The 52,776-nt window shown below is 35.5% G+C and overlaps 4 protein-coding genes across 4 annotated transcripts; all 4 read right to left on the bottom strand.

The window, feature by feature from the left end:
* Positions 493–945, bottom strand: LOC109851274. The gene is made up of 2 exons (XM_020421334.1): positions 728–945; positions 493–651 (listed from the first exon to the last, which is right to left on the bottom strand). The coding sequence occupies exons 1-2, from the start codon at positions 941–943 to the stop codon at positions 556–558; spliced, it is 312 nt and encodes a 103-aa protein (XP_020276923.1). The 5' UTR covers positions 944–945; the 3' UTR covers positions 493–555.
* Positions 1,267–2,435, bottom strand: LOC109821018. Its single transcript, XM_020387213.1, has 5 exons — positions 2,348–2,435; positions 2,163–2,227; positions 1,696–1,914; positions 1,483–1,587; positions 1,267–1,392 (listed from the first exon to the last, which is right to left on the bottom strand). The coding sequence occupies exons 1-5, from the start codon at positions 2,433–2,435 to the stop codon at positions 1,267–1,269; spliced, it is 603 nt and encodes a 200-aa protein (XP_020242802.1).
* LOC109821017 lies at positions 25,993–27,052 on the bottom strand. Its single transcript, XM_020387212.1, has 3 exons — positions 26,903–27,052; positions 26,257–26,784; positions 25,993–26,160 (listed from the first exon to the last, which is right to left on the bottom strand). Exons 1-3 carry the CDS (start codon positions 27,050–27,052, stop codon positions 25,993–25,995), a joined length of 846 nt encoding a protein of 281 aa, XP_020242801.1.
* LOC109821636 (geranylgeranyl pyrophosphate synthase, chloroplastic-like) lies at positions 38,932–40,111 on the bottom strand. The gene is given in 4 exon segments (XM_020387811.1): positions 38,932–39,452; positions 39,454–39,518; positions 39,521–39,937; positions 39,940–40,111. Coding segments are annotated over 4 exon segments (861 nt in total). The 5' UTR covers positions 40,040–40,111; the 3' UTR covers positions 38,932–39,173.

Genomic DNA, 52,776 nt, shown 5'->3' with positions numbered 1-52,776 from the left:
GCGATAAGTATCGCTGACGGCAACATCGCTGACGGGGATCCCCGTCAGCGATAGAGAAACATCGCTGACGGGATTCCCGTCAGCGATATTGATAAGTATCGCTGACGGGGAACTCGTCAGCTATGTTATGTACATCGCTGACGGGCTTCCCGTCAGCGATACCTATCGCTGACGGGAAGCCCGTCAGCGATAAGTATCTGCAGCTAAAAAAATCTTGTGATATATACTCAGTTCCCTGTACATATATATATTCCCTGTACATACAAATCTCCAAACGACATTTCACACGCATTCCAAAACATCTCGCAATGAATACAATCCAAAATTTCCCAATTAAACCTCTCATCCAATCAATTTTCACAAACAATCGAAATATATACATTCACTTTTCACGATTATGATACAAACACGAGTATCATAATCTCAACTATAAAGATGTCCACAATATAAAGATGTCCACACTATAAACACGAGATTATGATACAAACACGAGTATCATAATCTCAACTATAAAGATGTCCACAATATTCAAACACGAGTTTAGGATATAACTCACTAAGATAGGTCATCCGCCCTATCCATGTCATCGTCCGTGTTGCCACTGGCGGATCCATCCCTACGAATCGTGCTCCCAATAGTATCATCTCCAATCTAACAACAAAATAATTTAAATTTAGAATCACATAATATTGTGTGTAATCATGTTTTACATATATAATAAGTATACCTGTCTGCTACTCTCTCCACTACCAGTAAATGCCTTTTGAGTGGCCAAGAAGTTCATAATCTGGCTTTGCACCCGAGTAGGAACCCGCCTTCTACAAGATTTTATTATTTGCCTAGAAACCATCGCAAAAGTAGCAGTAGGCTGGATCACTCGCATAAGCTCCTCTTGAATATCCTCCCACATCTCCTCGGGAATCTGACCATCTAACATACTCATCACAGAGGAAACAAGCTGCATATCCCTCCTAATGTGAAGCAAGATAGGCCTACCTACTAAATATCAAACGAACAAATGGAAAATCTACCAGAAACATGAATATTATACTTACCCACAATAAAAACAACCCAATATAATCATCATATTTAAAAGATAAAATAAAATCAAAGTGCATGAAGAAGCTTGCATTACCATAGATGTATGCATGCATCTTCCTTAACACATTCACACATATAATTCATGTATGATAATTAAGATGACCAAAAGAAGAGTGCAAACAATAAATTCCCAACATGATAACAGGCTAATAAGAGCTAAGATAATTAGTTAACCTGCATTTTCTTGGCCAATTCTAGCTTTTGTTTCTTAGTCTCATCGTCATCGTACCCCTTCTTAAATTGAACCATCGTTCTCCTGTGCAGTTCTGGTAGTGGGATAAAGGGAGCGTTCTGAGATTTAAAAATATATTTATTAGTTTTATTTATCAAATATTCTAGGAAGCGGAGAGAATATATATAGAAGATTAAAAGACTTTATACCGTTGTCCTACAAAATTGATCCTCAATCTGGGCAAATGAAGTAGTCCCCGTATGATGATCATAATCTTTTTTCCATCGATTAAGTTTATTTCTCCTACATTTTTCCTTCAACATGAACAAAGAGAATTTTAGTGCATGGTATAATATACAATGGAATATATCACTAGTTTCAGATAAATAACTTGATGATAATTAACTACTATACATATTTACCTGGTGCTCCTCTTGGCCCCACAATATTATAAGTGCAGCTAAGTGCTCAGGCTCAACCCTCTTATCTCGCTTGTATATCCTCTCCCAGTTGTGAGTGAAACAATCAAAGCATTTCTTCTTTATCTCATGTCTCCACTCCCGAAGAGAATGCTTGAACTTTCCTTGGTATCCAAATAAAAATTCCCACCCTACGGGATTGTCTTCGATGTTGAAATATCTCTAAAAAATAAAATATAGTTAAGCATTGACAATTGACAGAATTGAAAAATAATTGTGCTAAATATAAAAATTTACCCAAATATCTCGATATATACTCTCCAGGACATGAAATGGCTGCTCCCAAGCCTCGTAATAGGGATTCACATTATCACTCCTCCGTATCAAACATCCAAGGTATGAGCTGAAGTTATTAGCTCATTGTCCGGTTGGAATCCCATTATGTCCCCATCTCACAATTGCTCGAAAACCATCCGGTGGTAACTTTTTTTAAAGTCACTTCCTTGGCGTCCTTTCTTCTGGTAAAGTTTTTCTCCTACAAAAAAGAAATAATAGATATATCAACACTTTTATTTAATCAATCTTAAGCTCTTAAAATTGATTATGTTTTTTTATTAATAGACTCGGAATTGATTAAGTTTTTGATCAAACTCACCAAATCTTTGTCTGATTTCATGTTTTGCATCAGACAAAATCTCCTCAATCTGTGGGGCCCATTCATCCAATCTTTTTTTCGCAAGCATGTATTTTTCAGTCTGCTTGAGTCTGTACCCCTCTGTACATGCTGGTAAGGGCCCGCGCTCAATCCCAGGAATGTATGCTCGAAGTATAACTGGAGGATCTGCATGTAATGGTATGTGAGTCGGCTCTTCCTCACCCTCACCTATAAAAATAAAAGAAATAATTATCATTGTGCATATATCATGAATAAAAATACTTAAGTTAAACTAAGATATACCTGACATCTCTCCTGAACTCGGTGGCTCTTCCTCAGTGGATTGGTCTTGACTGGGGTTAGCTTCGAATAACCTCCTGTTAATATTTTTAGACATCTGCAAGTTGAATAAACATACAAATTAATATATTATAGATGCAATTTGGCTTGGCATAAATAAAAACAATATGTATTGTTGCGTTACTAAATTTTTCATTTCACATCAAGTTTGTAGGCATTTGCAAGCTGAATATACAAAATAAGATATTACATATTTATATACAATTTATATTGTCCAAAAGCTGAATATACAATTTGCAAACTAAAAAAAGTTACATGAAGACCCGATTACAAATAATTGCTGTTTAGCTCCTATTAATGTCTGTGATAATATTTGGAATGTCTGTCCGAGTTGTTGGAGCATCCGTTTCAAACACTACGTTTTGAGGGTACGAGAATTCATCGATCGCTGTATTTGGCTCATTGAAGTTGTTTATATAGCTCTCATCATCATCTTCATTAGTGGAAGGTTGAATATAAGCCCTAGAATCCTTGTACAAGACAACCCACTCGTCTTTAACTGTAGGATCTTTCACATAGAAACATTGTCCCACCTGAGATGCAAACATGAATTTTTCATCACTATCAATTTCTTTATCGAGATTGACAATTGTAAATCCAAAGGGATCCTTTTGAGTCTTTGTAAAACACCAACGAATCATGAACATAATGTATTTATGTTCATTTGGACCACCATAGCCGTAGAATATCTCCACCACATCTTCCAACCTTCCATAATATGTCATATTATTTTCAACTGGATTCTGATATCTTCTGTTTGAGAAACATTCCCGTGAGAAGGTAGCCATGACACCACTATTCTGGGTGACCTTCGTATCATCAACCTCCATTGTGTGAAATTTATAACCGTTAACACGATACCCACCATATTGAATTACAGCATAGTAAGGCCGCTTTGCGTGAACCTTCACTTCTTCTGATATTTGATTATTAAGGACAAGTTGTTCCTGGATCTAAATATATACAAAAATAAGCAAACTATTAAATCAATAATTTCTACGTTTTTTATCAATGAAATACAAATATCGCTAAATTTAACAATACTTACTTCACTATTCAACCAAGCAGGGAATTCCTTCATATGCCTTTCTTTAATGTCATGTACAGTTGTACTACCGGTAACTTCATTCTTAAGTTAGCCTTGGTATTAAGGGAAAATGACGCAGGACCTTTGCTGGAATCTTCTTTTGCTTAAGCATAGACCTTGTTGTCCCATGTGTTGAATAATTTTTGTGTTGTACCCACCGTGATACTCCACAAGTTGGACACTCCTGAAGATCTTTGTTATCTTTATAGTAGAGGATACAATCATTAGGGCATGCGTCGATTTTATTGTAATCAAGTCCTATAACGGAAACAATCTTCTTTGCGTTATCATAATTTTTTGGTATGCTATCTTTTCCATTTGGAATGACTTTTCTCAGCAACACAAGCAACATATTAAAATATTTATCTGCCATTCCTCTAAGAGACTTTATACGCAAAAGACGCAGCATAAATGATAACCTGGTGAACTCGGTGCAACCCTCGTACAGATCGTTTTCATTATCGTCTATTAATTTCATTATCTGCGCCAGCTCCTCATGATCGGTCACGCCTCCAGCATTTCCTAACTCGTCAGCATCCTCGGCATAATCAGATTGATCTATATTAGGAACTGTTAACATATCCGCGAGCATCGTATGTGTATCATCTATTCTCGTATCATCTATTCTCACACAGGAAGTACCGGTATCCGCTATCAGTTCCATTTCTTTAAGACATCCTTCCCCATGAAATGTCCAATATTTGTACTCCTCATGGAATCCTGATATTAAGTGTTTCTGTAAATCACTTTTATCCACCAACGCCCTATTTTTACACCAACAGCAGGGACAATACACGACATCACTATTTAACTTTCGTGGGTCTGCCAAGGCATACTGTATGAATTGATTTATTCCATCTTTATATCGACTATCCCTCCATCTATCAATACGAGGAATATCGATCCATGATTTGTCCGGAACTATCCTCATAGATCTGTATGATATTAAGCATAATTAGGTAATGTGAACTTTTATTAGTAACACATCAAATTAAAGGTTGCGTGATATTAACTTTCTTCACGACATAAAGGAAATTTTAATTTTAATAATCTCGGAGGGAAAATTACCAGAGCATAAATTATGTGGGAGTAAAATCTAACGCTCATATTTGAAATAAGACAATTTAACGGCTGTCATAGGAAATGGACCTATCCCATTAGGAATATAGTAGTGTTTACAACTACCTTTATATACTTTACGCGTTTTTATTTCTTAAAAATTTCGGCAGCACCTACCCGCGGTTCTCCGAGTACACTGTGCGGATGTTATAATGCGTATCAATCATCGATAATAGATCGATTATAGATTGATACGCAAAACAACATACGCTTATTGTACACGGAGAACAATGCGGTACGTGTTATCGAAATTTATAGGGAATAAAAATGCATAAAGTACACAAAGATAGATGATACACTACTGTATTCCTAACCTGTACGAGAAGGGGACTCCTCCCCGGACAGATCTAATAATTATTGCATGTATATCATGCTCCTAACATAAATCACGTTATTCTCTTTAGATGTAAAAAGTATTTTCACATCCAACTAGAATTGCGTGAGTTTATATAAGAAGAGATTCACATCCAACATTATTAGACGGGAAACAAGGGGTAACGACTTTCGATTCATAAATTATGATATATAACACAATAAAACTTGTAATTACCACAAGAGAATAAATTAACCAAAAGAGAATAAAGACCCAGAGAGTAAATTAGCACTTAACATTTTTATAATTGTATTGTTCTAGTTTATTGTCATATTCATCACTATACATATCCTCTCTTTTTTATTTATTTACCATATGAAGACGTATTTTTGTCATAATAGTTTTTTTTAATATTTACAATATTCTAATGATGGATAATTTAGGATAGTTAAGCATAATTATGATAAAAATAATTGGATGTTTAAGTACCATTTAGTCAGCCAACTTATCATACTTGTATTGTAAAAGGACCATGTTTCTAGTATGAAGCTTTTCCTTTTACTTGTGAAATTATGATACTACCAACGACATTTAACTTTAATTTGGTATTATTGAAATATAAAACATAACCAAATTAGCTAAAAAATGACCAAAAATTACCGCTTGGATCTCCTGCAATGCAATCCAACAAAACGTAACACTCACTTGGACCTCCTTCACCGCAATCAAAGAAATCAACTCTCAAATTAGAAAAAACAGTAAAACCTAAAATCAGTAAAAAAATTAAAAAAAATTTGAAAACAAAATCAAAGGAAACATACGCTGACGGGTGAGGAGATGAGAGAGCCCAAGTTGATACTGTTCGAGTCGGCGGCGCGGGGGCGATGCGACGGCGAGGTCGATCGGGGCAGTGAGCGGTGGAGTCGAAGAGCAGGAGGGGAAGGTGATGGCGCGGGCGGCGAGGGCCGTTTCAGCCGAAAAAATCTCATCAGCGAATATATAGCTAACATCGCTGACGGGTTTCCCATCAGCGATGTTTGCAGCCCGTCAGCGATATTTTCATCGCTGACGGGAAGGAATAATCCCCGACGAGAACATCGCCGATGGGAATTCCCGTCAGCGATATAAACAATGCTGACGGGAATTTCCCGTCAGCGATGTTCCCGTCAGGGAAACTCCGATTTCCACTAGTGATAGCTGTAGGCTGTCTAAAAATCACAATAGATAGCTGATCCCCATCAAAACACCGATGATGGAAGTTATAATCTGACGACTTCCAGATGGCTATAATTTGAAGACTTTCACGTAGATCGCTAAAGGTTACAATCTGACGACCTTCACGACAACTGATGGAAGCTCTAATCAAACAGCCTTCATAATCAACATCGGGAGTTACAATCTGACGACTCTCACATATCAGAGAGCTAAAGCAAAGATTACAAAATGACGATCTTTGCAACGCTTCAACAGAAAGAGACTACAAATCGACGGTCTCTTCAAATCAAACTGCGGAAGTCCTCCCCGCACACCAGCATCAAGACGCACCGTGTTCATAGCCACGAACGCAGCGCAAACATAGCTCCAAAAGCTGCAAACGCAGCTCAAACGCAGCTGCCATCTGCTGCCAAACGCAGCTTCCAAGCTACCAAACGCAGCTCAACGCAGCTCCAAGCGCTGCCAAACGCAGCTGCCATCTGCTGCTCAACGCAGCTGCCATCTGCTGCTCAACACAGCTCCAAGCGCTGCCAAACGCAGCTGCCATCTGCTGCCAAACGCAGCTTTCAAGCCGCCAAACGCAGCTTCCAATAAGACGCTGCGTCCGAGCTTCCAATCGCTGCGTCCGAGCTTCCAATCGCTGCGTCCGAGCTTCCAGACACTGCGTTTGAATGCAGAATTCACGCCAGAACGCGGATTTTGCGTTTGACTCGTTCAAACACGAGCTGAACAGTTTCAAAACCGTTTCCCACGATCTGAGGGGATCACAACTCCACTCAGGAGTGATTTAAGGGGTGGTTACATCCCATTAGCCCCACTTAGGAGCGAATTAAGGGGGCGGTTACACCCCTTAATCCCCTATAAATAACTAAGAAATCAACTTAGTTTAGATCCTTCTTTTTGGGCAGCAAAGAAGAGATCTCGGGCTGGCTTTTGGATCCTTCTCCTTAACAGAAGAGAAGAGATCTTTGGCTTGTCTAACCAATTACGGTTAAGATCAAACAAACTCATTCAGAGTTCTAAAACTTGCCACGCAAGTTCTCCACAAAGTCAAATCGTGAGGAGAAGACCACATTCCATCGAAACAAGACATCGGATCGTCTACGAGAAGCAAACTCGACGCGAGCATTCGAGGGAGGCATCTCATCGCTACCAAGAAGAACCCAGAATTAAACAAAGGAGAGAATCCCGATCATTCTCTTCTCTTTTGTAATCGGGAATCCAATTGTAATCGAGATTAAAGGAATACAAATCAAATTTTCCTTCATTGTCTTTTTACTACAAATTTTCCACCAAACAATAGCATAACCCCAATTAAATGCATACTCATAACTCCCAAATAATTTTATTTTAAAAGTCATAATCTAATACTATTATAAAAGTGGATTGGGATGTTAAAATATTTCTTTCGAAAATACCCTTTGAAACATATACATACATACATAAAATACATGCATCCATACATAAACCATAGCATAACCACCAATTAAATGAATACTCATAATACATAAAATACATGCATCCATGCATCCATACATAAATTATAGCATAACCCCCAATTAAATGTATACTCATAACTCCCAAATACTTTTATTTTAAAAGTCATAAATGTGCAAGTCATAACCCCATCATTAATATTTAAATAGAATGGTTATGATAATAATAATAAATTAAAACTCAAAACAAATACACTTTTAATTATGTACTAAATGTTGTTTACACTTCTGTAACATCCCATCATCAAATTCGGTTATGATAATAGCAAAAGGAAGGAAAGAAAGTAAGAAATTAAAAATTAAGTTTGCATGATCATTTCTTATTTCCACCTCACATAATTTGAACATAATAGGATGGATGTTCTAAAATACTAAAGCATAAAGAGCACTGCAATGATCTGTAAATTATTTACTATTCAAGTAAGCCTGAAAACCTTATGTTAGAGGATTTATATTGGGTGATTCTTCAACGGGATTGCATTTGATTTTCCTCAATAAAGGAATTTAAGGTGAAGGCACAATGATTAAAGCACAAAAGACACATTTAATAATTTTCCTTCTCAACTAATGTACGACACTATTAATCTTCTTTAACTCCTCATTCAAATCAAAACCCTCTTCTTCTCCTCCGTATCATAACCTCTACATTCAATAATATATAACTCCCCCATCTCTGCCTCCTTCTCCACAATCCATTCACCATAACAAAGAATATCGATATCTCTCCTCTAAAACATATATAGCTTGCCGAAACAATCTATCAGTTTCGCGCCAACAAACCCAGCCATTTTTTAATTTCGCGTATTGACCAACCTTGATGACAACGGTCTTGTGGACTATTAGAGCGACATGATGTAGCTCCAACATCGGTGCTCTAATAAGATCGTATTATTCTTCGTCAATAATGAATAGCACATGGCCTCGACTGCAGATGATAAGCTAGCTTCATCTCATTTTTATTTTTAGTTTCTGTACACAGTTATCTATGCTTTCTGCAAGATGTCTATGCTATTATACTTTGTATCGTAGTTTAAAAGGAAAAAGTTTCCTTCCATTCGTAATTCACTTTGTTGTGATTGATATTGCTGAAAGTTACAACAACCAGATTTGAGAAATTGATAAACAGGTGATTGGCTTAATGTTTCATAAATATTAGTCAAAGTTCATATTATCAGGCCCTTGAATTGCTTCTTTCCTCCTCTGTGCTTACACATGAAAGTGATTACACGTGCATCGCATGTGCACTATACTAGTATACTAAAAATTTACCTTATATCTTATCCAAGATTATTTACCTGGTTTTATATTTAGATAAATGTCACAACACAACACCCCCCCCCCCCCCCCCCCCTCCCCAAACCAAAAATAGTGTGTGGAACTCTAACAATTGCTCGCTAAAGTATCAATTTGCCTATTTTCTGCCTGATATTATGTTTGCTTGTCCAATGTAGTTCTTCTGTGAAGTCATTGTCAAAAACTTAACAGATGATGACATGCCATATCAAATTTTAATGAATTTACAAACAACTCCAAAAAATTTAGAAATTATAAATAACACCATGAAAAATTATGAATTACAAAAAACCTTGAAAATTATAAATAGGCCCTTCAAATATCTGATATTTGCAAACCTTAAAAAATCTAAATTTATTAAATAACAACCTAAAAATTTTCAAGTTGTAAAAAACACTTGAAAGTTTTAAAAATTATAGGTAGATATTTTTAGAATATGAAAACTAAAAAAGACCCTAAAAATTAAAATTTATAAAAAAACACCATAAAATTTTAGAAATTACAAGAAGGATCTTGAAATAAAATCCAAAAAAAATAATTTATTTTTTTTAAAATTTTGGGGTTGTTTGTAATCTTTTGATTTTAGGGTGTTTTTGAAGTATATGAAAGTTTTGGAGTTCTTATTTTTACAAAATTTGAATTTTTCAATGCATACTTGTAGTTTTTAGTTTTTCAAAGGTCTGTTTGTAAATTTCTAATTTAAGGTGTTTTCATAATTTCAAATTCTTAGGATACTTTTGCAATTTTTTATTTTGTCAGTGGTCATTTATAATTTTAGATTTTCATGGCTATTTATAAATTTCAAAAAATTTAGGGTTTTTTTTAATTTTGAATTTGTTTCAAGATGTTTTTTTGTAAAGTTTAAAATTTTTAGAGGGTTGTTTAAAATTTTAAAATTTCCACTAAGTATTTGACAGTAGTTTCATAAATGGACCACATCGGGCAAACAAGGGTAATAAGTAGGGGTGCATTCGGTTCGGATATGGTTCGGATATGATGCTTACCATATCCATATTCGTTTACTCATCTCGGATAAGGATACAGATACAGATATACCTCGATAAGGAGAATTCATATGCATATCCGCTAAAATCGGATACAGTTACAGATATAGATGAGGATATATAAGAGAATATGTACGTGGATACAAAACAGATATGAGAAAATTAGATAGTATTAAGAAAAACATAGTTCATGTAATACAAAAGAGGTCATTAATAAGTTCATTATAACTAAAAATCTAAGATTTGACATCTTGATCATCAAAATTAACCACAAATCCATAATTTAAGAATCGAAACTATCGTAAGAGTATGACTAATATCATTATGTATTAGGATATTTCAGATACAGATACAAATGTTTCACTACAAAACCATATCCATAACTATATCCTATCGGTTATAGATTTAAGCAACCATATTCGCATCCTAACGGATATGGTTACGTATATTTTCTCAGATACATATACTGTTTAGCACCCCTAGTAATAAGTAAATTGATAGTTTAAGAAACAAGTTGAAAATTCAACAATACTTTAAGGAAAAGTTAGCCATTTTGTCCTACTACTAGTTCTTATGCACGTGCAATGCACGTAGTTAAATATCAAAAAAATGTTTATTTATTTATTTTCTTTCTATAAAATTAGTCAGGTTCATCTTGAGTTAATCTTTAAACATGGATTATTACATTTGTCATAAATTTTATTTAAATATTTTTTAAAATTTTATGAAATAGATTTGCGTGTAAAACTGGGATCAATATACTTTTATATACTTTCATACACAACATTATTTTTTTTAATTTGTAAATATCAAACTTTATGTAACATATTTGTTTATCAGATTAAATCATCAACCTCTAATTTGTTTATCTTAGTCATTAAATATAGTGTTAAGTGTGTGTTAATAAAATATAACCAAATAATTAATATTAAGATGTTTGTATAAGCTCCGCACAGAGTACATACTTTTCACAATACTGCAAGACATCTTAATTATTGATAGACTTAAAATAAAAAAAATAAATTCTAAATATTACCGGTAATTCATGTATAATTTTATATGATAAAATCATTCACATAAGCATATTAAAAATTTTGCATAAAAATCCCTTCTCAAGACTCCTAATTTTACTCAAAAATTAAGTTCTACTATAAAATATTCAAAAAATATTATCCTTTATTCCTTCTTTTTCATATTTAATTGAGCCGAGATCAATCATTCTCCACCTTTATCTTTTTCTTGGGTAATTCTATAATAGTATATTCATCGTCTATATCAATTGTGATATCAGATTGATATATAATAAAGCGCAAAAGACAAACAATAGTCCAAAAATATATTAGAATATACTTAGATCAATCAAATTATATTATTACTCATAATTGATATGCATTATGGATAAAATATGTTGACAATTTTAAACTATAAAACAGACTACATGGGCCCTCTAACAGAACTTCTTTAATGTAAGCAACCCTCAAGATTAATTTTGAAAATCTCTTGGGGTTAGGAATAAATAACTAACAAGTTTGCAGTGAAAGCTAGAAGAACACAGTACATTCTTAAGAATTATTAATCTTTACTTAATTTGTTTATAATGACAAGATCTCATTATTAACTAACTACAATGTCTAGTATATTATGTTTTTATTGAATGTTCAATGCAGGCTGAGGACCCAGGTGAGTACTCATCATAATGCATGTTATATAATTTAAGTACAAAGAAAAAAAGAGGATAGATCAATGATGTAGTTAGTGAGGGGGAAACTCCAACAGCTTAATTTGGGTATGTGGATATATTATAGATGGAGATGGAGAAGTGTGGTTTTGAAAACAGTGAGTATGAGGTAATTAATATGGTTTTTATTTGTGTTGTTTTCTTCGTTCATTTTCAAGATATATGTAGTCCTGTGGATATATATAGCTATAGCATTGCTATTCTCTTTTGGTTTTGTAGAATAGTTTGGGTGAAAAAAATAAATTATCTAATCCGGTTAAAGTAGGATCATATAAGTTAAGCCCATGCATGAAATTTATTTTAACCAACACTAATATGTAAGTATTATGTGCATTGAGATCTAAAATATGTGTGAGATTCTCTATGACTTTTATACAAATAGTATCTATTTAAATAATAATAATATAATTAAACTTTATAATCTAAAAACAGATCAAATATATAATATAATTAATTACTTTAAAATAATCTAATCTAATCTAATAAAAAGAAAATAGATAAAAACGATGTAAAAATTATAAAAATTATTATAATTTTATAATTCATAATTTTTAAACAATCTAATCTAATAATCGAATCTAATAAAAAGAAAATAATAAAGGCATATACCTGTTGAAGGAGATGAAAGTGTTATGAAAATTGTTTCAATTTCTGATATAAAAAAGATCAAACATATGATATAATTAATTGCTTTAAAATAATCTAATATAATCTAATAAGAAGAAAATATATGAAAGTGTTGTGAAAATTATTGTTATTTCTTAATATGAAAAAGATGAAATACGCAATATAATTAATTATTTTAAAATAATTTAATCTAATCTAATAAAAAGAAAATAACAAAGTCACATATCTATAGAAGGAGATGAAAGTGCCATAAAAATTATTGTAATTTCTTGGCTTATATATATTTGCATGCGATGTTGCATGTGAGAGAATAACAATTGTAAATAGAGTTCTATTTAAATAATAATAGTATAACTAAACTTTAAAACCAGTTATGCAGTACCATGAACTACTTAAAGTTTAGTCGTTAAGAGATTGCTATGTTGTGTCCTCAGATCGCAACTATTTATTTTAATTTTTCTTTTTTTATAACTTTGAGAACGACTCTTGTCTCTTTAATTTGTTTGGTGTATTTTGTAAATATCTTATCCATATTATGTACATTTGTAGGACTACGTTGTTCTTAAGTTCGACCTTTGGGGCAGACATTATTTGTCTCGTTGATTTGTTTGGTTTTTGCATATACGCCCTTCATCTTGTATACATTTGTAAAGTTGGCATTTAATAATTTTATTCAGGTTTACATTTTAATTTAAACTATATCCATATTTTCATACTATATATATCCAATAAGAATTCATCAATTTATCAACTTATTTTTACTTAATGGATTAGTATTTAAATTTCATGAGTATTTTTGTCTACCGAAAGATTTTCCCGAACTCGTGCTTTTAAAGGGAGTATGATATGCTAACCTAAATTTGGTTGAAAAAGAGGAAAGCTGTAATAAACAATCATACTTTACTAAAGTTAACTAAAGAGCTTGAATTGGAATTTTATGTAGATGGCTAAATGGCACTTAAATACCTAAAAGTTTTCCATTTTGACACTCATATATTATGAATTGTTTTTTTGGCAAATAGTTAGCATAAGTTGTTTAAAATTGGCAAGTTAATGCCCTCAATCACACAAATGTGAAAAGTTTCACTTGAATGTTTGGCACTAACATGTTAATTTTATAACTTTCTAACCATTAATATTTGTTAAATTCATTATTAAACATATCACAACAATATTTTAAAGTAGAAATAACGTAAGTTTTTAAAACAATTTGGTAGATTTAATAGCAAATTTAACATATATTAATAGTTAAAAACCATAAATTTAGCATGTTAAGAAACACAAAGAAATATTTTGCATGATTGTATGTACCAATGTATCAATTCTAAACAACTTATGATGTTTATTTGCCATGAAAAATAATTCATGGTATTAATTAAGTGCCAAAACGGAGAAGCTTTAGATGCCATTTAGCCTATCGCTAAACTAAGTTTTAGTTAAGAGTGTAAGTATAGTCAACTTGTGGTATTTAAGTGCGATTTAGCCTATGGCTGAGCAAAGTTTTAGTTAAGAGTGTCAGTATGGATGCACTAGCTAGTGATATTTAAGTGTCATTATGACTGTCATTAAACTAAGCTTTAGTTGTAGTAGTGTCAGTACAAATCCATGGGCAAATTGCCAAATTGTTACTCGAGACAATATACATCATTTTTTTTCAACCGAACTAATATTATTCATCCAAGGAAGTCTAAATTTAAACTTCTTTGGACTACAAACGTGTACTCATTCTAATACAAATAGAACTATTAATTGAACAACCATCACCCGTTGTAACAGTTACTAGTTAAAATCACAGTCTATTATGCTCGACGTAATTAGAAATCTCGCAAATTTCACAAAGACCACCAAGACTTTGTGGCATTTCCTACAAGCCCCACGCCTTTTTGTTTATTCCACCTTACCCCAGAGCTTTTCTTATTAAACCCCTTGAACTTGTGGTGTCTAAAATAAACCTCGTTTAAACTTTTAGCTTCTCTCAACATACCCCCTAAAGATGTGTGAAATTACCCAAATACCCTAAGTGATAAAATCACTATTGTTTTGGTTTGTTTATTAATTGTGATTAATAATTAATTACGAGCTCGGGGGTTTGTTGAACTAAATCAAGAGAGTAGGAATCAGAATGCCCTGCACCTGCACCGTGCTAGCATTCTGGACCACACACCTTAGTTTCTAGGGAGCAGTTTGGACTTTTCATTGTTCCCTATTATTTGGTTTAAAAAAAAAAGGTCTAGCACAGTGTACCGTTCTGCTAGAACGCGTACTCACTTCAAGGTAACTACGTTGTAACAAATCAAAATATTTGTTGGATATTTTGTCTCAAAACAAATAAAACAATAAATAAATTATTTAAAAATAATAAATATGCAGAAAGAAATTGATTGCCTGTAAGGAGGTAGTCATGATGTCACTACCCTAGAACAAAAGTTGTCGTCTTCGTGGAGATGTGTCAACACAACCGTAAACTAGCGGTAAAAGTCCCCCTAAAGTAGCCGGCACATTTTTTCCCATTCTTCTTGGCAAAGGCTCTCGAGACCAACGTGTATTTATAGACGTGAGAGAGCTCTTAGGTTTAATAGCACATTTAATGTAGAGATATAATTTAATAGGTTTAATAAAGGAATAAAATAAATTAATTTTATAACAACTAATATTCAAGACAAAATTAATGTAAGTAAATAAAGGCAATAAATTAGGAGGAATATATAATCATATTAAAATCAATAAAGAAACTTAATCTTTTCTTAAATAATTAACTTCCATCCGACTTGTGAACCATGACCATCGGCGCGACAAAGGGACGACCATCTCCTCAAGCATTTTTTTTTTCTGGTGGAATTAAAGGGCGCCTATATAGGATCTTCGAACATGTACAACCTCAAACTCTGTTCAGAGTTGTTGAATTCCCTTAGGCCTTGTTTGGTACGCGGGAATGTGGTGGAATGGAATGATCATTCTTATTTCTCACTCCTTCCTACCAAACACACCCTCTTTTTTGAAGTTGGAATGCTCATTCCCACTTCTCATCAATTCCCACTTTATGTGGGAATGAACATTCCCAATGAAATGATAGGAAATGAGCATTCCCACTTAAATAGGAATCAAGAAAATATACAATTTTAAAATACGTCAATTCCCACTTCATTTATAAATTACACTCAAACGTGAGAACGAGAATGACCATTCCATTCTCACATACATTCCATTTCATTCATTCTTCCATTCCATTCTCATTTTGAGTCCATTCCCGCGTACCAAACGAGGCGTTATTTCTCTGATCATGCCGATTTGCACGCCCTCATACTATCTTGATCAGGAAAAGAAGTTGAGCATAGAAAGAACAAGGAAAAAACAAAGGCTTGAGAGGAGGAGCAGAGTATATGTAGTTAGAGAAGGAGAGTGTTTAGGGAAGAAGAAGATTAAGCTTTAATTAACATTCATGTCTATAGAAAAAAACATCATAATGCAACCACATACATAGGTATTTACACGATCATTTCTAACAACACGCTAAGTTGCCAATTTCAGTAACCGCCACTAAGCTTAACCTAATTCTCCTCAATGATTCTATAAGAACACTCTTAGAAAGATTCTTTTATCAAATTGGACTTTAGAAAAATCCAATGCCATACATCGTTTGGCAACCATTTTTATATCACATTCTCTCTTAGGTCTTATGATGCAATCACAAACGCTTATGTAAGTAAAACTCCACATGTGAAAAAAATTATTATACCCGCAAGAGGCTAAAGATGAAATCATTTAGTACTTCATTTATCTTTGAATCACAAATCAACTTAGCACATAATAATTACTACGTAAGCATGCTAGCAAGATGATGAAGTAGGGTTTTTCAAATATACCCAATTGAATACCCACTTGGTATAATTCTTACTCATATAGTTTAATAAAATTAATGATGATGCCAGCGTTTTTAAAAGTTAAATCTAGAACATGCAACGGCTGCAAGTTGGTTGCCTATATAACTAAGGCCTTCCTAAACTTGTCTCCCCATTTTACGTGAATATCATATATTCGACCTCATAAGCAAATCGTCGTCATTTTGGTAATCTTGAATGATCATTTTTTTTCTTTATCATGCGCTACAATGTATATAAATTACTTTAGTTTTATAAAATTTTGCAGATGTCACATACATGCATTATTAGAATATATCATAATTAAATAAAGGTGCGTAATTAATATCATACTTGATAATATTCAGATTGAAGTTCTAATTCGTAATAGAAATGAAAAAGTCTTTAAACAGAATTTAAAGAATTTTACATCTTGATTTGATTCGCTGGTGTACATCACCTCTAGTATGAACACACAAAAACTTGGTACATCTTTGTATCTAGTACCTGAAATTTCTCATACGGAACATTTACAAACAGTTATATCAACAAGAATTACTATCTAAAAGTATAAAGATACATGCTATGATGCACCAAAACTGAGAACTAACATGCAAACGGATGTACATGTAAATCATCTGATAACCCTTGACATGCATGTACAAGTTTGAAAGACGTGTTTTGACCATTTATTTGGTGACAGAAATTTCTTCAGTCAACGCTCGAAATGAGAATAGTAATAAATCTGAATAGTTGGAATAACCTCCATGAATTCAAGTATTAAAGGAAATAATTAGTAATAAGTAAACGATAAGAATTTCTCCTGATAACACCGAGGTTAATTTTTGCCGCAGGAGTAAAGACGTACCTTACCTTTTCGGAAAATTAATGCATTTGCCAAACTAAAACAAGGTCTTTAAAAATACTGACGGATACACAAACTAGACATCGTTGTGGTCAGTATATCAAGAAGAGAGAGGTGTAATTATCTTAGGTAATAAATTTTCTTTATTAATTAAGAATATAGCAATACATTTATTTCCACAAATGACAAATGGCGTTTGATATCCCTCCTTTATTTATAAAGAGTGGTGGTAATCGTAAATGCATAGGAAATTAACATGTGTTATTATGAAAATTGATAAGTGGACACATCTAATTATTCTATTAGAAGATGATATGGACACATAATCTTATATTCACGCAAGATTTCTCGTCAAATTAAATCTATTCATAGCCAAATATTTGGAATTCTATCAAATCATAACTATCTAACAATTAAAAAAAAATCTTAATACTCAAACTAAATCTATCCATAATCAATATTTAGAATCCTAATAGAATCATAGCTATCATAATTAAAAAAACTTAATAATCATATTTTCAATTCTCTTTTTCTTTACATATAAAAGAGATATTAGTAGTTTAATATTAGCCTTACATCTCAAAAAATTGCCACGTCGTCTTTAACTTTTTAAGGGATAAATTTTACTAAAGTTTGAATAAAACCAACAATTTTTTTTTTAAATTTACTAAACATTAAAATGAGGAGTTTGGGAAAAACTTTTCCTGGACAAAAATACCCTTGATTCTTTTAATTATTACATTGTTATCCTATCATAATTAATATGTTTAATTAGAATAATTAATATGTATTCATAATTTATTTGGAAGTATAGTCCTTAATTTAAAACCCTATCATCAAACAAGTTTTTATTCTATCACATAGATTAATAATTAGCTATAAAAAATTAATCTAAGTCCCCCAAAACTTTTATTTATAAATTAAAAGTTAATTGATCCACTTTGCTATAATATCATCCTCACCCATGTTAGCCACAATCACCAATAAAAAGGGATAAGGTTTTGATTTAACACCTCAAACCTTTTTATTTATAAAATAGAAATTAGCTAAATTTAATTAGATAATCCAAATTTAATTTATTAGGAGATTTATTTTACTGCAGTGGATATTTAGGTCATTTTATATTTTGAAATAGCTACAATAATGGGCTTTACCAAGAAAAGTGTAAGATCATGGGGGTTTTATGAGAAATCCCATACTTGAGGGGGTTAATAAAACCTCATGTAAGTCCTCCAAATTTGGTATCTATAGTTTAAAAGTTAATCAATCCACTTTGCTATAATATCATTTTTACTAATGTCACCAATAAAAAGGAATAAAGTTTCCATTTAACACTCTAAACTTTTTTATTTATAAATTAGAAATTAGTCCAAATTTAATTTGTCAGAAGATTTATTTTTAACTATTTTTGTAGGTATTTGGATCATTTCATATTTTGAAATAATGATATCAATGAAATCTATTACAAAAAAAAAAAAAAAAAATTAAGGGACTTTCTTCGAATTAAAATAGTTAAGGGGGCTTTTTTATCACCATAAATGGCTCAGGATATCCTTTTGCTGCTTGGGAGATTTTATTAACCGAAATAGGTCTTTAGCTCATTTCATATTTTGAAGTAACAATGTTGAGTGACTTTGCCAAGAAAAGTGTAAATGTTATAATTTATGATAAACATAATTCTTTCGCAACTGAGTTATAATCACTCCTTTATATATAATGAGAAATTGGTAAAACTTCTAAATGCACAAAAACTAAAATGTCTCATCTATGAGCATAACATATGGACACCTAATCATATCATAAGCTAACATGTGGACATGTAACTCAATCTACATAAGAATCCTTATCAAATTGAAATAATCCATAATTAGAAATTTTTAATAATTAAATTTTTGGTAATCCTAATCAGCTATTAATTATACATAGTTAAAAAATATTCTAACAAGTTTAAGGAAAAATAAGTCATTATAGAAAACTACAAATAGAACCTACAAGATCGAAAACTACAAACAACCTGCTGAAAAATTAGAAATTGTAGAAGAATATTGAAAAATTAAAATTTCAAACAAACACTAAAAATTTAAAAATTATAAACAACCCTCCAAAATTTTCAAAAAATGAAAAACAATTCATTGAAAATTTTGAAAAATGTAATAATATTGTCGTGAGAAACTAGAAAATTGTAATAGAGCCTAAAAATCTAAAAATTAGAAATAACCCCATAAAAATATTGTTGATGCTCAATATCAAACAACTAAATAATCCCGGAGATGATGGTTGAGGGGTGATGAAGGAAGATGGAGGGCCCGCTCCCTTCTTCGACTTTATGCCTAATTCTTGAACAAGGGTTTGATGTCCACGCTGCATAGACAAGAAGAACTCGTGAGAGGGCGGGGAATGGTTCCCCCGTGTTTCCTCCGACGGTCAAGTCAGTTGATGAACTTAAGCTTGAGTGGAGTATAGAACAATGTGTTCTTATGCTATGTGCATCAGAGATGGTCATCTCTCAGATTGGGTCAAGAGGAAGATTCAGATTGTCTTTTTTAGCTTATCGCGCTCTGATGGTCAATAATATCCATATATAGAATAGCTCTCCTCTTGCAGATTCGTTATTTCGGTCATGTAGAATGGCATTGATCAAGTGTGAGCTGGGAGGTGAGTCATCCCTCACTTTACAGGCGTCGGCTGGCAACTGGAGGGGAAGTCATCTCAACATGGGAGAGGGTGTCTCCGCGATATTCGGGATGTGACTTGTGAGTTATGGCAGAAGTCGTGTGGTCATATTGAGTCGTCCCTCAATTTACAGATGTCAACTGGCGACTGGAGGGGAAGTCGGTTTATTATGGGAGAGAGTGTCTCCATATTTTCTGGGAAGTGATTGAACTGATAAGTCATGGAGTCTTATTAGGCCAAGATCTGGATAAGGTTTGTCCGAGATGGACTGAGATGTCGACATATGCTCTGGGGGAGAGGCTTGAGACCGGGGTCGAGTCCTCAACTTAGTCGACAACAAAGAATGTCCCTTAAGTCGTTTCTGAAAAATGCCTAGTGAGTGGTCAAGTGCCTTAAATAGGGTCATCCTTGATGATAGGGTCGACCGACACCGCCTTTCGTGTTAACTTAAGAGTGTCGGTCTGTCCGACTGGTCGGAATGTCATATTGTCTCAGCTTAATAACCGCCTTTTGAGTCGATATAAAGATGTTGACTCGTCCGGGAGTTCTGGATCTCTCGTACCGGCTAGTATCGCCTCTTCTGTCGACATCCAGGTGCCGGCTTGATGAGTTGGTGGGGGCCGAGGCCTCTGTAATTGTGCCTTGGGTTTATCCCTCATAAGGTACCAATGTCTTGTGATTTACCATGATGGTCGAGTTGCACTAGAGGATTTGACCATATATTGTGTCTTGGGTTTACCCTAAAAAGGTACCAAAGGCTTGATATCCGACTGAGAAGTCAAATGCCTAGAACTCTTGAGAGTTGACTAGGATTCTTATCGTATCATTTTATGAATATTGTATCTTGGGTGAGTGAACATCATAACAGTTGGCCCCTTTCACTCGGAGTTGGCTTTTAGTCTACTCCGAGAGAAAATAAGATATGCTCTGATTAATGCAGGCCTGCTGAGGATGAGAAACTAAGAAGTCTCTGTCTTAGAGACGTGGCTGGCCATTATTGGGCATCCATTGTTAACTCCGCTATTCGTGGCTGACGTCATCAAAAGATCTGAACCGTTTTTTTAGGAGATGAAACGCCATGGATAGAAGGGAGGATCTACCACTTTTTGGGTATTGGGACATGGGGCATTAAATAATGGTGGTGCTTCGTGTTTTGAATAAACCGTTCCAGATTCCGAAGTAGATTCAGCTTGGTTGCTTCAAAAATCACCGCATCTCTTGAAATCCTTCTATACTCTTCCTTGAAAGTTTATAAGCAGCTTTTTAGTGATAAGATAGTTCTTTTACGAACCTTTGCTTTGAAGAAATTCCCAATATTCCTCCAAGTTTTTCCTAAGGAAAAAAATCTTCCATGGCTTCCCAAGCTTTAAACTTTGGCCGTAGTGAGGAGAGACTTGCTACTCTTTTCCTTATCCGCTCGAAGGTCCATATGAACAATCTGATAGATTTGTATGAGCAATATAATATCCCTCGAACTCTAACTTTGACGACGCCAGAGATGAGCTAGCCAGTGTACTTCCATGACGAGGGTCGAGTGTCGCTATACTTAGCTCATTTGGATCATGGCTTACGGTCGTCCTTGCACCCTTTTATTAAGGAGGTGTTCGCCGCTCTAGGAGTCTCCCCTTCCCAGTTCAATCCGGACGCAGCGGGGATTCTGGTGGCTTTTGTCATCATCTACCACCATGTTGGAGTCCAACCAAGCTTGAGATTGTTTGGGCATTTGATTAGCGTGGGGTCGGCTGAGAAGGACCCACATTACTCTTTCCACTATCGTGGGGAGTTCTGGCTTGTTTCCGATTCTTTAGAGTTGAATGAGGACTATCGGAGGCAATTTGTGTGGGTATATGGCGACAACAGCGTCATTGTCTGCTGTGACTGGCCGGTGGCGAATGAGGACGCTTTGCGGCCAGTTACCCTTAGTGACTTCAAAATGATGGATATGGAAAAGGTCTGTCCTTATGCCGGGCCACGAGAGAACGATGCTCTATTTGTTGATGTGTCTCTCCAGACGGCGAGCATGTCCATGATATTATCCTCTGACTACAGTATTTCCCGTGTGCTACAGTATCCCACCTATGCTACAGTATTCCCGTCTGCTACATTAGTATTTTTTTTTAAAAACACAATGTCCAGTTTCATGTTTTCTACAGTAAATGTTACTCTAACATTACTGTAGCATGAATAGCGAATCTTGTGTTCTCCCATTTATACAGAGGAGTAGATGAGTTAGGTGCATGATTGCACATATAGCCGGATGTACAAAAATAATACCACTAGCAAACATCGTTAGACATAAGTAGTTAAGTGAAATATGTATATGATTGAATCATGACTAAGAAAATTAAGCTCTCAGTAAAGATATTCACAGAAATCATCTTAGAGTTTAAAGTTGGAGATGAGTGTCTGCATGTTAAGTAGGTTATCTGCATGTTACTAGGTTATCTGCATGTTAACTAGGTTATGACATTTGTTGGCAGTAGTTTTGAAGTGCATAAAGAGATAAGAATTATCCATGTTAACAAATAGGAGTTTTATTATATATGTTGTAATATACTAAAAGAAATAAAACAGGAGACAAGAGACAAGAGAAGAAGAGAAATTGTAATCTCTTATTCATCATCTTCCATTTCCATACATCGTACAATTTATAGATACATGATGGAATACAAAAGGACATGAAATTAATAGGATACATGATGGAATACAAAAGGACATGAAATTAATAGTCCACATACAAAGTAATGTCCACATACATTTTCTCTTTTAGATTTCCATAAAATGTCACTTAGATTTCAACACTCCCCCTTGGACATTACTTCGAAATGTCAATGCCTCGTTAAAAATCTCGCTAGAAAAACCCAGTGGGATAAAAACTAGTCGAGGAAAAAAGTACACGACATTAGTAAATTCTTATTGCATTAGTTGCTTCATTAAAAACCTTTAACTAAGAAAATCCTGTGGGACAAAACTTAGCAAAGGGAAAAAGAGTACAACTATAGATCTTCGGGATCCAAACTTGTGTTGCATTAGTTGCCTCATTAAAAACCTTTAGCTAAGAAAACCCTGTGGGACAAAACTTAGCAAAAGGAAAAAAAGAGTACAACTATAGTTCTTCAAGGCACAATCTTCGGGATTGCGTTGAAAATTCGCTCCCCCTGATGATGACAATCTTATGAGTCTATGCTAAGAAAAACTCAGTGGGACAAAACTTAGCGAAAAGGGCAAATTATGATAATAGAATTTCAGGGCCCAATCTTCAGGATTATTCTTTAAGAATTTGCTCCCCCTGAAGAAGATAGTCTTTCAAGTCTATGCATATTGTGAACATATTTCTCATAAGTTGATGTAGGCAGAGATTTAGTGAACAAATCTGCAAGATTGTCACTAGAGCGAACTTTTTCGATGGCGATTTCACCATTCTTTTTGTCATGGTTCCTTTTACATATCCACTGCTCATTTGTGCAACACAAGCTGCATTGTCCTCATAAAGGACAATAGGGGTAATATCATCTTTCATTAGACCACACGAGCCACAAATATGTTGTATCAACGATCTTAATCATATATATTCTCGTGAGGCCTTATATAAAGCAATAATCTCTGAGTGGTTAGAAGAAGTCATCACCATGGTCTGCTTAACAGACCTCTAAGAAACGACAGTACCACCACAGAGAAAAACATAACCAGTCTAGGATCTGGCATTATGGGGATCAGATATGTAGCCAGTGTCCTAATAGCCCACCAATGTCATATCTTGGTTTCTTTTATAGAATAGTCCAAGATCTTTTGTACATTGAAGATAGCGAAGGAAATGTTTAACACCATTCCATTGCCTCCTTGTAGGATAACTACTATACCTTGCTAGCAAGTTCACCGCAAATGCAATATCAGGCCTGGTGCAATTTGCGAGATAAAGAAATGCTCTAATGGTGCTCAGATAGGGAACTTCTGGCCCTAACATTTCTTCATTATCTTCTTTGGGTTTAAATGGGTCTTTATCCACTTCGAGGGATCGGATGACCATTGGTGTGCTAAGTGGATGAGATTTATCCATATAAAATCTTTCCAAAATCTTTTTCACATAAGGTTGACTGGTGTAGAAAAATTCCTTCTGGGAAAATGCTCGATCTACAGGCCGAGACAAAACTTGGTTTTTCCCAAGTCTTTTATTTCAAACTCCGTCTTTAGGCATGAGCTAGCTTCTGTAAGCTCCTTGTGCATTCCAATAACATTTATATCATCAATATAGACTGATATAATACAGAAGACATTTTCAAATTTCTTTATAAACACACAAGGGTAGACATCATTATTTGCATATCTCCTCTTCAGAAGGAACTCGCTCAGTCGGTTATACCACATTCTACCCGACTGTTTCAAGTCGTATAACGACCTTTATAATTTAATATTATACATGTTGCGATTCTTGTTTTCTCTTAATTCAGGAATTTTAAGTCCATCAGGGACTTTCATATAAAATATTATCGTCTAATGACTCATATAAAAATGTGGTCATGACGTACATATACTGCATATATCTACCATATGTATTAACTTACGGAACGTAATACAATCACTACTAGGAGAATATTTTACATCTAAATCGATGTCGGGTCTCTGCGTGAACCCATTGAGCTATGAATCTCGCTTTATATCTCACCACCCTACAATTCTCATTTATTTTTCTTACGAAGACCCATTATATCCTGCAGGGAATATATGAACTACAGGTTCAAAAATACTTTAGCGAGTTCAGCTCAGCCTCAATTGCATCTCACCTAGTTCGAGTGCTTCAAGCACTCTACTACCGACTTAGGTTCTGGATCCAGATTATTTTCGGAGATAGTAAGAGCAACTGTAGAGGCAACTATGTTGTCGACAACTTTTATATTTATATTATATATTTCTCCTTTTTCACAAATTCGTGGCCACTTTAATTCTTATTTTATGTCAATCAAATCCTCGTCATTTCCCTTAACAATTGGATTTGGTCGTTCCGCATCTCCAGTATTGTGATTATCAAGTGCACGTGCAATTTACTGGAGATTTCGTCTTCAGGACAAGCATCTTCCAGAGGTTATGGGAGTGACTGTCTTTCTATATATAATTTAGTTTGCCGCGGACTTTTATCTTTTACACTAACATGTTTTATATGCTTCTGGTATAATATGCTTCTGGCATACCAAACCATCAATGATATATTCAACATGAATATGGGGCTTAGTCACTCTTTTCTTGGTAGATTATCATGTGAACTTCTGGTTCAGTTTGACTAGTACGTGGATATAAATATTAAAGATCTTTTTCACCAATAGAATTTCTTGACATTATTTTATATTTTGGGCACTAATCTCCCCTAATGTCGAGAATTGATCTTCAATAAAAATGCAGTCAGCGTACTAAATTGTAAATTGATCCCCTAACATGGGCCATAGGTACTAAATTATTGACGGAGTTTCATAAATAATGTATGTACCTTCACCGAGGTCCCATAGAGGTACGCTATGGTGGTGATATAGAAACATGGACTGCAAATAAATAATACGCAGATGAGAAATGTTTTGCTTCTACACCACGTATTAGGTAAATGGGGAAAAATTGTGATATGCAGTTGGTCGGATTTGGTTTGAATGCCCCATTTAATTTAAGAAAATTTGACGGATCATATTTTGCCCAAGATGACCCAATCGCTCATGCCATAGTTTAAAAGAATTTGGGTCCCTAAATCTTAAATTCATCGCAACATGGTGTATTTTAGGTCGGATATATGTATAGTACAACCCTAAGGAGAAAGATGGAAGCTTCTCCACAACCACGTATTAGATAAAGGGGAATAATCATTTAAACAAAACCCATACTAACTTGAAATTGTCTTACAAAAACATGCAAAATAAGTCTCGAAAAATTCCAAATTATCTTAACAAAAGTAACTAGAACATGTCTGAAAAACGAAATAGACTAATAAAACATGCATAGATAGTGATAAATAACATGATCACTCCTGGTCACCAAAATCTTCAAGCTCCATCTTCAATAAGTCATCATCGTCCAGATTCAGGTTATCATCATAATTGTCATCTTTTAGGGCCATGTTTGCTTCAGGCAAACTGGCATGATGTTTTTCACCTTGTTTTGACTTCCCATTTGAGTCCTTCATCATTCTCTGATAGGCCTCAACCAAATGTTTCGGTGTACGATATATGCGAGACTAGTGGTCCTCACATCCACACCGATAGCAAGCTTGCTTATTATTAGCAACCTGTTGATGAGAGTTAGGTTTGTTTGAAGGAGATCTATCCTTGTTCTGACCCTTGCCACGGTCCTGAAGACCATAAGCATTACGACGACCACGACCTCTACCACCACGATAAGACCTTCGACCACGTCCACGACCTCTACCATGTCCACGCCCATGAGTATTACTCTGATTTGTAGCATGTGCTTCAGGCACAGCTTGTGAACTAACCGGTCTAGAATTATGGTTGCGCATCAGAAGTTGGTTGTGTTTCTCTGCAACTAGTAACGCAGAGATCAATTCAGAGTGTTTTGAATAGTTTTTTGTCCTGTACTGCTGTTGGAGTACAAGATTACTTGCATGGAATGTAGAGAGGGTCTTTTTAATCAATTCATCCTCTGTAATGTTCTGCTTACAGAGCTTCAGCTGTGAGACAATGCGGTGGAGAGTTGAATTGTATTCAGTTACGGATTTAAAATCCTGAAATCGCAAGTTCAACCAATCATACTGTGCTTGCGGAAGCATAATAGCCGTCTGTTGGTCAAAGCGATCCTTCAGGGATTGCCATAGAACAACAGGATCTTTTTAGAATAGCAGGATCTTTTTCAGTAAGGTACTCATTTTTTAGGTCTTTGTTGAGATGATGACGAAGAAAAATCAATGCATTTGCCTTCTGGACAGAGGTGCTCTTAGAAGCTGGATCAATAGTGCTGCTTAAATCACAAGAATCTAGGTAGATTTCAACATCCAAGGCCCAAGTCAAGTAGTTGCTACCATCAACGGCAAGCTCAGCAAATGCCCTTTTGGATATGTCAGACATTTTTCAGAAATGCTATAATTATCAAAAGAAGATATATCAATCCACCAAATTTATAAAATATTACACTATACAAGATGTGCATACAAACAGAAGTGAATAAATAAAGGAGCCACAGTGCATGCCTCTGTTCTAATTAGCTAGGACAAGTGATCAATCAACAGAAGGTGTGCATTTGTAAATTGTATTAAACCAGACTGCATGAAATCAACATATAGTAAATACTTTATATGCAGTTTATGTGCTTATGTCTGCAGCATGTTCTTATCCAGATAGTCAAAAAAAATAGGGGAACTGTAATGAAAGAAGAGCTCTGCCATCTAGAAAATTATAGGCTTGTTCCATGCAGTTTGATCATGAGCACATTCTTTTGTTGCTAATTACCAAGCACCTGTTCTCCATTATACCTTAACATCATTGTATATGAGAAACTAGCATTAACGTGTTTCTGCTATGTGAAGAAATCAAACCTATCTTCTATTTCTTCAACAACTGTAGGAAATTCTAGTTTATCATTTTCCAATTGACTTTTGTTCAACACTGTTCAAAAATTTAATGCATGTTGTACATTACCGAATAGGATATGCTTGATTATAATAGAAAAGAGAACTCAAACAATTAACTTAGTTATTTCTTCTAAAATTCTAATGAATACCACTAAACTTTAACTTTTAGACTGATGAGAAATACATGCTCATATATGGATGGCCAATCGCATGCGTTTCACAATGCAAATGTTCATGTTTATGCGATAAAGACCATGCATCGGATTTTATTGTAGACAAGTTCCAAATGATATTGGATATTGAGAAAGAGCATGTAAGGTTCTAACACCATTTATATGAGAAACTAGCATTTTGGTGCTAAGACTGTTCTGTAATCTTTATAGTTCTCTATGGATTACAAATGTCTGCTAGATTTCCTTCTCAATAAGGAATATCCATCACTCACATGCTTTGGATATGTTTCCTTAGAGGATTCATAATTTAAACAATAATAAATGCAAATTTTTCTTCTCAACAACTTTTAAGCTATTACATTTTGTTATTGGAGGAACAATTACTCTAAAACTCAGGAGAGAATATCTTGATGTCCATTCTCATCAAAAAAGAAGAGTAATACGTGTCCTTTTTAAAATTAGTGTTGGAAAAATCTATTACTTCCCCTTGCCATTTTATTTTCCGTGCCATTTTATTTTCTGTTAAAAAGACAAGTTTACTTGAAGAATTCAAATAAATGAGATGCCAAGATTCATACTGAACATAATCATAATCATTCGACGAAAAACTTGATACTATGTAAATAGACAAAGGCCGAATGTATTATTACCTTGCAGAAGATGTACACCTAAAAATCTATTACTACGAACCGATGATCATGAACCGGCTAGAACCACTCGTGCTGATAACGTGTTGTAATATACTAAAAGAAATGAAACAGGAGACAAGAGACAAGAGAAGAAGAGAAATTGTAATCTCTTATTCATCATCTTCCATTTCCATACATCGTATAATTTATAGATACATGATGGAATACAAAAGGATATGAAATTAATAGTCCACATACAAAGTAATGTCCACATACATTTTGTCTTTTAGATTTCCACAAAATGTCACTTAGATTTCAACAATATAGAATATGTCGTCCAAGAATTAATTACAGAATTTTCTATCACCAAGTCAAGCCCGACAAAACAGATAAGTTTTGATCAACCATGAAGAAATTCTATGGAAACTGAATCAATAAACTTAATGGTATTTGAAGCAAGATAAAGAATGAAGAGAGAATAGAAATAGAGACAATTATTGTTGGAGTTTTGGTTATGTGAAGATCAAATCCTATGGATTTGTTAGTTTGAATTTATTCTTGTTATCTTTCTGTTTAATAATCCCTGATCTATAGGGAGTAGTTTAGATCTTGAATTATCCTTTCTTCAGAATAACCATGATATAGTTGTGTAAATCATGATTACGATTTCCTCTTATCTTCTCTTTGTAATGGCTCTATAAAAGCCACAATAATTCACTTGAATAAACCTAAGCTTTATAGCTACAATTTGAATCTCATACCACAATCCTACAAACAGTGGTATCAGAGCTCACACAAGGGCCTGATATTGAGAAGTAAAGATAGAAAGAAGAGAAGGAGAGGCAGAGCACGATGGCTGAGGGCAACAACCTTTTGAGTATCCCTAAGTTTGATGGGGATTACGATCACTGGACCATGTTGATGGAGAATTTGCTGCGCTCCAAAGAATACTGGAGTGTGGTGGAAAATGGCTATGAGTGTCCGGGCTCGGTTTTGCCCGACCTCGGCCCGATTGGATAGGCTTACTCGCCGGCCGAGTCATGTGCCCTTCATGTGCATTTTGTCTCCAGGGCATAACAGTGTTGAACAAAAAGTTTCTCTGAGACTGAATGCGGACTTAGGTGGGGGTTAGATTTGCATTATTTCATATGCACCCCACAAAGGCCCTAGGACCCGATGGAATGTCTGCTATTTTTTATCAAAAGTTTTGGCATATTGTTGGCTCTTCTATATCTAAGGTTGTGTTGGGTTTTTTGAATGAGGGAAAGCCTATTAATAACCTCAATCATACCAATATAGTGCTTATTCCCAAGGTCAAAATTCCAAAAAATATTTTGAAATTTCATCCCGTAAGTCTACGCAATGTTGTTTATAAAATTATTTCTGTTGTAATATACTAAAGTAATGAAACAAGAGATAAGAGAAGAAGATAAATTGTAATCTCTTATTCATCATCTTCCATTTCCATACATCGTATAATTTATAGATACATGATGGAATACAAAAGGATATGAAATTAATAGTCCACATACAAAGTAATGTCCACATACATTTTGTCTTTTAGATTTCCACAAAATGTCACTTAGATTTCAACAATATAGAATATGTCGTCCAAGAATTAATTACAGAATTTTCTATCACCAAGTCAAGCCCGACAAAACAGATAAGTTTTGATCAACCATGAAGAAATTCTATGGAAACTGAATCAATAAACTTAATGGTATTTGAAGCAAGATAAAGAATGAAGAGAGAATAGAAATAGAGACAATTATTGTTGGAGTTTTGGTTATGTGAAGATCAAATCCTATGGATTTGTTAGTTTGAATTTGATTCTTGTTATCTTTCTGTTTAATAATCCCTGATCTATAGGGAGTAGTTTAGATCTTGAATTATCCTTTCTTCAGAATAACCATGATATAGTTGTGTAAATCATGGTTACGATTTCCTCTTATCTTCTGTTTGTAATGGCTCTATAAAAGCCACAATAATTCACTTGAATAAACCTAAGCTTTATAGCTACAATTTGAATCTCATACCACAATCCTACAAACAGTGGTATCAGAGCTCACACAAGGGCCTGATATTGAGAAGTAAAGATAGAAAGAAGAGAAGGAGAGGCAGAGCACGATGGCTGAGGGCAACAACCTTTTGAGTATCCCTAAGTTTGATGGGGATTACGATCACTGGACCATGTTGATGGAGAATTTGCTGCGCTCCAAAGAATACTGGAGTGTGGTGGAAAATGGCTATGACGAGCCTGAAGATTTGGAGAAAATCACTGCAGCACAGCGGAAAACTTTAGAGGAGCAGAAACTGAAAGACTTGAAGGCAAAGAATTATCTGTTCCAGTCCATTGACAAGAACATCCGGAAGACCATCACGCAGAAATCCACCTCTAAACAACTTTGGGATTCTATGAAAAGAAAGTATCAAGGAAATATAAGAGTCCAACGAGCTCAACTTCAGAAGCTGAGAAGGGAGTTTGAAATTCTAGAGATGAAGCCTGGTGAGTGTGTAAATGACTACTTTTCTAGAGTCATGATGGTTGCCAATGATATGAGGAATGCAGGGGAAGGAATGGAAGATGCAAAAATTGTCGAAAAAATTCTACGCACACTCTCAGAGAAGTATAACTATATTGTATGCTCTATTGAGGAGTCCAAAGATATTAACAGCCTCTCTGTAGATGAGCTGCAGAGTTCTTTATTAGTTCATGAACAGAAGCTGAAGAAGAACAGTGTGGAGGAACAAGCATTGAAGGTCACGGGAGAAGCAGGATCTGGAGCAAAAGAAGAAGAGAGGTTTGGTGGTAGAGGAAGAGGTCGTGGTGGTTTCAAGGGAAGAGGAAGAGGTCGAGGAAGAGCATTCAACAAGGCTACTGTTGAGTGCTATCGGTGCCACAAATTGGGACATTTTCAATATGAGTGTCTCAACTACGCACACTATGCTGAATACACAGAGTTTGATGAGAGTCAAGAAATGCTGCTTATGTCATATGCGGAGACTCAAGGTGCTGTACGAGATGAGGTTTGGTTTTTAGACTCAGGTTGCAGCAACCATATGAGTGGAGACAAGAAATGGTTTGTTGAGCTCGATCAATCTTTCAGACAAACTGTAAAGTTGGGAAATAACTCAAAGTTGGCTGTCATGGGAAAAGGGAATGTCAAAATGGAGGTTAAAGGCAGAATTCAAGTCATCACTGAGGTATTTTACATTCTTGATCTCAAAAATAATTTGCTTAGCATTGGACAGCTTCAAGAAAAAAAACTTAGCTATCTTGTTTCAAAATGGTTGTTGTCGGATTTATCACAATGTGAGAGGTCTAATTATGCAAACAGTGATGTTTGCAAATCGTATGTTTGTATTGTTAGCCTCTGTACCTACTACTACCTTAGGATCAACCTGCTTTAAAGCATCCTCAGATGAGTCCACAGACTTATGGCACGCAAGGTTTGGTCATCTCAACATGAAAGGGCTGCGAACTTTGGCATATAAGAGGATGGTTAAGGGTCTGCCAATTCTGAAAAATAGTTCTACATTATGCACAGATTGCATAGTGGGCAAGCAACACCGCGATCCTTTTCCAAAGAAGAGTGCATGGAGAGCTTCAAGACCCCTGCAGCTAGTACATTCAGACATTTGCGGACCAATTACTCCTAAATCCAACAGCCACAAAAGGTACATCATTACTTTCATTGATGATTACAGTCGTAAGATGTGGACCTATCTTTTACATGCTAAATCAGAAGCTCTAGATGCCTTTAGAAAATTCAAGAGTTTGGTAGAAAAGGAGTCAGGGAGATATATAAGTTGTTTGCGCACTGATCGTGGTGGAGAATTTACTTCCTCCGAGTTTAATAGATTTTGTAGTTCAAATGGGATTAGTCGTCAACTCACTGCGGCATTCTCTCCACAACAAAATGGAGTTGCAGAGAGAAGAAACCGAACCCTAATGAACATGGTGAGATGCATGCTTACTACACGAGACCAAAAGAGTATTGGCCAGAAGCAGTCAATTGGGCCGTCCATATTCTCAATCGATGTCCCACTTCCGCAGTTCAAGACAAGACACCAGCGGAGGCGTGGAATGGAGTTCAACCATCGGTGGAGTACTTCAAGGTATTTGGATGCATAGGACATGTGCACATTCCTGATGTCAAAAGAAAAAAATTAGATGAGAAGAGTTTCAAGTGTGTATTCCTAGGGGTCAGTGAGGAATCGAAGGCCTTCAGAATGTATGATCCAGAAACAAAGAAGATAATTATTAGCCGAGATGTTGTGTTTGAAGAGAAAGAAAAGTGGGACTGGAGAAAATCAGAGCAAGGCACTCGCTGTGATGTTCTTGAGTGTGGGGAGATGATGAGCAAGAGATGGAAGAAGGTACTGAAGTTGAGACACATGATGAGAATGGAGTAGATACAGAAGAAGAAGCTAGAGCAAATGTGACAGATGAAGAAGGAGCAAATGGGACAGATGAAGAAGGAGAAACTGGTGCAAGAGACATTCTAGTTCAAGGGAGGAGAATACGAACAAAACCTGTATGGATGAAAGACTATGTAACTGGAGAAGAAGGATCTGAAGAAGAAGATAGAGTGGAGCAGCTCACTATGGAAATGCAGCAACTCGCTATGCTTGCATCCAATGATCCAACAACCTTTGAGGAAGCAGCTAGGAGTCTAGTTTGGGTGGAAGCAATGAACCTAGAAATGAAAGCCATCGAAAGGAATGAGACTTGGGAATTGACAGAGCTACCGAAGGGAGCAAAGAAGATTGGTGTTAAGTGGGTGCTCAAGACTAAATTAAATGAAAAAGGGGAAGTCGACAAATGCAAAGCTAGGCTCGTAGCAAAGGGATACACACAACAAGCTGGAATTGACTACACTGAGGTATTTGCTCCTGTAGCTCGTTGGGATACAATTCGTTTAACTATTGCACTTGCAGCTAGTCGAGGTTGGAAAGTGTATCAATTAGATGTTAAAAGTGCCTTCTTGCATAGGGAAATTCATGAGGAGGTATTTGTGGAGCAACCGAAGGGGTATGAGGTAAAGGGAGAAGAGCATAAAGTCTACAGGTTGAGGAAAGCACTCTATGGGCTTAAGCAAGCTTCGCGTGCGTGGTTTAGCAAGATTGAAACTTACTTTGTCAAGAAGGGTTTTGAGAGAAGTGTGAGTGATCACACTTTGTTCACGAAGAAGAATGGTGATGGAGGTATTTTAATTGTGAGTTTATATGTTGATGATCTTATATTTACAGGGAACAATGAACTGTTGTTTCAAGAATTCAAGAGTTCGATGAAGAAAGAGTTTGATATGTCTGATCTTGGATGTATGAAGTACTTTCTTGGCGTATAAGTTACACAAAGTTCGGAGGGAATTTTCATATGTCAGAAGAAATATGCCAATGAGGTGTTGGAGAGGTTCGGGCTACAAAATTGCAAGGCAGTGAAGAATCCCTATTGTCCCTGGGAGCAGACTTGTTAAAGACGAAGGAGGTTTGAAGGTTGATGCTACAACTTATAAGCAAATGGTGGGCAGCCTCATGTACCTGACTGCTACCAGACCAGATCTTATATTTGTGGTGTGTTTAGTAGCTCGGTTTATGGAGGCTCCTACGGTTTTGCATCAACAAGCTGTGAAGAGAGTGCTTCGTTACTTGAAGGGGACAACCGAGCTGGGGCTGTTTTACAGAAGAAGAGAAAGTGAAGATTTGATTGCTTATTCTGACAGTGATTATGCAGGGGATCTTGATAGCCGCAAAAGCACCTCAGGTTATGTTTTTATGATGGGTGGTGGAGTCGTTGCTTGGAGTTCTAAGAAGCAACCAGTGGTGTCATTATCTACCACCGAAGCTGAATTCATTGCGGCTGCTGCCTGTGCATGTCAGAGTGTGTGGATGCAACGAGTGCTTGGGAAGCTTGGAGTGACACAAAGTAAGTGTGTTATTTATTGTGATAATAGTTCCGCCATCAAACTTTCGAAGAATCCTGTTTTACACGGAAGAAGTAAGCACATAGATGTTCGGTTTCATTTTCTTCGAAACCTGGCAAATGATGGTGTGATAGAGCTGATACATTGTGGCACTGAAGATCAACTAGCTGACATCATGAAAAAGCCCCTGAAGTTGGACGTGTTCTTGAAGCTGAGGAATATGCTTGGTATGTGCAATGCTCAAGAATTAAACTGACTGTTTGATCACAGTTCAGTTTAAGGGAGGATTTGTTGGAGTTTTGGTTATGTGAAGATCAAATCCTATGGATTTGTTAGTTTGAATTTGATTCTTGTTATCTTTCTGTTTAATAATCCCTGATCTATAGGGAGTAGTTTAGATCTTGAATTATCCTTTCTTCAGAATAACCATGATATAGTTGTGTAAATCATGGTTACGATTTCCTCTTATCTTCTGTTTGTAATGGCTCTATAAAAGCCACAATAATTCACTTGAATAAACCTAAGCTTTATAGCTACAATTTGAATCTCATACCACAATCCTGCAAACAATTATATGAAGATTATCTCATCTCAGAATATGTAGTAGGTAAGAAAATGAATGGACTACACAAGAACGGAGACCGCTATTATCTACTAAGAATTGAGGCCTATAAATATTTATACAACGTACATAAAAGCCAAAAAGAGTAATAATATTGATGAGATCACTGCATTGTGGCAGATTGATTCAATGCAACTAAATCTATATGCACACAAATAGTAAACAATGTCTAATAAGAAGCTTCAAACTAATCCAGCTGAGAAATTGTTATGTAAAACAAATCTTCAAAGTAGCAAAATGGTAGAATGTCACGTACATCAAATTTTGAATTTAGGATTTGACAAACTATTGCAACTTCTCTGGACATATAAAGACCTGCTCCTGCAGGACCTGCACCTAAACAAGAGCCTCTGGAGATCAACAGGAACTGAATTCTATTATTGAGTAGATATTGTTGAAACGTGCCGATATCTGCTCAGAAAATATTAGCAACAAACGAGAGAAAATTATAAAGAGCCAAGACAACAGCTCCACGCGGTATAATTTCTGCTGCTCCTCAAACCTCTCCTAAGTTCTGTAATGTAATTTTGGCTGCCCATATCGGTTCATGTATGTTTCTGTCATAATACAATTATACAGGGGGACCGTCCAACTATGCTTGAACTTGAACTCCCAATTCTCAAAGTTCAGTGAGATTCAGAGATGCTGGGTTTCTCAAAACTGCAACAATAACTAAATTTACATTTCTCTTAAAATAAAATAAAATAATAATAACACTAACAATAAGAAGAAGAAGTTACAACACAATTGTGACGATGAAAAGAAGGGAAACAAAAGAAATAAGACGACTTTGCCAAATATGTACTTTGTTATTGTTTCTTCTGTTCATACACTGGCCTAGATGTAAGGTAAAATACAATAAGAACAAGAAATTTGAGATGGAAATATAAATTATCAAAAGGGAAAAACAGAATTTGGGGTCCAAAAGCTTGTTTAACCATATATCATTCATCTGCATATTGAAATAAGTGAACAGAATTCCATATGTTTTCCAATCAGGAAGATGCTAAACCGAATCAAAACTTACTTAGCAGATACATCCAATCTTCTCCCTAAACAAAATGAGATTAAATCATGAACATGCTTTACTTTCAACTGAACTCAATAATTTTTCTCAGATATTTCTTCATATTAGTTTGATTGAATGCGAGAGACAAATAACAACATAAAAGAATGTTTATATAAATTGAATCTACGGAAACACTAAACCCTCTCTGTGATACTTCTCTTCCTTTCTGTGAGATTTGCTACACCATCCAACTAACAATAATCTAAAAAATTATGAGCTTATGCATTCCCAATTGCTTATATCAGATAAAAGATGGAATACACCCTTCCATATTCCAATTTCTTCATATCAGATAAAAAATAGAATAACCAAATGTGAAGCACATCAGTCCCTTCACGTTCATTCGGGTGAATACAGAAGAATAAAAGCAGTAATTGACACTTCTAAATTCCCTCAAGTCGTTGAATGACATAGTAACAGAAGAAAAGCAATTGCTTGTACTTTTCAGAAATAATTTATCTGACAAGCTCCTCAAATATGTTAGATTGTTCTATAGTCGCAAACTTCCTTAATGATGTGAAACACTAAAGATAAACTCCAAAAATGAAAAATGGTCCCGACTCCTTGATGATGCGAAAGACTAAAGGAGCAATCTATGTTACCTATGTAGCAATAGCATGAGTGTTTCTACCATGAAGTAGTCTCATGTCATATGTCAGATACACTTATTTTGTGTATTTTAAATGAAATCTCAATGCGTCGTAGTATGTAGTTCAGAAATCAACATGTAACACGTTTCTCATAAAGTTAACTCCAAAAGACAGAAGAAAGTTAGATGCTCTAGCTACAGATTAAGAAGGATCTAATTTAGTTCAGTAAGGATTAGGTCAGGAATAGATATATTTTGTTTAAGCATTTATCTTGACATCCAAGTTCCCACATCATAATCATCAAACTACTAAAAGACAGGGAAATATGCACATAGTGAAAGGTCTCTTTAAGCAAGTTATCGTTACTCTTCTTGGATGCCCATACCCTTTAGTTGAATTTGCCTCTAAATATTTACAAAATATTGCAAGAAGTCAGCTTCTTGATAATCCAAAATATGTTCCAAGTGCTGATTATAAAATAGACCTCAAAATAGTAAGAGCTTGGATGTAATCAATCAAGCCTTATCCACACAGTCAGACAAAACTCCCAGTAAAAAAGGATTGTTGCTCATGAGTAACAGTGTCTTCATCCAACTCCAGTTTGATACAATCTGCTAATTTCACGTCTCAATGGACTTGTGAAAAAACTTTAGTTCTCAAGGGACTTCAGAAAATCAAAGCGCCAACCTTTTCTAGGGAACTATGTTGGAACGTAAAAAGATTATATAAACAAAAGATCAGTATCAAAGCACTACATATCATAAATCCGCATCCCAATTCCAAACAAATTAAACAAAATGAAAACTGTTAATCATGTGAAAAGAAAAGGAAGATGATAGCAGAGAAAGAGGAAAAGGAAAAAAACTAACGCTAAGCAAATACCAAACAAACATTCTTTCGCCTGGTACTGAGACTTAAGCAATATGTCCTTACATGGATATGGAATTCCAGCACTAACATGACTAAACTTATGTCAAAGTTAGATAGTTAGCCACGTGGTCAATAGAAAACCCAGGCTTAGTAACTATAACCAGGTTACATTAAATCCACTAAACTGGCCAACAAATCTCCTGTCCAAGTTGATGCACAATTCAACATGCCAAACCTAGGATGAAGCTTCTTTAAATCTTCCCATAAAGAACCTTCAGTTAACACGAGTTAATCTTCCAAATAACAGGCACAACAGATCCTTCGGATAAAGAGGTGTCAAATTCAAAATGCCCCCATGTCATGCAAAATTAGTTACTATTTGATTATTGATTCTCAAATTAAGTTAGTTAAATGAGCATTCCCTTTTAATATATCTAAATAATGAAGTTCGACGTGCAGTGGAGTACCACGCCCAGTGATTTTGGAGCTCTTCATCGACCCTCTGCTCAGAAACAGAAGCACCAACAGGCCAAGAATATAACTTGGCAAGGCACGATAGAATAAATCTTGTAGTAGCATATGCAAAACAACAATAGTATAGCAATAAGTGTGGTGTCTAATAGATGTGCGGTATGTGTTTGACAAGCAGAAGTTTCATAAATAGAATGTAATTCACACATTGACAACATATATAGGAGCCAGAGAAAGCGGATTAGTTGATCTCATCTCCATTATCGTGCCAATGATTTCTAAGATAAAAACCATTGAAAACTAAATTATCCACGTCAGACCCGGTAACTTTCTCCTCAACGTGATGACAAACACGAATGGAAAATTGTCACTCCTTGATGATGTGAAACACTAAAAGAGCAGTCTACTTGCTTACTTTCTACCATGAGGTCATTTTATGCTGCACATCATGCGTATTTATTTTTGAATTTTCCATGTTTCCATAGTATGTTATGTCCAGTTTATTTCCACGCAATATAACTACATAAGCAAAGGCAATCAATTGAAATACACAACAATTATCTAGCATTTGGTGATAATAGTGTGGGATATGTGATGTTGGTGAGAAAGCATGAACCGTACTGGTGAGGATGAATAGTTTCATTCAATCAGAATATAACCTGCTGACATCAAAACTTAGTTTGTTCGTCATTAGATTTTCGTATTTGGTGAAGAACATGCCTCTATGGACCCTGCATTTTGTAAAACCTCCACTTGATGGTGAGAACAAAGATTCTTTCTTGTTATACCGACATATTTTAACATTCTGCAGAGACTGATATCAAGCTTGCCACTGCAATGAGTTCAGTTGTGCCATTGCAAATCTTAAAACTTTGATCTAACAGACACATCAAAGATTCCGACTGAAGGAGATTAGATCGCTCGATTGTCCCGAACAAGATTCCATAGGCCTAGGGCAGAGCACATGATACATAAACATCAGTTTAAGAACAATAAAAACTATATATCTACATGTTATTAAGTACTAGTACCCAAAACTATATGATTCTTAATATGGGTAGACGTTGAAACATATCCGACAAACTGCTCATTACATTACACTTTTTATGCTAATCAACAACAACAACATTAATCCTGAAACCACCATCTATCACAGAACACATTAGATTAGACCGTATAAAATAACAACAAACAATGTAATGAAGTAACCACCACGACGACGACGACAACAGCAGAGGAGTTAAACCTGTTTTTTGATCCTGCCTGCCTACTGCTGTCGATAAGCAATGTAGTTTGCCAAGTGCAGCAACGGCGCAGCCTTTTCCTCCTCAAACTCAGCAAGCTGCTCCTTCGCATCCCTCAGCAGCTCCTCCGCGAACTCCCTCGACTTGTCCAGACCCAAAAGCTTCGGATACGTGGTCTTATCGCTGGCCAGGTCTTTCCCCGCCGTCTTCCCCAACTCCTGCGACGATTTCGTCACATCGAGGATGTCGTCCACCACCTGGAACAGCAAGCCGACGCACTTGGCGTACCGCCTCAGCTTTTCGAACGCCTGGGTCGTCGTCCCACACGACGATGGCCCCGATGACGACCGAGGCTTCGAGAAGGGCTGCGTCTTGTGGAGGTGGATGTACTCGAGCCTATCGATGCTAGACGGGTTCCTCGAGGCCGCGTGGACTGATGTCGACGACCTGGCCGCGACGAGGCCTTCGGCGCCGGTGCAGCGGGCGAGCTCGTTGACGGCGCGGACGAGATTGGCCGGGGGACGGCGGGGGTGGACGGCTAGGGTTTGGAAAGAGAGGGCGAGGAGGGCGTCGCCGGCGAGGACGGCGATGGTACTCGCCGTAGACGACGTGGTTGGTGGGCTGTCCGCGCGGAGGTCGTCGATCGTCCATGCAGGGAGGTCGTCGTGGATGAGGGACATGGTGGGATCATCGCTCGACGGGGCGGCAGGCGGCGGGAGGGCGAGGAGTCGTCGCGCCACAAGCTCGCAGGCTGCGAGGCATAGGACGGGGCGGACGCGCTTGCCGCGACGAGGAGGGAGTAGCGCATGGACTCGTGGATGCGCCTCCGGGTGGGGAGGGGGCGGCGGCGTCGAGGGGCGCGGTTGACGGCGGCGGCCTTGTCGACCATGAGCGCTTGAAGTCGAACGAGGCGGAGTCGGGGGAGCGGAGGGGGCGGCGGTGGGTGGTCACGCGGAGATCTGGGCGGGGCACCAGCACCCCCCTCGCCCGCAGCTTCCTTGGGAGCGCGAGGCGGAGGGACAGCGGCTGGTCTCGAGAAGAAGAAGAAGGAGGAGGAGGAGGAGAGGAGGGTGGTGGGTGCCCGCGACGGCGGCGGGGGAGGGCGACAGTGGGTGAGAGAAGAAGCCATGCTTTTTTGTTCGATTGAGAGTTGACGAACGGAGAGCGCGATCGTTTCGATTCGATCAGTCGATCGCGATCGAGAAAGGATTCGATCAAGAAGAAGAATTGAAGAATGAGAATCCGTTAGCGGAGGGCGCTTTGAGGTTAGCCCGAATGGTAGAGAGCGAGCGACCGCTGTGGCCCTGTGGATGGAAGGGATTTCCGTATTTTAGCAGCTGGGGGGAGGCGGATGGGGGGTCACGCGGATCAGAAAAAGGGAGGGAGAACAGGGAACAGGAAGATTAGGGTGGTGGGAGGTCGCCGCGTGTCACGTTTGCTCGTGGGGCCCGGCGAGCGGGGAAAATTGTGGAGAGCATCACCTATGTAGGCATGGATCTCGCCCGAGGGAGGGAAATGAAATTATTAAGGAAAGGAAACTTCAAATGGAATTATTAAGGAAAGGAAACTTCATCATTTTTGCTTTTGAAGGACGTCGCGAAACGCATGCTCCTTACAAGCAGACGTACGTTCATTGAAGAATGGGATTTGCGTTAATAAATCCACCAAATTGATGAAAGGGTTTTACGAAAAGATTTGATTAAAATATAGTTAGATATCTGTGCCATTTTAATTAAGCAACACAGTTGTTTTGATGAGGATACAGAAATAGGTACTTCTACTTTACTCGTATTTTAATTAAGCATAAACTCCGTGCCACTCTAGGTCAGTACTTTGAGGATAATGGTTAAATCTCAATTTAAAGACTTGATTATTGCGGGTTTTTTCAGATTTAAAAACTCACACTTTGGGTGGGCTAACGGGAGGGTATTTTTTGCAGAAGGGGGAGGGTATTTTATGGAGAAGAAAGGTGGTTACCTTTCGTGTTTGCTATTGCTTGACCAGCTGTAATGACAAATTATCGTCCAATGGTTGGCAAGAGTCGGTTATTAGTAATTGGAGGCGGTCTATGGTTTGAGTTTTGAGAACAAAGAGAGCTTTTTTATCCCCCAAACCCTTATCAATCGCATCCTCTCGTCGTCGTTCTTCATCATCTGATCGTCAACCTTCGAGGAGTGCTGCCCTTAGACTTCATCGTCATCATCGTTCTTCCAAGTCCACACTTCAACCAATTTGAAGGACGGTTTGATAAAAGGGCTATAAGATTTTTGTAGTTGTGCTTTAATTGTTTTGAGTTGGTTTTGTGTTTCAAACTTGTGAGTTTGAAGGTGTACTCAAGCTGAGGTAATTGAAGGTTGGCATGTTCAAGCCAGGGTAATTGAGTGTAGCTAGTTAGAGCTAGCTTTCTTCTGGTCATAGTGAGGAGTTGGTATCTCAACTAGTTTCAGATAGTATCTAGATTCCTGTTTGTAAAGCCTATTGAGTTGGGTTGTGATTCAAGAAGAACTTCAGTCATAGTGAAGAAGACCCTTCACGATAAGGAAGAGTGGATGCAAAATTTTAATTTAAACTACTATAAAAATCTCATGTGTACCTGTGTTGGTTACTTTCAGTTTTTCTCATAATTTATTGTCGTTGCATATTTTGAAATTATTTGAAATTTTTTAGCAATTATATTCACCCCCTCTAGGCTTGCATTCTGTTTCCTAAAAGTGGTATCAGAGTCTCGTTACCTAACTATAGGCATCACAACCTACGGTAGAGATGCTTAGTCAGTGTAGAATATGAGTGTAAGGAACCTACTACTGAGTTAGATGGTATTATAGTTGTTCTAACTAAGGATAAGTGGACTCTACAACATAAACAAATTTACTCTTATAATACAAAGGCCATGAATGATTATATTGCTCTCTTACTGTTGAAGAATTTAACTGTGTTTCTAGTTGTTTTATTATGTAGGAAATTTAAAAAACATTAGAAGTTACATACGAAGAAACTTCGTAGGTTAAAGAGGTTAAGCTTGCTATGCTGACGAGCAAGTATGAGAACTTCAAGATGAAGGCTCCTAAGATCAAAAATGAGATTATCACAAGATTCACCAATATCATGAACAGTCAAGAGTGCTAGAAAAGAGTATGATAACAAGGAGCTTTGTATAAAACTATTATGTTCTATTTCTCGGGAATTAGAACCAAAGATAACGGCAATAGAATAACTTTAGAATATTTTTAAACTTATTCTTGATGAACTTGTAGACAATCTCATCACCTATGAAGTCCAATTGAAAGAGAGAGAGAAGATTCCTCAAAAAAAGATTCAAAGAAGAAATTGTTAGCCTTACGTGCAAAGAAAGAGAAACCCCAACTAAAGAAAAAGAAGGAATAAAGCTCGAGTACTGAAGACAATGACTATCAATTTGTAAAGGCTACAAATCTTTCCTCAACTCAAAGGATGGTCAAAAATACTTGCACGCCAAACAGAATAACTATACAAGCAAGGTAAGTAATTATAATTCGAATGATTTAGATACTAATTTAATCTATTTTCGACGTAGGAAATCCGATCACTTAAAGAAGAATTGCTCATGAATAAAAAAGACTATAAAGGGAATAACAAAAGTTCCAAAGCAACTTCTTGGGATGACTCAGAAAGTAGCTCGAGCTATGATGACAAAAGAGCATATGCATGTCTTATGAGAAAAAAATATAATATTTTCATATTTAGATTAAGGTATTTCAGTGTCTCTGATAGTAAAAGCTCAGATGAAGAGATATATCCTTCACATGACGAGTTATATTCTAAATATAAGGAGATGTTCGTTCACATTGAGAAAATTACTAAAAAAATAAAGTAATAAAAAAGATGAATATAAATTTAAAGAAAGAAAATAAGTTTTTGCCAAAGAAAGTGAAATTTTTTTCTTTAAATTTGAATTTAGATAATTCATCTTATGATATCACCTCTTTCATGTGCACACAATATTCTGAGCTACAAAATCAAATCTTTTGTTTATCTAATCAACTTAAGAACAATCAACGTGACCAAAAAAAGGTTGCTGAGATAAATGAGTTATATTGTGATATGTGAGCTAAACAAATTAAGTTTGAAACTCGATGCACAATGATTATTTTGAAAATGAACAACTAAAGTCTAAATTTAGTGATTTGGAAAAGGCCATGAATAACTTTTCTTTATGCTCAAAAGGTCTTAACATGGTCCTTTCTAATTAATGATATATAAAAGCTAAATTGGACTTGGTTTTTTATTTTCTAAAAAATATAAAATGTTTCAACCTTCTTTTCTAAAGGATAATAATCTTGGTTGTTTTGATCCTATTCCTAACGAAATTTATCGTTCTATATGCTCTTTATGTGAAAAAATTGGATATGTTTCTATGAGTTGTTGTATGAGATATAGGATCAAAATAGTCAAACTGATTTGGGTACCGAAATGCTTATTACTAACCAACATGGACTTATATGAAAGTGGATACCTAGTCGCAATTATCTTCCTTTCTATAGGTTTACAGGTTGACAAAGGATTGAGGCAAGACACAGTGATTGCTTGTAAGTTCAGATCATCAAAATCTAATCATTGGTTTGCAAAGATATGATAAGATATAGATTTGATATATATCTTATATTATCTTCTTAGAAGGGTAAGTTTTAGGTATATTCTATAACCCTTACTTCATGTATATTTAGATGCATGATGAGATACAATGGTATATACTAACTATTTGCGCTCACTTCATATATATTTAGTTAGTATTTATATGCATGATCATCTGCTCTGTTGTATGTATATATTTTAGATTTGGTAGTTTTTTTATTTTTTTATTTTCATATATCAAAAACAAATAATTTTTTTTATTCTTTATTTTTTATTTCCTTACGAAAAATCAAAAAGAAAATAAAAATCTCTCTTTCTTTATTTTCTTTTCTTATGAAAATCAAAAGAAAAACAAAATTTTCTTTTTCTTTATTTTTTATTTTTTATAAATAAAAAATCAGAACCTACCTATGTATATACTTTTACATAAAATATTTAGATAAGGTTATCTATTGGTATATAGGCCTAAGTTTTATCATATTGGTTCATACATTTTTTCACAATCTATCTATATTATATGTGCACACAAAGTTTTACATATTTGATTGAAAAAACATGATAATTTATGATATTCTTCATATTATTTTTCACATCTTAGTATAATCTTATCATGTTTAGTTTTGTAGAAGTAGAAATAAAGGTTTTTATATGATGGTCATAAAGTATTTTTGAATATATCAAACAGATTTTAAGCTCAATTTTTATACTTGAATACAACTCAATATTACTTTTCATGTACAAATGTACATGTATGCTATAAAACATCAAGCAAAAAGAGTGTATTAATAAAAAATTTGGTCAAAGACCCCTACTCTATAAATCCACGACAAAATTGAGTATAATTGTTAAAAGATAGTCGAAGACCCGCACTTGTGGATATAAATATGCAATATCTCAAATGTATCCATCGTAGGCTAAATATTTTTTATATTTAGATATAGTGTACATCACCCTCCAAACATAATCATTCTTTCCCTTAAAAATTCCTATATAGTTGAGGTGATAGGTCAAGATTTTGGATCTTTTCTAAAGGTTGAGATAATTCAAGTTGTGTAAGAAAAAAAGCTCAAACTAGAAAATAAATCTAAATTTAGTTTATGATTTAATATAATTACTTTTATTATTGTTTTTACAAACTTTTCAATGATATCTTCATAGTTTGTATGTAAATTTTCATATGACTTATTATTATATTTCATGTGTTTTGAAGTTCTTTATATATTTCTCTATTTTCTATTAACAAAAATTTGTGAACTGATATGTATTTCTCTTCTATGCACCTTTGAATAATTTTTATTTGGATTTTTAGGTATATATTCTATTCGAGGTGTGTATTTCTTTTGATAACAACAAAAAGGGGGAGAAAATGAGAAATTTGAAAACTTTCTGAGTTTACTTTTGAGATTTTAGAAAGTGGATTTGTAAAAGTTCTAATAATTGGTTTTAAAGTGACAAGTGGTTTCAACAATCTTTCAACTTGTTTAGTTTTAGGGGGAGTTTTCATGCTTGGTTTTGAACAAAGAGTTTTATGTTTCTTTGTTTTAGGGGGAGTTTCTGGGTTACCTATCCTTTTTCATGTATGCATTTTTGTAGGAGGATCTTTGCATTGCATATCATACATGTTATGAGTTTATTATGTACTGAATATATATTTCACCGTGTTTTTAAATTCTGGATTTTAAATTTTGAGTTTTGTTATTATCAAAAGGGGGAGATTGTTAGAATATTGTTTAGGATGTAATAATATTCGTGCACTGTCTCTTGTTTGATTAATAACAAACTCTTATTTAGTACTGATTAGTTTGTGAGATAATATATGTTAGGAATAAACATGTATAAACAAGTTGCAACTTGAAACGATGCAAAAATCAACACGAGAGTTAATTTTAGCATATTTACCATCGATGGACTCGAGGCACCATCAATGGTTGCACAAGTCATCGATGGACTATAGTCAATAATCTATATCTTTCAAAAATGAGAAATCAAAATCGATGGACTACAAGCAACCATCGATGATCACTTCAATCATCGATGGACGAAAATCAACCATTTTTAAATTTTAGAAATTAGAATTTGAACAATCAATGGACTATAGAGAACCATCAAGGATCATCAACAACCCATCGATGGTCGACTTTAACCATCAATGGCTATGGCATGTTTTGGTAGATTTTAAGAGTTAAAATCATGTTTGATCATATGGGAGTGCCTCTCTTTTTGTTATGAATCCACCGAAATAAACAAAACACAATTCGAAGATATATAGCTCGAGATACGAATATTTTAGTTAAATAATATCGAAATAGTCAGCAGCATGATTGAAACATACACAGCGGCAAAAACTTGCATGAGTCATATCCTTTGACTCGGTTGTCGGATTTGGTACTATAATAGCTTTTTGGAAACCTCTCAATCTGATCTATCTAATAACCGATGGTAAGTTGAGCCCATCGATGGTCTATAGTGAACCATAGATAGACTACAACAACCAATTAATGATTTTCCCGAGAGATAAACAATAACGACTGATTGTCTATAGTAAACCATTGATGGATGAACAATATTGTTTGGGTGGAAAGTTGTTTTCATTGAAGAATCCATTACAACTTTGAGTGTTACAATAAATTCAAGAAACTATTCTTTTTATAAGACTTTTAATGCAATGAAAATAAATTACAACTCTCTTTCATACTACACACAATAGATGTTTATCGTCTATTGTTTGCGTGGGATATTTACCGGTGCCGGGTTTATCCATGGACCACCTATGGATCGGATCTGGTTGACAGAATAATTGATCAGAGCTCTTACTTTACCAAGAAATTATTTGCTAAAATACTAATATTGACCAAGCAAAATTAGTACTCTTCTCAAGATTAAGACCAAGCCTAATCTCAAGAAAAGGGGGCACGAGGCTTCAGATCCTTCGAAAGACTCCTTCTTTATGCCGAAGTTCACCTGGATCTAGCTAGCCTCCTCTGAAATTTCATGTTCCTTGACTCTTCAATCCAGCAGGACCTCGTCCTCTCAATCAAATTCCAGATCTTTGCAAATGAAGGCCCTAGGGCTGTATTTATAAGCTTCAGGAGCTCTATTTTCGGATAAAAAATAGCTGATTCCCTCTTATCTTCAGTTATAACCATTTTACCATGTTCTAGGATAGCTTCAGATTAGTTGGAACAAGATTCCAACGGTTAACGGCGAAAACAACTTCGAAACGGCTTTTTAGGCTAGGAGACACCCCTAAAGGGGGGGGGGGTGATTAGGGTTTTATGCTAATCTAATCCAATTTTATACTAATTAAAATTAATTAATAATTTATCCTAGCAAGTATGAAGTACAATAATATATATGAACTAGGATAAGCAAAATGAACAAATGAATACATCCTATCAATGAGATATACTATGAGATATATGCAAGGATATACAAATGACACAAGGGTAAACAAACTAAAACTAGATAGTGGATTAAATAAACAATGAGCAATACACAATGGCGATATAAGATATGAGCATAAAAATAAGTACGTCAATGCAATCACAAACAAATGATATGATCACGGAGTTCGGTCTAACCACTTGACCTACGTCTCTGCTCCTCACCTCGAGGGGATCTCCACTATCATAACCGGGTTTTCTACGATCACCGAATAACGTTTACACCTCACAATACGATTTTCTAGTTTTTTGAAAACTCTACAACTCACACACTTTTGCAATCCCACTTTACACCCTCTAAGTGTTGGCCTAGCCCGTGTCCTCCTCCTCAAGTGCTCGGATACAGCCTCTCCCTAGGTTCGTCGACCGACGTCACTCCTCTTGGATTTGACCCTGTCTCTCACCACACACTTCTCTCGGTGTACAAGTGTATTACAAAGTGAACCTCATACTAAAATACAATTTCAACAATTGTTTGTTCTCTAATATAGATGAGAACACCATGAAAGCTCACACTCTATTGTTACAACTCTCACCAACCAAAATATACTATGTATGAAAATACGATAAGCTCAAGTGGGTGTGTGTAAACAATGAGTGAAATAAAATCTAACTCAAATAGCAAACTAGCAATAATATGAATATGAAAATCAATAATAAAATTGCTAGAGAAAAGAGATAGAAAACTTCTCTATAAACACAAAGAGAGGATGATGAAATGTTGAAGATGAACTCCTCAATAACTGATATAAGCTCCTCTTTGTAAAAGTAAACCCCAAAAACAAACTAAACAAACTTAAACCCTTATTAAACTTTTGTTTAAAAACTTCTTTAAAACATTCTCTTAGTTGTTAAAATGATAAATATAATGGGGTATATATAGGGTAGAAGAAACCAACCCCAAAAACCCCAAAAAACCACTAAAAAAAAATAAAAATCAGCAAGTTATCGTTACTGTGCAACGGTAACATTGGCGGTCGACCGTCACGGTCGACCGCGAGAATATAAACTCAAAAAATTTTCTTTGGACTGCGTACGGTCGACCACACTGTAGCACGGTCGACCGTGGCGGTCGACCGTACTTTTTTAGATTTTGACAGATTTTGGAAATTTACGTATCTGACTTTGTAAAATCAATTAAAATAGTAAATTAACTTCAAAAATCATAAAATTTTGAGGGAAGGTTCTAGACATGTAGATGAACATGTTAGAGAAATAATTTCTAAAATATCACTTCCCAGTTGAGAGAAATAATTGTTTAAACACAGATATATAGTTTCTGAAAAAAACTGCTGAAAACACGTTTATGTAAATTCAATTGAAAATAACAAAACAACTCCAAAATTAGTAAAATTTGGGAAAATATTTGTATATATGAAGATAAACATGTAAATAAAGAAAATTTTTAAATTGCATTTCTCAATTGTGAAAACTCATCTGTTTTGCAAAAACATGCACGAACATGAACTTATTTAAAACTTGATTTTGTAAATTCAATTAAACATGACAAATTAATTCTAATATTGATAAAACTTTGGGAAACATTTATAAACATGAAATTAAACATGTTAGAAAAAGAATTTCTCAAATTGAATTTCAATGATTGTTAAGTCCATAAACCAAAACTTGTGTATATATATAACTATATATATAAAAACCAAATATGTGTGTGTATATATGATTGAGCTTAAAGTACTAACACACATAATATAAAACCTAAACTAAATATACCCAAGTTTGATTGATCTTCGATGTAGCTCAACTTGGTACACTTGCGGATGAAGCTTGAACTTGGATCTTCAATTTGAATTGCATAGGCTTTACTTCACAATTCCGCCAACCTCCATTTGATATGATCGTGAATGCTCGATTCTATCCATCCTCTAACTTATTGTTTGCCTAGAATAAATACAAAAACACAAATACTAGACAAACAACATTAGTGATAAATTGTTTGTTAAATATCATTAAAACAAAGAGGCCAACAGGCCTTGGTCGAGACACCTGGAGTGTCTCCGCCTTGGCCGAGACACCTGGAGTGTCTCGGCCATAGCCGAGACACCTTGGGTCGGCCTTAGCCGAGACACTTTGCAGTGTCTCCTGCTAAGGCTCGGGCACTGGTCAAACGCGCCGCGATCATTTTCATTGTATTTTTGTCGTCTGAACTCGGAATTATGCAATTTAAAGTATGTAGGAAAGTTGACAAAGAGATCTACAAGCTCCCATGGTTGAATCACATTTAGAATGCACAAGATATGATGGGCGCTTCATCTTTCGTGAGCGAAGCGTAACTCTCGACTGGCTCGTATCTTCGTTATTCTGTTATTCCGTTGCTTCATACGATCCGTCGACTCACTTCATGCATTTGTTGATGTTAGATAAAATTGTTTGACTTGAATAGTGACGTTCATCGTCTTCTCTCTGCTTCGAGCTGTGTGCGGAAGCTCATAGGTAATTTTTGATGCCTACAAATACCATTGATAATTAGGATTGTCCATCGATGGTGATGATGTATTTTAGCAGATTTGATATTTTAATCTATTCCATTCATCATTCTTTTGATCTCAAACTTCTACCAAGTCTAGGATATCTCTTTCCTAATCTATTGTCGCTCTATATAAGAGAAAGAGAGAGAGAAGAGATCATTAATTGGAGGTGATATAAGGTTTGAGTTTTGAGAACAAAGAGAGATTTTTATCCTATAAAGCCTCATTAGTCGCATTCTCGTTGTCGTTCTTTATCATCTGATCATCAACCTTTAAGGAGTGCTGCCCTTGAACTTCATCATCATCATCATGTTAGACCCTAGAGGGGGGGGTGATTAGGGTCTTATGCTAATCTAATCCGATTAAATTGCCAATTAAAATTAATTAATAAGTTATCCTAGCAAGTATGAAATATAACAATGTATGTGAGCTAGGATAAGCAACAAGATATATCCTAAAAGATAGAAATATATGCAAGGATATATAAACAACACAAGGGTAAATAATCTAAATAGGATAGAGGATGAAATGAATGAGCAATGCACAATTGACGATATAAGATGAATGCAAAAACAAATACGCCAAAGACAAACTCAAACAAGCAATATGATCACGGAGTTCGGACCTTCCGTCCTACGTCTCCGCTCCCTACTCCCGGGGAGAAATCCACTATCAACCGGGTTTTCTACATTCACCCGAATAACGTTTACACCTCACACTACAATCACTATGCAATCACACCTCACACACACTAAGTGTTGGTCCTAGCCCGTGTCCTCCTCCTCAAGTGCTCGGTTACAACCTCTCCCTAGGCACGTCAACCGACGCCACTCCTCTTGGATTCGACCCCGTCTCTCACCACACACTTCTCTCAGTGTACAAGTGTATTACAAGTGAATCCTCACAATTAAGCACAATATAAATCAATTTGATTGTTCTCTCTAACAAGGTGAGAACTCAATTTGGCTCAACTCAATGTCACACTATCTCACAACCTAATTATATAATGTATGCAAATACAATAAGCTCAATAGTTGTGTGTGTAAACAAAGAGTAAATCAAATCAAACTAAACTCAATATAAAACTAGCTTTAATAGAAATGATAATCAACAAATAATTATAAATAAAAGCTAGAGTTGAGTTTAGGAAAACTTCTCTAGATCAAGATGGAGAGATGGAGCCCAAACAAGAAGATGATCTCCTCCACTTGTGAAAACCAAAACAGCTTAAACCAAACCCTTAAACAAGCTTAAAACAAGCTTAAACCCTTTTTCAAACCCTTGTTTAAAAACTTCTTTTCTTGGTTAAAAACTGAGATCAAAGAGAGTATTTATATCCTCCAAAACCTCAGCTAAAAATCTCAAGTCAAAAGATAAAAACAGCCCCAGCAAACAGCTCAGAGAAATAGCCGTTGAAGTCCAACGGATCTATTGTCGGTCGACCGGAAATTCTGTCGGTCGACCGATGGAGAGCAAAAACACGAGGACCGGCTCTGGACAATCGTCGGTCGACCGGTGCGGTCGACCGATGGAGCTTTCGGTCGACCGGACTGGTCGACCGACAGACTCTCTGTCGCCCAGTGATGAAAGATCAAATGATCGGTCGACCGGTGCGGTCGACCGAAAACTGACATATGAAAATCTGATTTGCTGATTTTAAAATACTGTTTAAAAATATCAAATAAATTCTAAAAAATGTAAAACTTTGGGGAATGATTGTAGACATGATAATAAACATGCTACAGCGACTGGTTATTAGAAAGGACCTCCCAAATGAAAAATATTATTATTTTACAAAATAGTCCAAAACACAAAAATGCAAACATATGAATTTTGACACTTAGGCTAAACCATGTTTTGAAACTTTGCACAATGATTATGTAGACTTAATAAAATATGTATACGAATATTGTTAAGTCTAAAAACTAAGAATATGATATTTTCACAAATACATTAGAGAATGAAACATAGGAGTATGTATATGAAAATATATTTGTTTCATATCTAAGTAGATAAACCAAATCACAATAATAAATATGAAATATGTGATTTCATATTATAAACATGAAAACCCAATACCATGCATGTATATATATCTATATATATGCATAGAAACCAAAAACTTATGTATATATATATAACTATATATATATACGAAGAAACCAATAAAATGTGTGTGTATAGATATTGAGCTTAACGTATTAAACACACATAATATAAACCTATACTAAATTACCCAAGCTTGATCTTGATCTTCATTGTAGCTCAACTTGGTACACGTTGCGGATGAAGCTTGAACTTGATCTTTAACTTGAATTGTATGTAGCTTCACTCCACAAATCCGCCAACCTCCTCTTGATATGATCGTGTAGGCTTAATCCATCCATCCTCCAACAACGTTATTTGTCTACAATACATAGGAATGCACAAATACTAGACAAACAACATTAGTAGTAAATTATTTGTAAATCATCATCAAAATAAGAAGGCCAACACATCATTCTTCCAAATCTACACTTCAATTAATTTTAAGGACGGTTTGATAAAAGGGCTATAAGATTTTTGTAGTTGTGCTTTAATTGTTTTGGGTTGGTTTTGTATTTGAAGCTTATGAGTTTGACGGCGTACTCAAGCCGAGGTACTTGAGGGTTAGCGTGCTCAAGCCAGGGTAATTGGGTGTGGTTAGCTAAGGCTAGATTTCTTCTGGTTATGGTGAGAGCTAAGTATCTCGATTGGTTTTGGGTAAATTTCAGGATCCTATTTGTAAAGCCTATTGAGTTGGGTTGTGATTCATGGATAACTTTGGTCGTAGTGAAGAAGGTCCTTCATGAGAAGGAAGAGTGGATGCAGGATTTTGACTCAAACCACTATGAAAATCTTGTGTGTTCCTGTATTGGTTGCTTTCAGTTTTTCTTATATTTTATTTCTGTTGTATATTTTGAATTTATCTGAAACGTTATAACAAATCCTATGTAACCCCTCTAGGCTTGTATTATGTTTTCTACATTATCATCCTATGATTGATGAGGTCTGTTATCTATGTACAGACGATTTTTGTCTATAATTTTTTTTTTTTGGGGGGGGGG

Source organism: Asparagus officinalis, chromosome 8 (assembly GCF_001876935.1).
Source record: "Asparagus officinalis chromosome 8, Aspof.V1, whole genome shotgun sequence".
In the NCBI taxonomy this organism is placed as follows: Eukaryota; Viridiplantae; Streptophyta; class Magnoliopsida; order Asparagales; family Asparagaceae; genus Asparagus; species Asparagus officinalis.
Note: the sequence above shows the minus strand (reverse complement) of the source record. Positions and strands in the feature narration are given on the sequence as shown.

Coding starts and splice junctions, on each gene's coding strand:
- LOC109821018 (XM_020387213.1), bottom strand. CDS start 2,435: ATGCTTGCGAAAAAAAGATTGGATGAATGGGCCCCACAGATTGAGGAG. Junction 2,228..2,347: donor TGAAATCAGACAAAGATTTG/GTGAGTTTGATC, acceptor TCTTTTTTGTAG/GAGAAAAACTTTACCAGAAG. Junction 1,915..2,162: donor AAAAAAGTTACCACCGGATG/GTTTTCGAGCAA, acceptor TTTATTTTTTAG/AGATATTTCAACATCGAAGA.
- LOC109821017 (XM_020387212.1), bottom strand. CDS start 27,052: ATGTCTGACATATCCAAAAGGGCATTTGCTGAGCTTGCCGTTGATGGT. Junction 26,785..26,902: donor AGAGCACCTCTGTCCAGAAG/GCAAATGCATTG, acceptor CAATCCCTGAAG/GATCGCTTTGACCAACAGAC. Junction 26,161..26,256: donor AACCTAACTCTCATCAACAG/GTTGCTAATAAT, acceptor GAGGCCTATCAG/AGAATGATGAAGGACTCAAA.
- LOC109851274 (XM_020421334.1), bottom strand. CDS start 943: ATGAGTATGTTAGATGGTCAGATTCCCGAGGAGATGTGGGAGGATATT. Junction 652..727: donor GTGGAGAGAGTAGCAGACAG/GTATACTTATTA, acceptor TTTTGTTGTTAG/ATTGGAGATGATACTATTGG.